This window comes from Notothenia rossii, assembly GCF_949606895.1.
Source record: "Notothenia rossii genome assembly, chromosome: 5".
Classification (NCBI taxonomy): domain Eukaryota; kingdom Metazoa; phylum Chordata; class Actinopteri; order Perciformes; family Nototheniidae; genus Notothenia; species Notothenia rossii.
This window is the reverse complement of record NC_136903.1, coordinates 37,549,807-37,606,637: the sequence shown is the minus strand read 5'-3', so window position 1 is coordinate 37,606,637 and position 56,831 is coordinate 37,549,807. Positions and strand designations below refer to the sequence as shown.

General features: G+C 42.1%; 1 protein-coding gene and 1 long non-coding RNA gene across 6 annotated transcripts; one reads left to right on the top strand and one right to left on the bottom strand.

The window, feature by feature from the left end:
• Positions 1-8,393: 8,393 nt before the first annotated feature.
• LOC307040447 (paired box protein Pax-6-like) lies at positions 8,394-31,312 on the top strand. Of its 5 annotated transcripts, XM_079683286.1 has the most exons (12): positions 8,394-8,449; positions 14,260-14,313; positions 14,779-14,802; positions 20,667-20,797; positions 22,102-22,317; positions 23,533-23,695; positions 26,298-26,450; positions 27,254-27,336; positions 27,584-27,734; positions 28,226-28,335; positions 29,554-29,695; positions 30,356-31,312. In XM_079683286.1, the coding sequence occupies exons 1-12, from the start codon at positions 8,437-8,439 to the stop codon at positions 30,436-30,438; spliced, it is 1,323 nt and encodes a 440-aa protein (XP_079539412.1). In that variant the 5' UTR covers positions 8,394-8,436; the 3' UTR covers positions 30,439-31,312. The 5 variants fall into 5 exon arrangements, with proteins under 5 accessions (XP_079539412.1, XP_079539413.1, XP_079539410.1 ...); XM_079683287.1 differs by lacking the exon at positions 14,779-14,802 and having other exon boundaries at positions 8,404-8,449; XM_079683284.1 differs by lacking the exon at positions 8,394-8,449 and having other exon boundaries at positions 13,788-14,313.
• On the bottom strand, positions 24,610-50,273 carry LOC307040448. The gene is made up of 3 exons (XR_013808493.1): positions 50,018-50,273; positions 26,273-26,395; positions 24,610-24,883 (listed from the first exon to the last, which is right to left on the bottom strand). It is a non-coding gene; the product is annotated as an uncharacterized lncRNA (long non-coding RNA).
• Between the last annotated feature and the right edge of the window lie 6,558 nt (positions 50,274-56,831).

The window sequence follows — 56,831 nt, the reverse complement described above, 5'->3', positions numbered from 1 at the left end:
GACAGGCCCTCCCTCTCCGTGGCCACAACGAGAGAGATGAGGATGAAAATAAAGGAAATTTCCTTGAACTTTTGGACGTTATTGCAACAGATGACAGGAACGTGAAAAGCAAACAGGAACGCAGGTATGCGCACTATTCTTCCCCAGAAGCCCAGAATGATATGGTGAGAGTTATTGGGGAAAATATCAGAAGTATAATCATAAATGAAGTAGGAGAAGCACGGTACTTTTCAGTGTTAGTGGATGAAACGAAAGACCTGTCTAAGAAGGAGCAGCTGGCCATTTTGATCCGTTATGTACATGACGGGATTATAAAGGAAAGAGCCATTGGAACCTATCACATGAAGGACCTGACAGCTGAATCCCTGGCCCAGAAAATAATAAAGGAATTATCGAGTTTAGATATTCAGCTGTGTGTTGCACAATGCTACGATGGTGCAAGTGTTATGCGGGGTAATGTGCGTAATGTGCGTAATGTGGTAATGTACTGAATTGATTGATTGACGTGCGTAGTTAAGTGTTTGTGTCCATAGTTACTTGCGCTAGCGGGATGTGAGTGAGGCTGCATTTGAAAAAGTTCAAATTTTCCTAACCACACAGAAAAGCTACATAGCAGACTTGTCACTTTTGTTATGATTATTTGCTGGGCATGTATATTGATTGATACTGTAGTTAAGTCATGTGACTAGTAACCTTGCCATACCTTAGCTTTGGCTGAATTGACGCCACTGCATACATTCACTGTCGATTGTTATTTTTTTAACATTCTTTGCGGAATTTGGCCGTGTAAAATGTCCTCTTGGGTTGCCGTACAGCCAATGCTTGACGTCATTAGTAAGCATAACGGACCCCGTGCTGATCTGGTAGGCCGTGCAGATATGGTACCTACACCGGCGCACACACTCAAACGGACTAGTGTGCCTGACTCTACCAACAGGCTTTCATGATTCTCTTTAGATATAGTATAAGCCATGATAGCTTATTTTATTAACACGCTAATTTGATATGAAAATCAATGGTGGCTGAGTTAACTTTGTATGAAAACCTACCGTCCATCACTGCCCCTGAGCTGTGTTTTATTTGTTCACTTCATATTTTTCATTTCCTAAAACATTTATTTTCCTCTCAAATTAACAGTGTGGTCATTGAGACAGAGTGGTGTCCAGAGTCTTATCCAGTTTTCCCACTCCCTCTGAAGGGACAGCAAGGAGGGGGGGCATGAAGAAAGACCTGCACCAGCTTCATCCACGCTGGGCGTTGTTGTTATCTCTGGCTCAGTGTCATTTCATTTGACCAAATGTCTTTACATATACATATCTTCACATATCCACCTTTTTGTTTTATGTCCTTTTATTTAAAACATTCTTTGAGACTTCTTCTTCTCTCATCTCTTCAAATTTCAATAAATGTAATTTGTATAATCACTCTTTTGTCTTTATTCTACATGAAAATGTTAGAGACTCCATTCAAATATGTTGGTTATTCATATCTTCCTCAGGAATAGTATGTTGAGTTTTTAATGCTAAATGTATATCATTTTCTCACAGGATATAGAATGAGACAACACAGTTGTTATGCATTGTATATGAATGCTTCAGCTCTTCCGACCAACATGTAAGATGGGAGCATGCTCCTAATTGTGTTGGTATGCAGCTAGGTCTGGTCTGTTTAATAAAGCAAATCTGCCACTTTTATATTGTAGAATTTGTTAAATTAAAGCAGTCTTTAATTGTTTGTCCTAAACATAGCAATATATGCTTTTGAAATGTAACATGTCTTTGAAAAAATAACAATATACAGTTTATATTTGCTGTTATATTTGGAGTTTGCTGCATGAGTTGCACTGTATGATCTGTGGTGTAGTGGGCTGTCACGCAAAAACTGAGTAGCCAATGGGGACGCACCCCTGAAAGTCCCGCCCACCTGGGATGTTTGTGTCAAAATCTCAAACAAAAAATGAGGGAGCGCAAACGAGAGAGCTGGAGCGAGAGCAAAAGTCTGATTATTGAGAAAGAAGAAACAAGAACTGAGGTTACCTACTGTAACCCCAGCTTCTATGAGTAAATGGCGCAGCCCTCTAAGGCTATCGCTATTGGGTAATCCCCCTGCGCCCCCGCGCAGCACTGAAACACTTGTAGTTCACGCCCACCCGCAAGGTGGGCCCCACCCTCGGGCCTCCTTCCGGTATAAATAGGAAGGTGGCCCGGCAATCTGCTCCCATACCACATCACTTTTCTTCAGCTATTCGTAGAGCCAGTGGGGCCCCGCACTTAGAGGGCTGCGCCATTTACTCATAGAAGCTGGGGTTACAGTAGGTAACCTCAGTTCTATTTCGTATATGGCTTCGCCCTCTAAGGCTATCGCTATTGGGTTAAGGGCGAAGCATGATGTAGTCTGCGCCCCACTGGGTCCGTCCGGCACTAGAAGCACAGACATACCTGCTCAATAACACCCCCCTGCCTGATGTGCCATGCGTAATGGCTCATCACCGTACCTGGAACATAGCAAAACATGCCTATCTTCTCGACGGGGTGAAGGCTGGGAACAATACATACCGGCCGCTGTGAGAAAGTAGAGACGAAAGTCCCACCTCGTCCTGCGATCGTAGTGGGGGAACAGCAGCTCTCTGCGTGCAGACAGGCAGGAGAGAGCACAGCTGGATCCCTGACGTCACTCACTCTGACCAGGCACTCCGTACAAAGTGTGTTAGAGGAAAAAGGAACATCCCTCCTATAAGAGGGGAAATGGGCCGCTCTCCGAGTGCCAAAAGGCAGGAGAGAGGCGCACAGCTGGCTCCCTGATGTCACTCACCCCGACAGGACACCCAGTACAGGGTGTGTCAGAGAGGAATGGGAGACATCCCTCAAATAAAAATGAATAAATGAACAGGGGGAAGACCAAGATGCAGCCGTGCAAATATCTTCCACTGACATTCCTCCGTGCAAAGCCGTGGAGGAGGAAATTCCTCTGGTGGAGTACGCCTTGATGTTCTCCGGGGGCTCCACCACAGAGGAGACATATGCCTGTGACACAGCCTCACACAGCCAGTGTGACAGCCGTTGTGCAGACAGAGGTTGCCCGATCGAGCTCTCTCTATAGAGCACGAACAGGCGCTGAGAACGGCGCCAGGCTGCCGTGCGCGCCACATAGCAGGACAGCGCACGCACCGGACAGAGGAGATTTAGAAAAATAGCGGGGGTAAAAACCGCGCAAGACACTGTTCCTGGGATGACAGGAGTGTTTCTTGTATCCCATGGAACTGCTGGGGGGAGAGGCTTCTCTGTGAAGTGCCGTAATGGTCTTCATGGTGACGAGCCACGCCATCGCCGCCGCTGCCCGTGAGGCAAAAGGGCTGCGAGGGAGTTTCCACACGCTGTCTCTCCTCATGAGGCGCGTACACGCCCAGGGGATGAGAGGTGTGTGCATGCTGTCCACACGAGGCGTTATAACGGTGCTCATGGTTATTATGACCGTGTGTAGGAGGCATATCTGGGACAGAGGAATGCCGCGAGTTCTGCAGTTTATAAACCAATAGGTTAAAACAGCAAGCTTCTGCAGCGAATGAACCACCTCTGGAGTGTCCCCCTGTTGGAAGAGACTCAGGGGGATCATCACGTGACCAGCTGACGCCAACGCCGAGCAGCTGCGTCACGGAGAGGGCTGTGTGGGTTGTGACACGCCGGAGGAGAGCTGTCAGTTCTTCCCCTCGCTGCCGCAAGAGCCGCGCTCTCAGTCTGGCTGAGTTTAACTCCACTCCCAGATAAACGATTGTCTGAGAGGGAAGAGGACAGCTCTTCTTCCAATTTATTATGAAACCCAGGCTTTGACAGATGCGATACGAGATGTACCGTCTGTAAAGCGACTTCCTCCCTGGGGTCCAGAGGAAAACCACACTCTCATCCCTCCTCTGTGTAGTGGCTCCAGCCTTCTCTACACAAATGTGAGGAGCATGGAAATATCCGAACGGCAGACGATTGTCTGGTCTGATATTCCCTGAATGGAAAACGCAGGAATTTCCTGTGTTTCGGGATGATGGGTAGGTGGAAGTATGCATCCTTCAGGTGCAAGTGAACCAGTCGTCCTGGTGAAAACATTCCAGCACCTGTTTGATCGTCAGCATGTGGAATACTGACAGATCGAGGATGTCCCATTCCCCCAGTCTTTTTCGGGATTAGAAAAATAACGGGAGTGAAAACCCCTGATTTTCCTCCCTTTGAGGAACCCTGGAAATATCCTCTTTCAACAGGAGTTCCAGCAGCTCGGATTGGAGCGCAAGACATAGCTTCTGGGAGGACAGGAGTGTTTCCTGTATCCCATTGAACTGTGGGGGTGGGAGAGAGGCGAACTGCAGGACTTATCCTCTGCTGATCAGCCTGCTCATCCATCTGTCCATCAGACACACGCACTGCTACTCTGAGAAACCCTCTAAGAGCGGGCGCACATGCTCGAGATGTTCTGTGGTCGTCATGGCAAAGAGCCACGCCAGGGAGTCTCCACACGCTGCGTTTCACTCAGGCTCTCATCATGAGGCGTGTACACGCTCAGGGGATGAATGGAGGTGTGTGCAGTGCTGTCCACACGAGGCGTTATAACAGCGCTCATGGGTTTATTATGACCGTGTGTAGGAGGCGTATCTCGGACAGAGGAATGCCGCGAGCTCTGGAGGTTATTAACCGATAGGTTAAAACCAGCAGGCTTCTTGCAGCGAGACCTGGCGCCGTGGCGCTGCGGGCGCTGCCGCTGGGCTGGGGGCACTCAGCCTGGAATACTGCTCATTCCCCCGTTCTGGCTTCTCTGTGATGCCATTGCCCTCGCCGCCACTGTGAGGCGAAAGGGCTGCGAGGAAGCCTCCACACGCTGCGTTTCACTCCGACTCTCATCATGAGGCGCGTACACGCTCAGGGGATGGATGGAGGTGTGTGCAGTGCTGCCCACATGAGGCGTTATAACGGCGCTCATGGGTTTATTAAGGCCGTGTGTACGAGGCGTATTTCGGACAGAGGAATGCCGCGAGCTCTGCCGGTTATTAACCGAGGTTAAAACGGGCCGGCTTCTGCAGCGAGCCCTGCTGGTAATCAACAGATTAGTGGCAGCCGGCTTAATTAGCGAGCTCTGCAGTTAATTAACCGATAGGTTAAAACCAGCAGGCTTCTGCAGCGAGCCCTGGCGCCGTGGCGCTGCGGGCGCTTCCGCTGGGGGCACTCAGCCTGGAATACTGCTCATTCCCCCGTTCTGGCTTCTCTGTGATGTGCTGTAATGGTCGTCATGGTGATGAGCCACGCCATTGCCCTCGCCACCGCTGCCCGTGAGGCGAAAGGGCTGCGAGGAAACCTCCACACGCTGCGTTTCACTCCGGCTGTCATCATGAGGCCTGTACACGCTCAGGGGATGAGTGGAGGTGTGTGCAGTGCTGTCCCCATGAGGCGTTATACCTGCGCTCATGGGTTATTATGACCGTGTGTAGGAGGCGTATCTCGGACATGGGAGTGCCGCGAGCTCTGCAGGTTTATTAACCGATAGGTTAAAACCAGCAGGCTTCTGCAGGGAGCCCTGCTGTCTACTTAATCAACAGATTAGTGGCAGCCGGCTTAATTACCGGCTCCGCTTCCTCGGAGGCTCTCGCGGAGCAGACCAGGAGCGGGGGAGCTTCACTCCCCTTTGACTCGCCGCCGGGAGACCCTGTCTCTGGGGTGGCGGGGGAGCGGAGACGTGGGACGGAGCCCCTGCAGCCGCCGGGGTGGTTGCTGTGGGCGTCTCTCCGCTTGCGGCCTCCTGTGGCCGGCGTGGACGCCGCGGCTGCTGCGGGCGCTGGTGCCGCTGTGGCAGATCAGCCGACTGGAGCCAGCTGTACATGCTGGCGAATGCCGTCCACCTGTTCCGCGGCCGTCTTCATGGACTCCACCATGGCGTGGAACTGGGGTCCGAACAGCCCGTCCGGGCTGATTGGAGTGTCCAGTAGCACTTTTCTGGCCGTCTCCGTAACAGACGCCGCCGCGCTGTGGTGACGGAGAGGGGGAAAGCATGTTCGGCCGCCAAGCTGGCACCCTGCTCCGACTCTGTCTCCCCCGTCCGGGGGAGAGGAGGGAGGGGAGAACCGAACGGTGAACCGTGGAGGGAGGCGGGGCAGGAGTTGCTTCGGACTCCTGCCCGGCACTCTGCCCCAGGGACACGAGGCCCCGTCCGCGGGCTCGTAAGCCTGGACGGGCCAATCGTCCTCCTCGGCCACAGCAGCAAGAGTGTCCGCTCTCCGCTTCCTGTCGCCCGAGGGGAGACGAGCGCAGTGCATGCTACCTGCCGGTTTAGAGCCGCGTACGCGTGCTCTGACCCCCGGCAGGATTCGCATACTGCTTTTATCTCTGCAGGTCATAACTCATTATGAACCCAGAGCCACATGAGGGACAATCATGGACGCAGTTGTTGCTCATGATGATTCTCAATTGCTGTGCTTCAGTTACTGTGCTGCTTTGCTGAAAAAAAGAGGGAGCAGATTGCCGGGCCACCTTCCTATTTATACCGGAAGGAGGCCCGAGGGTGGGGCCCACCTTGCGGGTGGGCGTGGACTACAAGTGTTTCAGTGCTGCGCGGGGGCGCAGGGGGATTACCCAATAGCGATAGCCTTAGAGGGCGAAGCCATATACGAAATAGAACTGAAAACAAAAAGCTATGTTAAAACAAAGAAAAAATACGTATATTTTACATGATTACACAAATGATTTGTTTGCAACTTATAGTTTTATTTTTGAAATTTATTTTATTTGGCTTGATTCAGTTTTGTTTTCTTTTAAACTCATAGTTTTGCTTTATTCTGAGAAAGTGTTGCTTTATCTTTATGATACAAAACTAATCCCATACTCATCACATGTATAGTACTGTGTCTGTACACAGTTACCACAGTGGTATTGAATATATATTTACTCCGTATGTATTAAGGAAAATAGCATGTATTAGCCCTATAGGTCAAACATGATAAAATAACTGAATGTGGTGAAAGATTGTAAGCTAAGGGTTCTACGATTTATATTATGAAATGTATGATTTTATCCTGTAATGTCTCTTGTTTTCTCTGTTTGACAAAACATTTAAATGAAAGCAAAATACAATTTAAACTACTGGCTCTGCCATGCTATCACATTAAATGCATGTAGACAAACACTAACCTGGCAGGGCCAAGGTAAAAATAAAATGTGGCAAGTCTGCTTATTGATCTTTCTGATTATTTATAAGCATATCTCCCCATTTAAAGGTAATATGCATCTGGAATTTCACTGACCTGAAGGAAATGTAAATGTGTTACATCACCCCAAACATGCATGTGTATTATGAAGTTAACATGAAATGCGATGTACAAATATTTACATTGTGCCATAACACATTCACATTTCAATAGGGACTGTAAATGATGTACAGTAATGTACTTTACCTAGGTATAATTCAGTTTGAAGGCCTGTGTGTGCATGCCTGTGTGCATGTGTGTGTGTGTGTGTGTGTGTGTGTGTGTGTGTGTGTGTGTGTGTGTGTGTGTGTGTGTGTGTGTGTGTGTGTGTGTGTGTGTGTGTGTGTGTGTGTGTGTGTGTGTGTGTGTGTGTGTGTGTGTGTGTGTGTGTGTGTGTGTGTGTGTGAGAGAGACAGGTCAACAGTTTTTGTTGTTATGGGTCATCAGGGTCTAAAATGTTTTGGCTTGATTAAAATGGCAAGTGAGAATAACTAATAACCTTTCACTGCTGAAAATAATGATGTATTTAATATTTACCAATATGTTTGGACTGTATTCAGATGTTCAAAAATTAATACAAATAAAGACAAATAAATAAAGACAATAAAGCTTTTGAATAGATGTGTTTAATGTTGACATTCGTAAAGAAAAAGCACGAAAAATAGGGAATATTCCTTTTTGTTGGATCTCATTTGAACCGTTGTATGAGCACAGTGAACTGCACTGAAGCTGAGCGAGGGATAATGTGTGGGAGAGTGATCACAGCACGCACACGCGCACACACACACACACACACACACACACACACACACACACACACACACACACACACACACACACACACACACACACACATGCGCACGCACACATGTGCACACACACACACACACACACACACACACACACACACACACACACACACACACACACACACACACACACACACACACTCCCTCTCTCTGTCAAACTCCCAGCTTTCAGCACCCTGGCTCATACCCTGCACCCCCCCCTCCCACTCTCTCTCTCCTCCCATCCTCTGTCTCTCTCTCTGTCTCTCGGCCCTCCCACTCTCCCCCCCTCCCTCCTCCTCCTCCCTCCTCAGAGGAGCAGCTCTGTCTCTCTGCACTTGTCTCCTCAGTCAAGGAGAAACTAATTGGAGGAAAGAATAGAAGAAAGGAGCTGTTGGAAAACTAAACGAAGCAAAAACTCCACTTCTCTGCAGCATGCCACAGAAAGGTAAGCTCGCTCTTTCTTTTTCTTTCTCTCCCTCCCTCTTTCCCTCACTCCCTCCCTCCCTCTCATCTCACACTCTCTCTCCATCAGTCCGGAGTTTAAATGTTTATTTAGCAGATAAGGACAAGATGAAGATGGATGAATTGAGGCAAAGACAACAAGGTTTGGAGTAAGAACGAATCAAGAAAGATAGGGGGAAATACAGTTTAGAGAACTGAACAACTGAACATCTTTTATAAGAGAAGAACAGGAAAAAAGCAGCAAATGTGACACAAACCTGAGTGAACGAGATAGAGGAAGTAATGAGGAGGAACAAAGTTTACTGATCGCTCCACGGCAGCAGAAATGTTCCATGAAACACCCGTTACAATACGTAGCCTACAAAAAGATACAAATGTTGCATTTATTTGTAATTGGAAATATATAAATGACTAACAAAGTCTAACAGCTTTGCTTATTCACTCACAGGTGTGAATTGCCTGTCAAATCAACCAATGTGTGGGCATGTGCCAGAACATTTAATCACGCGGTTCCTGTGAATTAAAAAAACGTTATGCATTCATGATATCTGAATAAACTGCCCCGCGTGCTCTGTCTAATCGGTTTGTGTGACATATTGACAGCCAGAGTAAACATTATTTTGTTGTTACAATACGACAGAAACTGTTCTGAATAGACCTCAGAAACTGTTTATTTCTGCTCGTTCAGCGTTGAACAGAAATAATTTTAGGTAGACAAACAAAACTAAAAAACACACAACAACGACTCTAGCAGCGCTCGTGCCGTGTGGTGATGCCGCCGCTCATGCAACAGGGAGTGATTCATCATAAACTCTGAGCATGTTCTCTCCTGGATTATGACGCCAAAGTAAGAGCAGAAAATATTACCTGAGATTCCCCCAACTCCACGTTACAGAGCGGAGGAAGCGTGTTTAAAAAAATGTAGGCATTTAAGCTCTTTAGAGTCTTCCTTTATGGAGAAGAGCAACGTCATGTTCTCCTAAATTCTCAAAGACAACGAGTGTTTTCCCGCTTCATGATTCTCTGAGACCGGAAAAGATTTTGAGCATTTAGAGATTTAAATTGATTCATTTCATTCCATTAATATCCACGATATGTAGTTGTGTTTAACTTTATTTTATACTTGTCTCACTGAGCAGTTTCGTCATTTAATCTGACGTTATGTCACGCCTCTGAGCTCAGTTACATGAACTCACTTTAACATATTGCTGCGACACATATGTGCAGTCTGAAACCTAAATAATGTTCACGAAGTTTCTTTAACTATTTTTTAAACTAAATCGTTAAAATAACAATATGGTTAGGAGGTTTTAAAAAATATCGAAATAGGTTATACATTCATTTTGTTTGTGAGGAAAAGGCTTCATTGTTTATATTAAAGCCAACCACATTATTTAATGTAAAGTACTTTGTAGCTTGTGAAGACTTGCATATCTTTAATATTTCTGCTAAATACATTTTGTATAATATTTATATCGTCTATTAACATCAGACTCAAGGTAAAGTCATTGAGCCAATCAGTTGTATTTAAAACTATAAAGTTGGAAAGCGAAGGCCTTGCACTTTTTATTTGTTCATCATGGAGGCCCAGAATATAAATTAGTGCTGGAAAGGCCCACGCGATGTTAACGTCTCACTCTCAGCCATCAAAAGATACAAATAACATTTCATTTTCGGCTAACATTTTGAGTTTCAATTCAAAGGCCCTTCATCATGAAATATCTGGTTATGAATATGAAAAAGCGTATGCTCTGAGTGTAAAACAATACGTGCTGGTTGGAGTGGGGGGGTTTTAAAATCCCTAAATACAAGACGATAAAGTGCGTCTTAATTGATGATCTAATTAAATCCGCTGTTAATTAACGTCTTAATTAAATTGAATCCAATTAACTGCATGATTAATCAGGTCGGAAGTGAATTCATCCCGCATGTGAATCTGGAACATTTGTGTGTGTCAGAGAGAGGCTCCATATGTTCTGATGGAGGCGCGAGGACGCCTCTCTTCCGCGCGCACCTGAGCCACCATTTATTTTGGAACATCCAACATTGCCAACACTCATTTCTGCACGTTATGATACAGAAAGCAGAAGTGTTGCCTATCTTTTTCTTTTTCTTTAATTTTTCGATTTTTATCTTGTCAGATTGGCTCAACAAAATCAAAAAATGTACTTCTCGGAAACATTTATTTTTCCACGCGCACTAAAATGCAATTCAATATTTGTCATGTATTGGCTGCTACATTGTATTATTATGTCACCAAAAGCTTAAACATATCCTTATCATCTAGAAGGCTTTCTTTAATCCTGGAAAAGTGTTCAACCTCTTGGTTTATATCTTGTGTTAGCTTTCAAGAATGCAACCTGGTGCCTTAATCTTGCAGGCTGTAAAAAAACTGATTTAAGACAATAAGCAGCATTTACAGATTGACCTATTTAGGTTGAATTCAGCGCGTTCATTGAAATCATTAGCTTAAGCACTGTTTTTGCCTCCCTTTTAATTGAACACAAGTGTTCATGAAATGTGTTTTGGTGAGCTCACTGGCAGCGCAAACTCAGCAGACATACTCATATATTATCATGAACACATGTTTATATTACAGTTAGAATCAGAATAGCTTTTCTTTAGCTTTTTTGTATTGGTGTTAAGTGCATATAGAAATATCAAGAGGAAATATAAAAGAACTAGAATAGTAAGAAACATACATTTAGAATAGAAAACAAAATGTATGACTACGAAAAATCTCGAAGAAAAATACTTTCACGCAGATACGAAAAATGTTACAATGAGTCTATTTTGAATCTAGCAAAACTATTGATGGTGATTTTCAAAAGTTAATAGACCAATAAAACAAGAATAAAGGCCATTGATAACTTAGTAATGGGATTCAATACAACTTTATTTAAATGTATTTTTAAAACGTCATAGACCTAGTCCTACCTTGGAATGCTGGTTAGCGTTAAGAAGGAGAGCACGCGACTTCTTTTGAACGGCTCATAATATTGGATAAAAATAACAAAATGTGTGTTATGAAGTTTTAATTAGTTTGCTGTTAATATTGCCGTGTTTTCTGAATGCCCAGTAAGAAGTTATACTATGTATAATGTGTACTTTACTTTATAATATTTATACTTTTTTAAAACTACAAAGCAAAAGAGATAGGCCCAGTATTAACGACTGAGAACAGCAGACTAACATTTATAACCGCAAATGCAGCCCTAACTCAAAACTATCCATGTCTTCTTATTGATACAAATGTTAAATAAAATAAAACATTATTATTATTATTATTATTATTATTATTATTATTATTATTATTATTATTATTATTATTATTATTATGACTATTCTCTTGATGTTAGCCTAGAAAGTGCAGTGGGCTCGGACTCTGCAGTGCAGCAGGCTCTGCTACAGCGGCTCAATGAAACTTTTATTTTGTCATCAGTGTGTTCAACAGAACTCCTTTATGTCACTTGTACTGGTAAAATTGGGCTCCCCGCCGCGGTTTTGTGTGGCAGCTTTTTTAACGAGCCGCAACTAACGAGGCAACGACACCAAAATCCCGCAGACACACAAAGCATGCCGGGTATTTACCGAGCAGAGCCGCGGCTCCGTCCCCGGCCCTTTGTCTCCTTTCACAGGCAGAGAGAGAGCCGAGAGAGAGCAGGGACAAGGTGTGTGTGTGTGTTTGTGTGTGTGTGTGTGTGTGTGTGTGTGTGTGTGTGTGTGTGTGTGTGTGTGTGTGTGTGTGTGTGTGTGTGTGTGTGTGTGTGTGTGTGTGTGTGTGTGTGTGTGTGTGTGTGTGTGTGTGTGTGTGTGTGTGTTCATTATGCAGGTTGTTAATGACAAGAGCTTCAGAGCGCTTTGAAGCCTTTATTGGTCCGTTTTTTTGAAGGCAGGATAAAAAAGGCTTTGGTTTGAGTATTGAGATGAAGAATAATGAATGTCACATGCTTGTACTTGCTTCATGCATTGATGACAACACACGTTTAACTGGTCATTCTGGTAGGCCATTATCCTCACACTGAGAGGTACTTTTTTCTAGGGATAATGGAGTTTCTAATAACTTGTAAGATACATTTAACAAATAACACATACATGATGTTTTCTTTCTTCTTCTCTTTATGTGATTTGTTTTGTTATTTGCTTTTCTTTAATATACTCAATCATTTTAACCCCTCCCATTTTGTTATGTCTGCCTTAGTTGTAACCATACCATTTCTTAAAATGCAAATAATACAATAACTTTATTATCCGTTAATACTAAAGTATTTAGACATTGCACAAAGTCAATCTGCATATAGTTACCAATACAAATCAAATGTAAAAATCAGATGGTCTATTTTTTAATTTGTGCTTATCGAACTGCTCAGAAAAATTCAGAATTAATAGAATAAATAACACAGTTTTAAATAACTTTTAATATAAAACATACAGACAAAAATAAATACGAAATGTATTTTTTTCAGTTCTTTTTTTTCTTTTTGATTTTATATCAGGCCATTCTAACTTTTTTCCAAGAGTATTTTTTTTTTTAATTGAAAATGTTAATTCTTACAAAGTAAAGGTTTGAACCATCAACAGACATACAGTACACTACAAGAAACATAACAGGTTTCTGTTGATTTGGTCTAAATAAGAAACCCATATTTGGGGACCAGGGTTATAAGGTTTATATTAATGATTATAATGTAGGCCCTGTTTTACTGCCTGTAATTCTTCCTTAGCATTTACAGCAATGAGAGTATTTTTTTAAGCACATTATGAACTCCAAGGTTTCATTAATAACTTTGAGAGAGATGGAAAAGGAGCATTTTTAACATCAGTCTGATCGGCTCTGTTCTAAAGGAACATCTTTAATCTCCTGCTGACGTACGTCTTCTCCCCGTAAGAAAACAGGCTCTTGTCCTCGTCATCATTTGATTATTCGTAAAAACATTGGATGTTTTCTTACTTTTGGGTCCAGAGATAACTAGGATAGATGAAGTCACATTTCACTCATAATTTCTATAGTTCATATTTTCATATACAAGTCATGCACCCCCTCATGTTCCTATAGTGTGCGAAAGCTGTCCCCCTAATCCCACACTGTCTTTGAGCTCACTATTTCAGTTCATCGTCAGTATGCAAGCTTCCAGGAGACCCTTTCAAAAACCAGATATGTTCTTCTATGTTCTATTGTTGAAGAGCTTGGGTATATTTACAAGGGCGTCACTTTGTTTTGAAAAGTCTAGAGGACATAATGGTTCAAAAATAAAACAGAAACATCTTTTCTAAACAGTCTTTGACATGCAATTAAGAATAGGTTCATGGAAAAATGGTGAATCAAAAAGCCAAGGGTTCTACAGATATCACAACACTGTTGCAGAAGATATGGTCATCCATATATGCCTCATTAGAACAGACATAGTTGATGACATTGGCTCATTTAATCAGTGCAGGTTTTTTTTCCTTTTTTAATTGATGCTATTTAGTGTATTGTAGAAAGTCCACCAAAACCAGTTCCTTAATTGTGTTGAATCTGAATCTGCCTGATGGACTCGAGTGTAAAACTTTAGCGACATTAAAATACGTTAAATGAATCACAGTATGACTTGGCATTCAGTCATTCTGTTTGAATTTCTATTTCACCTAAAGATTTGATAAAGGTTGCAATATCTCCTGAAAAACATTGAAGAAAATATTTGTTCCTCTTTTTTCTCAATAAAGTTGATGAGACAAGATGAGATGATCTGTTCATTGTCTATATGGCTCTGCACATGCTAACAGTATCATATTTATTCTTTCTGTGTACAGATTTCAGAAGTCAAACCAGCTGGGAGACCGGTGTGGCCTCCATGATGCAAAACAGTGGGTTACATCTCCAAAATATGTGTTGTCTCTATGATACTGTATCCATAGTTATACGTGTGGTTGATCATTGTATCTAACGTCATTTTAAAAACAAAAACAGTTACAATAGCACAATTAAATTCTGGCAGCTGCGTTTCTTTTTTGGTGCTCAAATATCTGTTAAAATATACAATGTTCTATCATGGGTATTGAAGTTCCTATATCAAATTAAATTATAATCCATATTATATGACAAAAAGGAATCTAACGAAAACAGACTTTGAAATATCTGTTGTAAGACATTAAGTGCAGGTCTTCTATCAATAACTTATTTGTTAGTCATGTGTGACTAAAATGTTTGTTTGATAAGATCTGAGTTGTATATTATTGTAAATGATGAATAGTAAAGTCAAAAAGCTGGCCTGTACAACTCTTTGTGACAATGACCTCCACCTGACCTCTTCTTTCTTACTGCGGGACAAGAGGTCCATGCTGTCTGCAGTGAAGGTGTGTGGATTTCTTCTCTCTGTGTCTGCTTGTTTCTTTGTGCTGCATCTTTCCTCTGCCCGCTGTCAATCCCACAATGCACTGCTTCTACACCTCGCCTTAATGGATGCTGCTGCTTGACATAACATTTAGCAGGTTTCTGTTAGGCAGGCTGGGTGCTATTATCACACCGCCTCCACTTTAATCAATTCTAATTCCAAATTGTGAAAATGGAGCAGCTGGAGGTCATTGAGGAATATCTGAAGGTGAACACCAATATTCATCTGCTAAGATTATTAGTGAGTGAAGCTCAGGTCACATTAGTAATTGATCTGAATCAATGTGTGTTCAGTGGTCAGTGAGGTCTATGACTTTCTGTTTAGCGTCTCATCTCACTCTCATTGATGTGTGTGTCAGGGTGCTGTAGTTCAAATTAGTTTACATCTCAACTACACATGCACTCAGTGAGCAAGGATGTTGCAACTGCATTTGTTTCATTCAGGTGTTGTTGGATGGTTCATGAGTTCAGAAGAAATGTTTTCGACTTCTGCGTGTTCATGATTAAAGGAGATGTGTTGTATTTCAGTGTTAACCCTTAGATGCACGAGTAACTGCACCCTACACTCTTCCATAAGTGGGTCAAAAAGGACCTGTATTAGAATAATATGTGTTCTTATGCAATTTTTGTCATTTTGGTTCAGAAAAATCACTTGTATAATATTTAGCATTCTATTTTGGTTGACACTAGAAATATTTTATATTTAATTTTTCACTATTTATAATTTTAGACATTTTTTTTACATTGTGAAAAAAAGTTTTCGCAGAGGATTCCATAGAAAATGCATGCGGGTCATTTTTGACCCACTTATGGAAGCTTTGGGTAGTAATACAAAAACTACAATTTTTAAAATGTAAATAAAAAATTTGAATGGCACGATATCCAAAACATGTTTTTTGAGGAATAGCTGGAATATGAAGTGATACAAAAATGTAATTACAAAGATACTTCAAGAAAACCACCTCAACGGGTCAAAAAAGACCCAATTCTGCATCTAAGGGTTAAATACAGTTGATACCGTTTTTTTAAATGTTTCAAGTCAAGAACCCTTTTCTGTTATTGTTCGGACATCAAATGAATGCCCTGTCCAGCATGTGTATCCACATTTTTATTTTGGTTCCGCTCCCTCGGCTGACAGAAAAACAAATAAAACCAAACCTTGAACATTCCTTTCTTGGCAAAGGTTATCCATCTTAGAACGATTTCAACACTCAGAGATCACGTGAAGGTTCTTTCCCCAAAAACGTTTGCAACCAAGCAGCCCGGAAGCTGTTCAGTTATCACATGACATAACAATAAAGGCGGAGAGCGTAGACCTCACTAAAGCAGGTCTGACCCAGACACCAGCACAAGCCTGTCTTCTTAATCCCACAACTGCCCGCGGTGTGTGCATTTGATTTTCTCCCGCCATAGCTTTACTGATATTCCTGTCCTGGTAAAACGGCAGATGTCAGAAAGACACCACAGTAGCTCTAGAAATCAATGTGTTGTGTTTGTGAAGAGCATGTCACGCTTTCCCTTTTTGTTTATTGATTGACTAAACACAGAGTTGTCTACTGAGAAGAGGGCTGAATAACTGGATTAAATTACAATAATACGTGATCTTAGGTAGATTATGTTTCTGCCGAATTTCAGTAGATGCTTGGACAGACTAAGAAAAGAAGATGAATCAATTTGATTACATTACTTGTCACTTGTTAGACGCTTTTATCCAAAACGACTTACATACTCAATACTGTGGGCAATCCCCACAGGAGCAATTTGGGGTGAAGTGTCTCAGGGACACAACAATATGCTGAAGCAGTGGGGTTTGAACATGTGCTCCCCTGATCCGAACACCAACGCTCTATCCACTGCGCCACATGCCTCCTTTGATTGTTACATTTGGTCAGTAAGAAGAGACGTTTGCTATTTTTATGTTCTTTGAATGGTGTCGAATACAGCCAGCAGTTAGAGCGGGTCTCTGTGTCACAAAGACCAGGGATAGACACTCAGGTTTTGGGATACCTGGCTATCCATTCATGCTGCCTGACCTTTCCTAATTTCAAGCCTCTATGTAAGTGATGCCTGCATATCAAGAGTTCATTCAACCTTTTTTCAGCATCTATGTAACATTAGTTATCCATCGAGCAAAAACATTGAAATGCAGTTACAGTAAAGCTTGAGTTTGTCGGGCCACAACTCACAGAGCTAATCTGTAGCCCCAAATAACGAAGTGACAAACAGTCAAAGTGACTTGAACGCAGAGTCAAAGTCAGGGTCAGGGTTAGGACTTCCTTTGCAAATGCATACAAATGCCTCATAAGGTTAACCTGCTAGTGACATGGGAACATAGGGGTCAGGGTAGATTTGTCCACATAACATCAGACTTGGGAACCCTAACCCTAACATGGGAGTGTAGGTTTTACTATGTCCAAAATCTTTTCAGAACACTTACTGCATGTTTATTATTGTAACAATGTCTAAGAAGCTTCGCTAAAATAATGAAGTTAAAATATTACCAAACCACCATTTCCTAAACCTAAGCAAATGTGTTAGATAGACAAAGAAAACCGCAACAGGCATACACAAACGATGTGAGATCGGAAACAAGATCACACCATATGGTGTAGACCGAGGACAAACATCATATTTTATCGCTTCATTTGAAGAACTCATTGGAAATAACAGTACATGGTTTAAATTGAAAGTTAATTGCAGTCAGGTTCAGTGTGAATGAGCTGATTTCAAGTGAAAGCTGCTGAGCTGGTCCCAGGGGCCCGCCTGTGTGTGTGTGTGTGTGTGTGTGTGTGTGTGTGTGTGTGTGTGTGTGTGTGTGTGTGTGTGTGTGTGTGTGTGTGTGTGTGTGTGTGTGTGTGTGTGTGTGTGTGTGTGTGTGTGTGTGTGTGTGTGTGTGTGTGTGTGTGTGTGTGTGTGTGCGTGCGTGCGTGCGTGCGTGCGTGCGTGCGTGTGTCTGTCACAGAGGGACCACTGCCAAATTGCCTCCATATGTCTGTCTATTAATTGTGTGTCAGCGGAGGAAAGCCCTGTGTGTTCCTCTGGGAAATGACGCTGTGATTAACATTTCTACGGCGGAGCAAAAGACCCCTGAACACAACATGAAGGGAGGTAGCGTGAGGGAGAGAAATAATCCACCGTCTCAAAGACAACTGCTGTTTCAACAGGGGCATGACTCTTTTTATAATTTCAATAAGTACTCAGAAGTAATACTTTATATAAAAACAGCCATTCTAAATCAAACACTATGTTCTATACAAAAAAATACTATGTTACAAGTAAAAGTCCTGTATGGAAAATTGTGACTAAGTAAAAGTACACTTTGTATCACAATATACTAAAAGTACTTGTTAAGCGTAAGGGCCCAGTTCATAATCAAATATATGAAATAAGTCAATGATGATCATGGATGGATTCATGTGATAAAGGTGAAGCTACTCTTTGTTTATTGCTGCTGGGTATCTTAACCTACAATTACAGTATATTTCCATGTGTCAGATACATGTAATGGAGAAGTACGTACCATATTGGATACAAATGTAGTGGGGTACAAGTATAAAGTATCTTAAAATAATAATACTCAGACAAATCCCTCAATATTGTACTCAGGTTCAACATTTGAGAAATGTACTTTTGCTTGTTGAAATGTTCACACACACAGATGGTGTTCAGGTTAGCTGACTGTTTATATACTTTTATATACATTTCTCAAAATGATGGTAATGTTGACTGTTGTCAGAAAATGCTCTATGTTGACGATGTTTCTTAAATTGTTTGGCTTTTATTTATTTGCTTTTTTGATGCTTGTGATATGTTGTGAGAGTGGATGAGATGTTTCCTATATTTGCTTCAAGTCACATTTGTACATAAGGAACACTATGATAACCTTAAATCCTAATTAAAGATGTACATGTAAGATCCTACAACAACTGTCTGAGAGACACACAATAGGCTTTACTTTGCAAATGCACAATAGCTACAGCATAGTTTGGCACAAAACAATATATTGAACATGTTGTCATGTTGTATATCAGGGACCTATATTATAGTTATTGGATCTGTGGTCTGCTGAGTGTCTACAGTGAAACTGTGTGTGTGTGTGTGTGTGTGTGTGTGTGTGTGTGTGTGTGTGTGTGTGTGTGTGTGTGTGTGTGTGTGTGTGTGTGTGTGTGTGTGTGTGTGTGTGTGTGTGTGTGTGTGTGTGTGTGTGTGTGTGTGTGTGTGTGTGTGTGTGTGTGTGTGTGTTTCGGTATGTGTCCGTGTGCCTGTGTTGGCACGTTGTATGATTTATTAATGTCCTGTTGAGAGGTTTATAAATCTGCAATATGCTTTGCCTCACAGAGCCATTAACAGACAATAGACAATTGATTCAGTGTAAATCCCTACTTAACCTGCACAGTGTCACAGCACACATTACTGCTGCTGTTCACTGCATGTCAGACCGGCAACACGTGGAGCAGCAGACAGAGCATTGAAACTCCACATGAACACATTCAGAAGTCTGCAGTTTCCTCCTTTACTCTGTCAACAGTGTTTGTCTCAATCCCTTTTAAAGATGGAATGACAATATGTTCATTTAAAGGGGCCCTTTATGCTTTTGGGGTTTTCCATTTCCTGTAGTGTGTTATGTAGGTTTGTGTGTATGTCAATGGTCTGCAAGGCTAAAATCTGGAGTGTTCCCTCCAGAGGGAGTTTCTCTTCCACACACTCCCTGGTTTCAGACAGAGGGTGAAAAGAGGAGCTGCAGCACAGGTAGTATGAGAACAATAAAAAGCTTTTTGAACATTAAAGCATGGAGACATGTCCCAGGAGAGGGACAACATACACATATGAGCCTGAAAATGAGCTGAATAGGGCCCTTTAAATCCACATGCGTTAGTCCTGAGGACCTTTGAGCTAAATCTGGTCTTTCAGGTCACTTTTCCTTCTCTAGAATGAAAGCAAAAGCAAAACAGAGCAGTGGTGTTAGTATATGAATCTTTTGAATGTGTTTGTTTGTTATAGGATGTAGGCTGTATTGTTACTTAACAGTAATATCTACTGTTCAGATCGTCTTTGTTTCTCATAGTATAGTATTCTGTATGTAAAATATATGTATGTTTTAGGGCTTACAAAGAAGGTGACGATTCACTTTTATAAAACCCCAAGGGTAAATGCAGTGTTCCACATTGTATACAGTACACAGTACAAAGACACACTGGTGCACAGGACCCATACACATAAGCATATGCACAAACACATGCATTTTTATATAAATACATAAGCAATAAGATCAGCATCGACATGGGTCAGTCCATCAACGGGAGTGGGCAAATTGCATCAAAGCATCATTCAACATTGTTGTAATACCAATAACATGTTACGTATTAACATGCTCTTGTCTTTAGAAAAAACATGTTGAAATATGTGAAAATGGTTCAAGCTATCATTCAATGTAAAGACAAGGATCTTCCAAAAACAATTACGCTTCTCTTTATCTTGTCTTCCTCTTCTCTTGTATGTGTTTGATCAGTTGATGTAGTAAGACTTCAATATTCATTACCACTCCATTCTGCTGCTTTCATCTTTTTTTTCCTTTTTTTTTTTTCATCCAGAGTAAACTACCTAGCTTGGTAAAAAAATTGTTGAAAACCTTTTCTTTACTTTCTCTTTGTGTGTGTGTGTGTGTGTGTGTGTGTGTGTGTGTGTGTGTGTGTGTGTGTGTGTGTGTGTGTGTGTGTGTGTGTGTGTGTGTGTGTGTGTGTGTGTGTGTGTGTGTGTGTGTGTGTGTGTGTGTGTGTGTGTGTGTGTGTGTGTGTGTGTGTGTGTGTGTGTGTGTGTGTGTGTGTAGGTCACAGTGGAGTAAACCAGCTGGGCGGGGTGTTTGTGAATGGGAGGCCTTTACCTGATACTACCAGACAGAAGATAGTGGAGCTGGCCCACAGTGGAGCTCGACCCTGTGACATATCCAGAATACTGCAGGTAACTTCATCTTTATTAGCGGTACTTACAGTGGTATCAGATAGTCCTGATGAAGCCCCTGATGCTGAGTTCATAATATTCATTTATGGGACATGATACAGACAGTGGCGATTATTCACCGATGTTACTCGAGGGGGCGTGATGGGGCACATTTAATGTGGGACAAAAGACACAAGATTCTGTTCAAGGATTGTGTTTGATTCAGTATTAAGTCATAGCCTACAAAAAAACATAAAATACCATTATTGGTGTTGGAAATGTAGTCAATGACTTAGTTACAATATTATTTGATTGTATTACTGAAGACAAACAACCATTCCTGTTATTGTGGACCAAAGTTACAGCACAGTCTTTAATGCATCACAATCAGAAATTCTATTATCATCATTTTTTCTTTTGGATGGGGGCCCCAGGGGGGTCCATGTTCAGTGTTACAGAGGTACAGAGCCCTAACTGTAAGCTTTATCAAAAAGTATTTCATGGAAAAACTGACAAGCTCTAGTGGCCGTGTGAATTATGACAAGCGTCATAGCAAACAATCAACATTACATTACATGTCACTTGTTAGACGCTTTAATCCAAAGCGACTGACATACTCAATACTGTGGACAATGCCCACAGGAGCAATTTGGAGTGAAGTGTCTCAGGAACACAACGACATGCTGACTGCAGTGGGGTTTGAACCTGTGCTCCCCTGATACCAACACCAACGCACAACCCACTGCACCACACACCTCCCTCTAACAGAGAAGAAAGTGGCATGATGTTAAAATACCCAGCATGCCTTGTAGCGAGTCAGTCGGGCCTATGATTGGGTTGACAAAGCAGCTAACTTTTTGTTTTAATAGCTACTGAATTTATATATTTTCTTCCATCCTGCACTCTTTTGTTAAAACCTGGCACCTATTACCCATAATGCACGCAGGCTACCAACAGTTTGGATTGAAGTGTGTTATGCTAATGCAGCCTTGAGTGTTTATCCTGCCGCAAAGATGATCATCACCTCCCTTCTTTTTAACTGAACACCCCCAGAGCCATTTTCAAACTCTGACACAAATCACTAGAGGCTATTCATCAGATTTGAACCGCTCTCTCTGGAGAAAGTCAACGTTTTTACAGCTTGTTTTCAACATATGCAGTATCTTTCCCCAACACCTCAATGCACTGAGAAGATGGTGGAGGTCCACTTTACCAATCGCTGTGATTGTGCCTTAGATCATCTACAAAAAAAAGCTTGTAATTGCAAATATATTTTCACAACATCTGTAAATAACCCATGTGATTTGTGTTGTTTTTGTGTGCAGGTATCTAACGGCTGTGTGAGTAAAATCCTGGGCAGATATTACGAGACAGGTTCCATCCGTCCTCGAGCCATAGGAGGGAGTAAACCCAGGGTGGCCACTCAGGAAGTGGTGGGGAAGATTGCTCACTACAAAAGAGAGTGTCCTTCCATCTTCGCCTGGGAGATCAGAGACCGGCTGCTGGCAGAGGGAGTCTGCACCAACGACAACATACCCAGTGTAAGACCCTTCTGTTCCTCTGCCACGTCGCTTAGAGGGTGCAAGGAAGTCACAGAGAAGTCTGGACTCACACTGTAAAAACGTGTACATACTTTAATAGATGATGTATTTGTTTCTGTACTCTGTGACAGCTGGCTTGGAGGTGAGTAAGTAGGGCATAGGTGGCACAGCTGGATCAAGCAGATGCAATCTCTACAAGAAATTAAATTGCAAAAAGTCAGACCAAACTGCTATACACTCAAATCTAAATAAAGCAGTTAAGTCAATAAAAAACATATTTTCTAAAATATTTGAACTTTTCCAGTGTAAGACACATGATGCAATCGTTGTATCCATGTACCAATAATTGGATATTGACTTAAAAAACTAAAGAAAAGGCAAAGATAGACCTGTAATCCTTTATCAAATACTGTTGGTTGCTCCAAAAGTACAAATGTTATTTGCAGATTTATAATGTATCTTGGAAGCTTTCACAAATAAATAACAACAATCTTTGTAAGTATATTTGCACATCTAAAGCAGGAACGTAAGAAACCATGCTAGCTGGAGAAGTTTAGTAATGTTCCCATGAGTACATTACATTGAAACAAAAAACGTTATTAAACATGTGTACAGTATTATGGATTGTGTTTTTGAGTGTATAATAGCCAGTTGAGAGGATTCTCTAATTAGAGCTTTCAGGAAGCTGCTATATTTCTCTATTTCGCTTCAATGTGTTACCATACCAATGAAGTTTGGTGGCAAAATATTTTCAGCCAATATGATTTTAAACCAAACCTCAGTAGAATACAGGGGCACTTTAGTAATGTACTTTACCTTGTCCGTTTGTTGGCCAATCTTTTAACCCTACTGGTTATTATTATAATGTAAAACTGATTATATGACTTTCACTCAATGTAAATAATATCCTACTTTTATATTGTGGGCCTTCAATAGTGTTTTGCTTTTCAGATAGTTTACAGATTTGTATCTTCATGGTCAACTGTATTTTCTACTTGTTTTGTTTCTATTTGGAGATGCTCATATTTTATAATTGTTTATTTTCGACTCTTTTTCATTTATTTTTAATTATGTGCAATGCCTCATTTAACAAGTTTATCTTATCTTATTATCTTTTAGGGGTCATTAATGCCTTGGTTAGGTTCTTAAGTTTCTATCCAACAATGCTTTACAATTGTTGTTCTCGTTTATTAACATATCTGTGTTTATCTGCAGGTTTCATCAATAAATCGAGTCCTGAGGAACCTCACCAGTGATAAGCCGCAGATGGGCACAGTGGGAGCTGAGGGGATGTTTGACAAACTGAAGATGCTCAACGGACAAACCTCCTGGGGGGGGCGCTCAGGGTGGTACGCTGGGACTACACTCACTACTCCTGGTAAGACATTAAGTCACCTACTACTTCTACGACTAGCAATACTACTACAGTATTGGAACTACACTCACTGCCACCGGACACCCCCTCTTTCCATTGAGGCGTTTCCAGGGCAGCTGCGCCAACTGCCCCAAAGATTGGTTTCAGTCCAGCACCAACTATTTGCTCAGCCAGAACTGAGAACAGAGAGCACCATAAGTCAGATGCTGGGGCGGAGCAAAAACAGTACATGGCGAGAGTAGAAAGTCGTTGCGGAAGCCGTAGCACCAAGATCTCTAAGTCGTTAAAGTGCAATCAGACATCATACATGTTTCATTACATGGTATTTAGCTGAGGCTTTCATCCAAAACTAATTACATACACTTGCATACCAAGAAATGTGGGCTTATAGCCTCATACTTTGAATTACAACCTGTTTGCTGTCATTGTGGTGAATTATTGTTTTTGAATGTTGAGTGGAAAGCAAACTGGTTCTTAAGTGATTTGCAGGTTGAACCAACTATGAACAAAACTAGACTCAGCACACAACTCAAACGGAGCTCATTCCAGTGGAAAAGGGGGATCAGACGACCTTTCTGACTGAATATGTGGGTCATTTTTAGCCCTCATGACTGAGTTAGACCTAATATTTTAACCCAAGTTAAGATTCTAAGTTATGTTAGACATGTATTTGTGTAGGTCATGCATTAAATGATATAAATACAGTGTCCCCCACTTTATTTATCAGTGTCACTGTTACTAATTGTTCCTGCTTGTATAGACCTTACATTGAAAATACATGATAGAGGGACAACAAAATACAACTTTGAGATTTTAATTTAGATTTTTGATTAAATAGTACATTTTCAAAGTTCTGTGAATGCAGTGTTCTTTATTCAAAGTATAAACATTAATCGTGTTACAAAGTCTGGCTCTGGTATTAACATTCAAATACTTTGTTGTTGACTTGATCTCAGGTCACATTCATCCTATTGAGCCATGCTTTTAATTATTTCTTCATAAAAAGAATGCAGCAGGCGCAGTAAATTGCCCACTTGCAAATTGATTCAAAATTCCCATTATACGGGACAGAGGACACATTGTGTGGAGCTGACATGATCAGCTTCCCTCTCCCTCAGTGTGTGTGGCTGAGGCCCCATTTGCTGCGTGGAGGGCAGGCTCATATGCTGCTGCTCCTCCTCCTCCAGCACCCTGGGATTACAACAGAGAAACAAAGTCAGGCTATACTACCACGGCTGCTGCCTCCACATCAGTGTGTGTGTGTGTGTGTGTGTGTGTGTGTGTGTGTGTGTGTGTGTGTGTGTGTGTGTGTGTGTGTGTGTGTGTGTGTGTGTGTGTGTGTGTGTGTGTGTGTGTGTGTGTGTGTGTGTGTGTGTGTGTGTGTGTGTGTGTGTGTGTGTGTGTGTGAGCAGGGGAGGGAGAAGGGGGCGTCTTCTCTCATTTGTGTCTCTTTCTGCCTGACTGACTGTGACACTGAGCAATGGCTTCATTCTGTTTTGCAGTCTCTGTCTGCTGGGGATAATGAATAATTAGGCTAGCACCACAAATAACACGAGTTCCACAGGGAGGGACTGGAGCGCTCGTCTGCTCAGGGATCACATGTTGGAGATCTCCTCTCTGAAGGGCCTGTACCTTCACTTTACCTCGCATTAATTGGAATACAACGCATTTTATCGTGTACTGATCAAGGGTGTGTTTTAGTGAAATAGTGGAGCCACTCATTTAGTTGGAAATACCTGGACAGCGCTTAAGCTTATATGGGGTAAACGCTTCTTTTGATTGCAGATACGAAGAATTAAAACGTTATGAAGGTGTAATGCTTACAAGAACCTATATTAATATTATAAACATATTATTGTTAAATAGTATACAAAGCAATATAATTTAATATTATTTTGTGCACACAGATACAAAAAAAACTTTATAAAAGTATAATATATCAAAAAGAAAATAAAAATAGTTAAATAAAACAGTCTTTGTTTTTAATCATTTATCTTAATGTTGTACTCATATTATTTGTATGTATTATACAAAGCAATATATTTAAAAGAAAATGTAATTATAAAAAGTATACACAGCTTATTTTAATGCAGGTAGCATACAGATTAGCATAACATACCTGATAAGTATTGAGGTATGAGTACATCTATACACTTTTTAAAATCAAGCATTTGTTAACACATCAATTGGATAACACTGTCATCAAAGCATTTGAACATAAAGAACATTATTCCATACTAATATGAGCATTTTACACGAATATGCGGACAAATTACAGTATGATGCTCAGAGGGGGGATGTGTTAGGAAAATGTTTTTCTTGAAAAACATAAATGTTAATATCATAAATCTGTGAAACAAACTCACCTGAAGTAACATGAAAAACGAATTTCCTTGTCATTAATCAGCCTTAATAAAGCTGTTTGAGTGCTATGGTTAGTTTAAAAAACAGACTAGATTTTTTCTAAAACATTGTGATTTATATACATGTTTATGTTGTTGGTCAAAACTATATTTACTCCCATACCATACTTAAGATAAGTTTGAGGTTCACCTTCATTTTCTCCATTTTCAACAATACCTTGTACCTTCCTTCCTGTGCGCAGAGTGTCCGCAGGCGGAGGGGGGGGAGAACACCATATCAGGAAGTTCCAACGGTGACGACTCAGAGGAGACTCAGATGAGGCTCCAGCTGAAGAGGAAGCTGCAGAGAAACAGAACGTCTTTCACTCAGGAGCAGATAGAAGCACTGGAGAAAGGTACATGGAAGTTGTGTATCAAAACATCGTACAGCTCCACACACATTAAAACAGTATACGTCTTTTCTCTATATGTCTGAAGTGAGGAACACCTCCACTTTGACTGAACTGAGGCCAGTCAGATTCCAAATGTTCCCATATGACAACTATAGGGATGTTCACATGATGACATCACTAACCCTGTTCAAACTGTTTCAACTACCGTAAAGGCAATTAGGATATCAAATGAATCACCAACTGAATCACTTATTCCTCATTAAAAAGCCTGATTTTGGTGCTTTTTTGTTTGGCTAATAAGGGATGGTTGTTGTTGAAGTCTCAATAGACACAATTGCACGTTGCACGTGTTGTGTTACTGTGTTCTACTGCCTAATTAATGTTCATGAAGATTGAATGTATCAAGCTACAAGACATGCCTGGTGTTCTGGAAATGGCAAATGTCTCTTACATCATCCAGTTAAGTTAACCATTTTCTGAAATGTTGAGAGCATTAGGTCAATTTGTCTCATATACCTTCCCTGATTGGACTGGGTGGAGTTGGGTCTATGCCCTGAAACAAATACAGGCATCAGTCATCTGCATAAAGCAAGATGAACATCAACCAATTTGAATACTTTGTAAATATTTGATCTTTTTAATCAAGTATTCTTGCCATGGAGGGCATACTGTATATAACATACAGTACAACATTTCATTTGACAAGGTGTTACAGATTTTGGAAAACAATGCTTCATTATAAATACATTACTTTAAATTAGAAACAGCATACTATCCTGTCATGACACAATGTGTTTTTCTTCCAGAGTTTGAAAGGACTCACTATCCAGATGTGTTTGCCCGAGAACGCCTTGCCAACAAAATAGACCTTCCGGAGGCCAGAATACAGGTAAGCTCCATGTCATATGATTTACTTAGGCTTACAAGTCAGTACAGTCAGAATGTCTTAGTGCTTGTGTGTGTTGCAATAATATACGTTTTTATCAAACCCTTTAATTGACCTAACCCCAATCCTTAATACGATGAATATAACCGGTTTGCATATGGCCACATTAGTGTTGTTTAAAAGGTGAAGACATTAAAAGGAAGACATTTGAAGCCCTCTCTTAACCTCATTTCTATCATTGCATGTGCAGGTTTGGTTTTCCAATAGACGAGCAAAGTGGAGAAGAGAGGAGAAACTGAGAAACCAACGTCGCCAGGTGTCCAGCTCTTCCAACCATATCCCCATCAGCAGCAGCTTCAACACAAGTGTTTACCAGCCCATACCACAACCTGCTACACCAGGTACTGTAATACTACATACAATTGCATACTCTACCACACAAAATGTATTTTAAAGCATGTTTCAACAGGCCTTTTTTCACAGAAGACATGTTGTTTGTTTGTTGGATGGAGCATGGGATTTTCTTGACCAGAGTATTACAATATTTCCTCAAGTTTCAAATAAATTGCAAATATGTATAGAAACTTCTCAGACCACTCCTATGGCATCATCTATGTATCTTGTGTCCTAACAGAAACACAAAATTCAAGCAAATCTTGGCAAAATACAAAACATGGATAGCTGTTTTTCTAAAATGTCTCTGTTGCAACAGCTTGCTCACTTTAGCCGTGTGTTTTGCCATATACGTTTATTTGTGATTTCCAAACAATGACCAATGATCTCTACTGCGTCCACCAATGTCATAAAGACATTATAATAGCTTGTATGTACGGTTACATTGCATGGAATATAACAAATCTCATTGTTCTGTTCATTTCTCCATCCTCTCTAGTGTCCTTCTCTTCAGGATCCATGTTGGGAAGGTCGGATTCAGTTCTGTCCAACAGCTATGGCCTACCCACAATGCCCAGCTTTAGTATGGCTGCCAGTCTGCCTATGCAAGTAAGATTACTCGACTAAACAGCAGAACACACAACTAACCAATCACTGCAACACCCATCTGGCTTCAGCTGGGATTAGGCTTAGGGTTAGGGTTGTGCTGATATACATGTGATGGTCAATGTGTTGACACAGTTGCTTTAAACATCTTTGTGGGAATGTTTGTCTTGCATGAACTTGGCTTATCATGATCCTGGTGGTGTTGGGGGGCCTGAATTCACTTCTACCCGTTAATTGGATTTACTAATTGACCTATCACAACCTATTGCGTCTACAGTATGAGAGTTTACCGCCAAACCTGGATCCACCTGGATCGGCAAGGTCTTACTTCCGCTCACTTGAGGGAACCTTATAGGATTCCAGTGTATATATATAAGGTGTTGCCCTAACCAAGTGTGAGTCTGGCAGCTGTGCAATCTTACCTTATAGCAGGAGAGGAGTTGTGTTCTGATTGGTTCTCCCAAGCCAAATGGTTGGGATGTTTTCATTTGAGTTATGGTTCACAGTTTATACAGGCTTTTATGATTTGGTCGTTACAATGTGACAATTGTTTCTTCCGACCCAATGTCCAAGGAAACATTGGGTCGGTAGAACTGAACTTAGCAGCTTTAACATTATTTTTGACAACCTCAAAAACCTCCATTTCAAAATCAGTTTCTGGACTCAGAGCCTCCAGCAAAACAAACACTGATATATGTAGCAAAGAAGTTGAGGCTCATTTAATTGTTGCTATGTCACATGGTTTGGTTACACATTGTATTAGATGGATCCAGACAATGTTTGATCATGGATTACGGAAGGGTCTCAGACCACCAACATGAATAAAGACACATAATACTGGGAGCTAAACCTTGTGGGACCAAAAAGTATTCACATACGTACATTTTGGAACTTATCGAACATATACAGGATCTGCAGATTTAAGCTTGGGTGTATTGGTTTCACCCATCAGTGGGGGGAGGGGGTCTTTGAATGAAAATACCTCTTCACACTTATATGGCTTGTTTAAAGTAGCCTTTCCTGAGGGAAAATAAAGTATTACTTAAGCAATTTGAAAGGGAATTGCATGCAATGTAAAATGAACAGCTTAGTTAATTTTCTTACGATAGTTACAAGACTTTAACAACACTGCTAATGTTGCATATGACCAACCCAATGGAGAATGGCTCATCAGGGTGTTACATTCTGGTTTTAATGTTCAAAATGATTTGATGTTTCCAGGCATCCAGCCAGAGCTCTTATTCCTGCATGCTGCCCACCAGCCCAACTTTAAATGGAAGAAGTTATGAGACCTATACTCCTCCACACATGCAGCCACACATCAACAGCCAGTCAATGACGTCCTCCGCAACATCGTCAACAGGTAGGAAGTAAACTGACTACAGTTGATTCTCCTCAACCCTCCCCTCCTCTATAATACCTTTGATTGATGTCAGTGTCTTCACAAGTGGGATAATAGAATTGTTTAAATGTAAATGCAACATTTGGGGGAAGCTTTGAGAACATTAAAGCCTTACCCGTTAGACTCTTAACATCAACACGTCACCAAATGCACATTAATAACAAAACGGAAAACTGAGAGGCCAACCCAATTGAACAACACAACAACAGTTCATATCACAGCACAATATATCATGTTGTGCAGCATTCCATCAAATGGAAATATTGTTCATTTTCTTCAAATCACACAAAACTTGATGATTTTTGGTATTTTCGGAATTTCCCCTAGTATTTAAAATAGAGTTCTGTCGGTTTGCACAATGATTACAGTAGCTGTACAATTTTCATAAATGAAGATAGAAGGTCCAGGGAGAGCTTTCCAGACAAAAACTAAAACATACTTAGATAAAATAAAAATATACAGAGCTTCTTTTAGGTCTTTCCAACCATCTGCACGTTTTTTGATTTTAATGCCTTGTGTGAATTCTATACATTATGGGTTTGCATACAGGAAAAACACACCATTAGACTTTGTTTTGGTATGTCTGTCAACTCTAATGATCCCTTTGCTCCATCTCATCAGGTCTGATTTCCCCCGGGGTCTCAGTTCCATTGCAAGTTCCAGGAAATGAAGTGGATATGTCACAGTACTGGCCACGCCTGTAGTGATGTCATTTCTGACAGCAACAGGACTTCTGCAACAGGACTGTATGGGACCTTAAAGCATCCCCTATTCCTATTTTATAGCCTGAATGTGAATGCACCAGTCATTGACAAAAAGAAACTGCACCGCAGGAATTACTCTGATTAGTGTTTGTGCAACAATTCCGGTGACAAGCAGGACAGAAGGATGATCAATCTTCCAACTGAAGGATTTAAATATCACCACAAACCAGTGCAAGAGGATAAAAGGTCTTTGAGAGTTCTGCCCTTGAAGCCCAGAACAGAAAGCTCTGTCCCGAGCTGTTCTCTGGAAGCTCAGGAAGCTGGCCCATCCTCTGGCAACACTAAACTCCATATAGGAATAAAACGCTGAGTGTCCATGTGGAAAATCTTTGGGAAGACACATTACCTCAACTTTCAGTTCCTGATGTATATCACATTGGTGTATGTAGCAAAAAAGACTTTGACTGAAACATAAAGGGAAGAACTTAATGAAACTTGAAATGAACTCTCTGCTGTGAATTTGTTTCATCAGCTGATTCCAAAAGCTCCGGCCGGGAATGTGTATAGAATTTCAGAATGTGGATTCTGGTGATATATGTTTGGTATTGTAAAAACTTGACCTGGATGTGATTTGCTAACTAGCATGGAATGAGAAACTGATAAAGGTTTAAGGACAAAAATATCAGTTTGTTTGACCAAAGTTTGTATGTCCAGAAATTAAACGGTTAACAAACCATTGAACGACTGGAGGCCTCAATGCTTGTTTATGAAAAGTGAACATAAGACTGTGTCTGGGATGTAAATCTGTTTCTAATTTGAAAGTGTAAAGTATTTGTCTTCTCCAGTGATCTGGGAAGGTTTCCATAATAAAGTTATTTCAATTATAATCCTTGTTATGTTATATGTATATTGTTTTGGTTGTATTAATAGAATGTTTTGTTGAACCATCCTTGGTGAATCTATGATAGGAAACATTGGAGCTGTTCTGGAGGATTGTGGTAAATCTTTTTACTGGGTTCTACTGGGTCATTTAAAGAAGGTGTTGGTGTTAGATAAATATGTTTGCAACAGAAGTGGCAAGACAAATGATTATCTATATAATAAGTGGTGCAGGAACTATGAAGCAGTAGTGACTACCTGCAGGCCAGGGAGCCGAAGCGTGTGCCAAGCTAATCAGTATTTAGAGCAAGTTAGCCACAATAACTCCCACTAGATAGCTTGTTTGCTAGCTAGATTGGGGTACCCTGTTAATGCAGTGTTTGAGGAAACATATTGTTCCTCCTGAACCTGCACAGCATAGAGCAGGGTTCCTAGTATGCAGACAACAGAAGGATACAAAAACAAGCACTTAAAGGCAATTTAAGCTTACTCGTATGGCACTACTACACAACACAAGAAAATCCAGTTAGAGTTAGAGGCCATACACATGCAGCGTGTGGAGACTCAAAGACACGGGGCACTCGCACTGCCAACTTTTCGGTGGCACTGAGGCAGGTTAAGTCTAACTGGATTGCTCTGAAGGCATCGTTAATGCGTTGGAGGCTGCCTTCTGTGCGGAACAATCAATCAAAAACAATCAAAGGAAGCATACAACACTGTTCCTGTTCACCCACCACCTAAGTAGCAACAAACATAGGACCATTTTGAGAATGTCTTTGCTTACATTTACTTTTGGGATTAGCACCTTCCCATTGGCTCAAAAATGATGGGTCAAAGTCCATGAAGTTGCACAGTACCCAGTACTCAGTTGGCAGCCACAGAGGACATTCTTGGTTTTGGTTGTCTTCAAGTTCAAAGTTGGCAGCACTGCACCAACACATAAATAATGGTAATATTATGATGCCATGGTGGGCATGTCTTTGTTTCCCCTCAGTATCACAACGATTAGTGGTTTGATGGTGCATTCAGGGAGCCAGCATAAACATCAGCATCATTGGTCAGGTTCAGTTAGCCATTACTGAGGTAGTGTGGTTGTCTAACAATCGGAAGGTTGGGGATTCGATCCCAGTTCCCTGCAGTCAACATGTCGATGTATCTTTGGACAAGATAAAGAACCTTTAGTTGCCCCTGATGGCATGGCCAACGTTGTGTGAATTAAAAAATAGTATCCCTTGAGCAGGTGGCACCTTGCATGGTAGACTATCTGCCTCTGTTTGAGTAGGTAAGTGCCTACTTGTATATGTTAAAGCACTTTATAAATGCAGTCCACTTACTATTCACCGTTATTGAGCAAAAAAAAGAGCTTATCGCGCACGCCATTCTTCCTCGATACACTTCCAGTGGAAAATGCAGAGTTTTATTCAATAAAAACTATTTTCACAAAAGAAAATATAGCCAGTGACTTCCACTTTTGTAATATATCAATTATGTTGGAACAACACCTTTTGCTGTTTTGTTCTCCATTTGTAGCGTGTATGTGTATTTACTACCATCATTTGGGTTTGGTTTCATGAATCAAAAAATTACAGCGATTGTGTGAATGATTTCTCAACAAATAATCATGCAGGTGCTTTTCTGCCCAAGATAAAGGACATAATGGATGTTTCTAAAGAAATCCTACCTACAATCTGAACATATTTTTTATTATATAAATATAATCTTATTAATAACTATTAACATTTCCATTGGGGCAGCAAAAACTATTCCTGGAAACATGCTTCTTCAGGCACTGGGTTAAAATCAAACTTAAATTACCTGGAATATTTATTTTAACCTTTCTTTATCTGTATCAAATTATGTTTACATTTTATATTCTATAGCTGTGACCATATAAATATTAAATCAATCCAATGTTGCATCCAATAGGGTATATCGAACTCCAAAGCAAGCAGAAATCGAAAATGTGTGGTGTAGTAGGACACACACACACACACACACACACACACACACACACACACACACACACACACACACACACACACACACACACACACACACACACACACACACACACACACACACACACACACACACACACACACACACACACACACACACACACACACACACACACACACACACACACACACACACACAAAGGTACACGCAAAATTCATACACTGCGAATTCAGAATTGACACACTTGAATAGGAAAAAGCTATTCATTGGCTCTCTCCTTCTGTTTCATTCATTCACTCAGCCTGTCATCTCTTCCTGTCTTCCAGCGGCCAGCGGGTGGCTGCAAAATGAGAATGGGGTCGACCTCTCCTCATTTACCTAACAAAAGCCTGGAAGAAAGAGAGAGAAAGAGGAGCTGACGGCTGTCACAGAGAGAAAGAGAGAGGGGATCCGAAACAGATGACCTGCAGCTCCACTCTGAAAAGTTTCATTCCATTACATCTCCCACAATTCTCATCATGTCAGCACCTATCAATTACTGTCTGCATCAAACAGCACAATAGGAACTCTAATCATCAAAGAGCATTTAGAGAGTGATCAATGAGGGCTTCCAGCACTGTAACAAGAGGGATGACAAGATCATTAGATCACTCCGGTCATAACAGTGTGTGTGTGTGCGTGCGTGCGTGCGTGCGTGCGTGCGTGCGTGCGTGTGTGTGTGTGTGTGTGTGTGTGTGTGTGTGTGTGTGTGTGTGTGTGTGTGTGTGTGTGTGTGTGTGTGTGTGTGTGTGTGTGTGTGTGTGTGTGTGTGTGTGTGTGTGTGTGTGTGTGTGTGTGTGTGTGTGACCGTATTGATAATGAGTGTGAAGAATCATTATCAGAGCACATGTTTCCTAATATATTTAGCCTATTACATTTGCAGCTTATCATAAATCAAGGCATGAATAAACAATATTGGTCAATATCCCCCACATGCAGACTGACTCCTGCAGTACATATTGACATGTACATATAACATTCATCATGTGCCGTTGTTTCAGAACCATGGACAGTGCCGTTGCTTGTGATGGTAGCTGTTTCTACCTCAAACAGCTGTTTTTACTGCTTCATGTACTGCTGCATCAAAGCTAGTTTAGTGGGAATGCTGCGTAGAAGAACAGATAGTTGGAATGCTGTTAACAGCATTCCAACTATCTGTTCTTCTACGCACAAAAATCTTTATTATTCCGCCTGTTATTTTGGCCCTCTTCTTCTCCCACATTCCACATCGCAGAAACTCCGTTCAAACATCAAAACGTTCAGCTCTCATTCATAACTTTCATAATTCCTGAGATATAGCCCATAATTCATCATATTTTTAACATTTTAACTTTAACATTGCACAGCTCGTTAAGGCAGAGTGCATGATGTCACAGCTAGAGAGGAGGACCGTTTGAAATGTGCCTTCATATATTTTTTTAAAACTGCCATAATTCCCAAACCCTACATTCCTGAGACATCATTTTTCATGACAAACGTAGCAAAACATCTCGTAGCTTGAAAAATGACAAATAATTAATCAAAAAATAATTAAACAAAATTCCTCTTGAGGGCATGAAGTTACAAAAACTTTCAACATGCCTCAATTAAATCCCGTTGTAATTTCAGACTGATATTTCCTCACAGCAGCAGCCACACAGCTTTAGTTAATCTGCCAAAAAGGCCTCATTATTGACCCGAAAGTACACTTCAGATACTCAAGGTCCTTGAGATGCTTCACGTTTTGAAATTTCACCGATATCTGTTACGGTTCTTCAACAAAACGTTCACATGCAAGAGGTTTATCTCTCATTCAGAACGATGGAAACCTTTGATCTCTGGACACCTCGTTAGCTCAAATATAAACACCTGTGTCATGGAACACGATGACGTCATCACTCCAACTGACATGCTCGGAGCAGCAGACTTCAGATAATGGTTAATGGTCCTGCCCTCAACAGCTCTACGTCAATTATGGGGTGTCATCATATGCTGTTTTCATGGAAACGCATCTCTCGCCATAAAAGACCATGTCGCTATACATTAACTCCTATGAAAATGTTCAAAAAGTGCTCAAACTTCACATGTGTGCTAACAGTCCAGCCGTGAAGACATCTACGTGAGAGTTTTGAGATTTCTTCAAATGTCGTTGCCATGGCAACACAATGCTCGCCTTGAAACACGGTTTTCTCATAACTTCAGTAAAAATGCTCCAAACGGCCCAAAACTTCACAGGTTTGGTAACGATGCAGCCATCAACGCATCTAAGCGTATTATGGGGTGTCATCAAATGCCGTTGGCATGGCGACAGATCATTTGCCATCAAGTTAGTTCAAAAGTTTGCAGTTCAAATATTCTGCTGCTTTTCCAATAATTGTTACTTTCTTTTCTTCTCTCATCAAACATTCAAGCCCCCTGTGTTCATGTCTCACTTCAATCTAAATTCTTCACTTTCTTCTTACACATTACATTTCAGCATAGCAGTTTTGCGTCAGCTTTTCAGCATAAAGCATTCCCACTAACAATCTCTTCAGGAATTGCATTCTCTCGTTCATAAATGTTGCGCTCTGATAATAGTACGTATATGTGAGGATTTTATAAAGAAATCCTATTCTTTGATTTTCAAAACTTTGTGTTGTCATTTAGTCTTACTCAGTCCATGGTTAATTCAATTTGATGTATTATATTATCATAATTTGTACCACTTCACACTGGTGTATAAGAAATATAGGCATATGTCTGTTACCATGCATATTCCCCTCACCCCCATGTGCCTTTCATTTAAGGCCTCCTATGTTGGTCAGGTGTAAGGGTTCAATGAGTCTTCACTCTTGGTGACTACTCTTAGTTAGTCCATCCAATACTGTAACAAGATTATTTACGTAACAATGTGCAATAACAATATTTACTAATGTCATATACCAATGTTACACTTACCGATTTATCCGAACTATAAGTCGCGTTTTTTGCCTGGCTGGGAGAGAGAGAGCACAGTTATGAACTGTTAACGGGGGTGTGGGGGCGGAGAGCACAGTCGTGAACTGTCAACAAGGGGCGGGGCGCATGCTCGTGAACTGTAAGCGCCGTGTTATGCATGCCCACTGCACCTCGCGGGAGTGCTCACAGTGTAAAGCCAAACCTCACAGACATTTCAATGATTTGTACGACAAAGTTGGGTTTGGAAACAGTATCATTTCCTTTTTGGCAGGCATGCATAACACCGGAGCCTCGCTGCAGGGAAACTTTGGTGCTGTTCCGTGTTTGTTTGAATCCGTCAAAATGACCGACTGCTTTCAGATTTTTCCGTCATTGTTAAAAAAAATCCGTCATAGACGGAAAATATTCGGTTAACGCGACCTCTGACAGCGACACAGAGGATGAAGACTTCAGTGGATAAATGCGACTTATACACTGAATCGACTTATATATGTTTTATTCCTCTTAACGACAAGTTTTTTGACAAGAGCGACTTATACTCGGGCGTGACTTGTAGTCCGGAAAATACGATGTTTATTTTATAAATACTGCTGCTACTAACCTGTCTACCTGAATGAGTACTTCTGTAAATGATAATAATTTTAATTTGAGATACTATGTACATACCTTTTATGTGTAATAGTGTTCTATTTTTTTTGTCTCAAATTTGCTGTAACAATGTGAATTTTCCCCTTTTTGGGACGGATAAAGGATTCTGATTCTCACAGAATATATTTGGACTCAGACTCAAGACCCAAAGCTTTTATCTAGGTTTGAGAATGAGGCTTTTCACCATAAACAAAATATTAATCCTCAGACCTATAAATCCTTAGAATCCCCCAAATTGTTAATTTGAAGTAAGTTATTCAATGGATAAACTGAGTTTTTTTGTATTAAACAAACCTCAACGAATGTTTATAACACTTGTACAGACAGACAGACACACACACACACACACACACACACACACACACACACACACACACACACACACACACACGCTCACACACACACACACACACACACACACACACACACACACACACACACACACACACACACACACACACACACACACACACACACACACACACACACACACACACACACACACACACACACACACACACACACACACACACACACACACACACACACAGAAAGCAGCTTGCTGTCACAGTCCTCTCCCAGCTGCTGATGTCTTCATACAAATAACCATCATTTACATTCTAATTAAAAATCATCATTATGTTGATCATCTACATCCTAATGAAAAACATTTGCATGGTAATCACAGCGGGTTGTATTGTGACAGGGAAGCATTCTGCCTTTTCACAGATTAATAAAGAGACAGGCAGAGAGATAATGGAGAAGTGAAATGAAACCCAGTGAGCAGATGGGAATCAGCTCATTGTCTCAGTCACTCTGACATCTTCATTTCAATCAAAGACACTGTACACAGCCTCCAGAAACACACTGTTATTGTAGGGGGGGGGGCTGTCCTGCAGACTCTGATAATACCGGAATAAAGACCTGCTGTAGGATCACAATGGGAGCTTTTCAACTGAATTATTTTTTTTGTCAATGGGGGATTCCTATCAAAACACTCCCCCCCCCACCCCACTTAGCATCACTGTGAAATAAATACAATCCCTTCTAATGGTAGATACCATTGAAGGCTGAGAATTCTTTCAGCTACACAAAAACTTTTTCATCACACATATGGCACGAAGAAGCTACATATTATGCACATATGAAACATCTCATATTTTCATATAATGTTCAGGTTATGTGTGGAGATCAATTGACAAGGAATCAGAAATATTGTAAGGACTTAGGCTTCATTGCACAACTGGATACATTCTGACTTGAATTATTCTGCATTAAAAACGTTTCATATAATGTTGCCGTTGTTTAAGGCAGAACCTATTCACTTTAATTCATCAATACTTTTGTATTCTTTGTGCGCTGTGAAGAACGTGAGAACGTTTTCTTCGGCAATAATTGAAATATTGAAAACATTTGTTTTGATGAATTTGTGTAGTGCCTTCTAACAATGTTGCTGTGACAAAGCAATGTCCCAAAGAGGGATCAATACAGTATCCATCTATCCTTCCTTACTTCCTGCCTATAGGAACCATATGGGGTTAAGTATCTCTTCCAAGAACACTTCGACAGGTTGACAGCAGGAGTTGGGTATCAAACCACTAACAGTGAGCTCAGTAGAGGCCACACTCCCCCCTGTACCTAAGCCACCATGCCACTGTAGAGTTGATAAAGAAATTAAATCTGGGGTGGGACTACAGTGGGCTTCCTTCCTAGTGTAGTGTTTTAATTACAGTAATAATTGCTTTACCTTCATTGCTGTATCATTGGAAAAAAGGCAGCTGGGGGGTTTTCATGAGGACTAAATCTTTGTTTGAAAGTGGTTTTAACAAATAAACAGCTGACAGTGCTCACAGTGGTAGAAAAAAGCCAAAGTCTTAAGTAAGTGAGTGTCCACTTGCTAGCGCTTTATGCAGCTTTAGCTGCTTCTTGGTCTTTAAGGAGCAACAGTGGATGGAGCTCACTCAGTTGTCATGGAGATAGACCTACAGACATGCAAGTCCTGTGGCTGCTGATTTCAAAGGTAAGACTTTAAGGACTGATGGGAACAGAGTGGTGCAGTAATGAGTCCAACAATTGGTATATGATTAAGCATTTTATCACTTTTAGTTCCCGCATTTTTTGTGTTAAACACCGGAAATGGGGTCTGTGCTTAACACAAGCGGGAGAGATATTCACGTTTTATATCCCACTGGTAAACGACTAATGCGTCTATGTGTCGTAAAAACAGCAGTTGCTAATAGGTGGGTAAATGAGACTACTAAACGCTATGACTACTATAAAAGAATAATTGCATGTGACATTGTGTCGACAAAATACTGTTCCTAAACTCAAAAATTAACTTTTTTAATAGTTTTTTGTCAGTATGTTCTGTTGCTGTTAAATATTTAAAATGCCAGACTGATTGAAATGTAAGACAGCCTAACGGAGTGATGACCAAATGGCCATTCAGTGTAGCATCAGGCAGAGTGTGGGGTGTATCACACTAACTCCTGAGCCAGCCTTGTAAAGGTCTTTGCTCTCAGTATTAGTGGCTTTTCTTCTGGACAAAGGAAGGGTTAGGCTGCTCTGCACATCAAATGTGGAGGTCAAACTGATCCACGTATTAAATGGAGAGGCTGGCCGGGGCCACACATCACACAGCGAGGCTGGACTGGGCCACACACTGGACACATTTAATCTGAGCCCGGCTCTGCCATGGGGACACAGAGCTCAGACAGACAACACACAGCAGAGCAGACTTACATCACCTCTGGCAGCTCGAGTGCTCCTTCTCTTCATGGCTTTTCTCCTTTTCTCACTCTCGACTGTGGACAATCTCCTTACACCACAATAGCATGAAGGATCCCTTTAGACCATAATACCTTGCTGCTGCAGCATGGACAATCCCATCGAGCTACAAAGCACGACATTCTCTGCTGCTCAGCTTCAATTAGCTGTGCTCTGATACATCTCAATACAGCTTCAATACGGCTTCAGTTAAATTTAAATATGGCTCAAAACATCTCAATTCAACCTCAGTGCTTCTCAATGCAGCTTCAATACTCCGTCCCTACGTCTTAATACGGCTCAGTACATCTCAATACAGCTGCAGCACATCTAAATACGTCCTCAGAGCTGCTCTGTGAGAGCTTTCAGCGTTCACAGTCTCCACCTGAAGCCCTCAGCACGCTGGCTCACTTTGTTGCTGCCGGGGGAGAATGAGTGACAGAATGGTGAGAATTCCAGTCGGGATGCTCAGTCAAGAGTTCAGCTTGACTCATAACGACGGGAGCTTAACGCTGACTTAACAAACTGAATGGTTGTCAGCGCCACTAACTGAAGTAAGTTGGCCGGCTCTGGACGTCCTAAGAATGGCTAACGCCGCCTTGGATCAACATTTACCCCAAATAATGTGCGCCTGTGTTTACTGTCCTCTGCTGAGCTCTGAATAGAAGAATAAACACTTAGCCAGGAACTATCAGGTGGAACTCAATTAAGGGAAAAGTGTTTATAACCTTGTGTCTATTAATTTGTTATTGTAGCAATGTTATTGTAGCAATGCCTATATGCCACACTTTCAAGACTTTTAGAGTAAAACATGCATTTTTGGGGGGGGTTATGGATAAACTATTATTATTATTATTATTATTATTATTATTATAAACTACTACCAAACCATTGAAAGCAATGGTATACAGAGGATAAGGAATACATTAACATGCATGATTGACAGAAATAGTCTTATATCTATGTAGGCCGACGGGCAGTGGCGGCTGGTGGAAAATATTTTTGGTGGGGCTATGGAAATGGTGACAAAAACCATACTAGGGCGGTCCGATTTTTTGAGAAATGACCCCTTAAATTATGACTTCTGGTGATGTTAGAGGGGGGGGGGGGGGGAACTGCAGAACACTGGTGTTTTGGGAAGACTCAAATTATTTAATTCATTAGACTAAATACAAAAATTGTGTGTGTGTGTGTGTGTGTGTGTGTGTGTGTGTGTGTGTGTGTGTGTGTGTGTGTGTGTACTCACGACTGTTTCCACTCGGACTTTAATACAGCTACACCATTGTTTGGTTTCCATGGTAGCGCGTCTCTTTAGCAGCGCGTAACTCAAAGTCTGAGAGGGTGAGGAAGATGAAAACTGAACAAGAATCGACAACTCGACAATCTGATCACTCCTTTCCTTTAAAATACAGGTCCAGCCCACACATATGCTCCATGGTGCCACAGGCATTGCCCTTACAACTACAATAAGCATGTAAATGTTAATCTACAGCTCCGGCGATCCACTAGCAACGGAGTCTACACCTGCAGACAACTACTGTAGCGTCACCTTGGATACGAGCCCAAACAACTCACAGACACACAGGCCAGGGCGCTGAAAGGGTGCCCTTTGAGCATCAGATCTGACAACGCTGATTGGCTGAAACTATGTTTCGGCGGCATAGTTTACAGATAGAAACAGTCAGCTTGTTGGCTGCTGCTGCTCTGGCTGAGGGCTCCTTTCTACCGCCCGGACGAGAGAGGGTAATGATACACGCTGTGGCCAGCCAGGAAACATGTGACTTATCAGTAACTTTAGACATCGTAAAACAATTTTAAACGAGATTTTATTGTAGATTATACATTTTACTGATACCAACTATATAATATTTACCTTGTTCTTTAAAAATAAAAATAAAAAATATATATCTTTTGGAAATATATTTTTTTATTTATTTTGAATTTTTAATGACAATTAAATATGTGGGAAGAGGGGGGGCGGCACCCCTAGCGCCCCTATGGGCCGGCCGCCACTGCCAACGGGTGCAAACGCGTCAAAACGGCCCAAAACACTTCCATTAGAAAAACGCTGCAGTTTCAAAAACAATGCAAATAAAAAAACACAAACATGCCTGAACACATGTTAATAAAGATACAACTACACCAACTTGACAACATATGCAGCATTCACAAACTTGATTAAACAGGAGCGGTGTTTACTAAAAGCGCTGCACCAACGAAGAAGCTCAAAACACAACGGAAACCAGGGACACTAAAAAGTGACGCACACAGCTGGGACCGGAGCACTTGTTAACGTTCTGGGATTATAAAACTGTCTCTGTTGTTGGAAAGCTTCCTAAAATATAAGTTTAATCGTATTATTTTATGAATGTTATCACATGATTCATCTGACATTATTTCAGATCTGCTGTAAGCTAGCTAGCTAACGTAGCTAACCTGGTCATTTCAGATATACTGACAAACACTTACAGTTATGAGATGGCAAACACTGACAGAGACATTTGAACAACTTTATAATCCTGAACGTCAGCACGTATTTGCATCGTTTCTGAAGCTGCAGTGCGTTTCTCCTTATGGAAGTTTTGCGGGCCGTTGTAGCACGGTTTGCACCTGTCGGCCACCGTATAAATCTTGATCTTAATCCGTCTTGATAATTGTAAATATGATAGACAATAAATAATGGTTTTGGGTCTGTGTACCTGTATCGGGATTGCAGACGGAAATCAGCTATTAGCTCAAAACTGGCATTCAAAAATCTCTTTTCTAGATTAACTTATTTGTATGCATGTCCCTTGTTCAATAAAGACATTTACAAATATCAAGAATCAATTTATAATGTGGAGTTGTTCATGAACGCATGAGTTCAACTATTTCTGCGCAGAGTTGAACTTTAGAACACAACTTTGTGCCACTGCCAAAAGTCTGTATAGTGCTAACCCTAACCAGGGACTCCTAAATGGAGGAGGCTTTCTTCAACGTCCAGTCTCTTGAAAGATAAAGGGCGCGATCACACCAAAAGGCCCATCAGTCAAAAGGGTGTCTTCTTGTAAAATGTGTAATTTCTTTTATTACAATATCTTTTTTTATCTTTAGTACTTTTTTATGCATGCTTAGATAACGTTAAGCCGTCTTTGGCCCTTTTCTGCTGTAACAATGTATCCTGAGTCCTGGATCCTGAGTCCTGCATCCTGAGTCCTGCATCCTGAGTCCTGGATCGTGAGTTCTGGATCCTGAGTCCTGCATTTCGAGTCGTGGCTGAACCTGTCTCTGCGGTTCTGCCTGACTCTCACACTCTTTTTTGGGCCGGAATCGAACCTGGGTAATCGAGGGCGGTAGTGGACTGTTACAGCTGGAGACTCGCAACAGCGGTGGACTTTCACAGCACCGCTGCGCCGGAGCCGCCGGAGCCTCGCAATGGCGGGTGTTTGTGGCGCCGGATTCGGAGGCGGATGCGGTACCGGCGCAGCGGCGCTGTGAAAGTCCACGGCCCACTTATGCCAGAGCCAGCGGCCCACCGAAGGCAGCAGCCCACCAACGGCAGCGGCCCACCGGGAAAAGTCCTGAATCTCCCGATGGCCAATCCGAGCCTGCTCACACACACACACACACAACTGAAACCAAAATAATTTACAGACATAGGTAAAAATCTCTCATACATGTGAAACACTCTCACACACACACACACACAACAGCGTTGCATTCGGGAAGAAAAGCAATGTGGAGCGGCACCTCACCACTTCATAAGGAGTTTAGCCGTGACACTTTTCGAAATCCCGTTTGTGTCCCCCCACTTTACAAATAGGCCAATGTTTATTATTATTTTATAACGCAAGCCGTCATCGCCATGGAGGAGCACACAGCCTCTGTGAGCGAGCGAGACAGAAAGAGAGAGAGCACACCTTTATATACTTAATATAGGCTTGTTGTAAAAAATAAAGTAAGAAATCATTCCAACGTGTGTACTATAGGACAGTAAACAAATAAAACAGTTCAAAAGGGGAGTGATTAGTGTTACGGGTGAGCGAAGCAAGCAGGACCCTAATGCAGATAACACTGAAAATACCTTTATTTCAAGGATACACGGACAAACAGAACACTCCCCGGTGAACACAGTCACAGACAAACGACGAACCAACAATGAAAGACAGAAAAAACAGAACTTAAATACACACAGGACTAATCAAGGAAACAAGAGACAGGTGAGGAGGGAGGAGAAAACACAGGGGCACCAGGTGAACACAATCAAGAAAACAGGTAGGAGGGAATAGGTAGGAGGGAACACAAACAGACAGGAAACCAAAGACAAATCTAGACAAGACAAAACACAACACAGACAGATTGTGACATTAACCCCCATCAAGGGACGGACCCCAGACGCCCCAAAACAGTCCAATAAACGTCCAAAAAAACCAACGTCCAGCAGGGTGGGTGGAGGTGGACCGGAGGAGGGACACAAAACTAGGGCCACTAGGGTGGGTGGAGGGAGTCAGGAGGACGGGTTTGGGCTGACAGCCCAGGAGCACAGCGGAGGGCCCGGAAGGGATCTCGGGCGGACGGCCCGGGAGCAAGGCAGAGACCATGGAGGGGGTCTCGGGCGGACGACCCGGGGGCAAGGCAGAGTCCATGGAGGGGCGAAGGCCACAGCGTGTGAACTCAGGGGGCCGAGCATGAGGGCAAAGGCAGTGGCTGGAAGAGTCAGGGGGCCGGGCCCGAGGGCGAGGGCCGCGGCCGAGAAAGTTAGGGGGCCAGGCTCGAGAGCGAAGACCGTGGCACTCAGGGGGCCGGGCTCGAGGGTGAAGACCATGGCACTCAGGGGGCCGGGCTCAAAGGCAAAGACCGCGGCTCTCAGGGGGCCGGCCCCGAGGGCTAAGAAGGCGGCGACGGGACAACTCCGGAGGCCGGGCAGGACCTGGTGTCGGCCGGACAGGAACAAGAGCCAGTGGGACAGGCTTCGGCAGGATCCCTCACAGAAGAGGACCAGGAGTTGGCAGGACCCCCAGCGAGACAGATGACGGCGGGACCTCCAACGGAACAAGACATGGGATAGGCAGGACTCTCAGTGGGACCTCCAACGGAACATGACATGGGGTCATAGAATTGGCAGGACCCCCGGCAGAAGAGTAGTTAGCGGGGCCTCCAACGGCACAGGACATGGAGTAGGGACTTGAGAGGGGACTCGAGAGGTGACTTGAAAGGGGACTTGAGAGGGAACTTGAGAGGAGACTTGAGAGGGAACTCGAGAGGAGACTTGAGAGGGGACTCGAGAGGTGACTTGAGAGGGGACTCGAGAGGGAACTCAAGAGAAGACTTGAGGGGAGACTTGAGAGGAAACTGGAGAGGGGACTCGAGAGGGAACTTGAGAGGGAACTCGAGAGGAGACTTGAGGGGAGACTTGAGAGGAAACTGGAGAGGGGACTCGAGAGGGAACTCGAGAGGTGGCTTGAGAGGGGGCTCGAGAGGGGACTCGAGAGGGAACTTGAGCAGGGACTCGAGAGGAAACTGGAGAGGGGACTAGAGAAGGGGCTATAGAAGGGACTAGAGAAGGGACTAAAGAAGGGACTTGGGAAGGGACTAGAGAGGGGTCCTGAGAAGGGACTAGGGAAGGGACTTGGGAAGGGACTAGGGAAGGGACTAGGGGAGGGACTGGAGAGGGAACTAAAGAGGGGACTAGAGAGGGGACCAGAGAAGGGACTAAAGAAGGGACTTGGGAAGGGACTAGAGGAGGGACTAGAGAGGGGACTGGAGAAGGGACTAGAGAAGGGACTGGAGAAGGGACTAGAGGAGGGACTTGAGAAGGGACTTGGGAAGGGACTAGAGGAGGGAATAGAGAGGGGACTTGAGAAGGGACTAGAGAAGGGACTAGGGAAGTGACTAGAGGAGGGACTTGAGAAGGGACTTGAGAAGGGAATTGAGTAGGGACTAGAGAAGGGACTAGAGAAGGGACTTGAGTTGGGACTAGAGGAGGGATCATGGCTGCTGGTGCCGGAACCAGGGCCGGAACCATGGCTTCTGGGGCTGGGATCATGGCTGCTGGGGCCGGTAACGGAGCCGGAACCATGGCTGCTGAGGCTAGGACCGGAGCCGGAACCATGGCTGCCGGGGCTGGAATCCTGACCTTGCGCTTCCTTCCATGCTGCCTTGAAGCCTTGTGGAGGCTCAGAGGTCCTCCAAAGGCCAAACGAGACCCAGCGAAAGTGTCCTTGAAAGGAGCCTTGTTGGGAACTGTGGCCGGCAGGGGGCTAGCATGCCAGGGGGTAGCAGGCCGGGAAACAGGTTTGACCTCAAAGTTACCGAAAAAGTCCTCCACCCACTCGGGTAGTAACTCCTTTAACCAGGGCCTTGAGGTTACTTATAATTGACTGCCTCTCTTCACTACTGGAGGCATATCGACAGTCGTTTTTAAAGCACATTAAATTGTACTTCACCTCGTACAGGCAGTCTGCTGGGTCCATCTTTGGTTGGTTCGTTCTGTTACGGGTGAGCGAAGCAAGCAGGACCCAAATGTAGATAACACTGAAAATATTTTTATTTCAAGGATACACGGACAAACAGAACACTCCCCGGTGAACACAGTCACAGACAAACGACGAACTAACAATGACAGACAGAAAAAACAGAACTTAAATACACACAGGTCTAATCAAGGAAACACGAGACAGGTGAGGTGGGAGGAGAAAACACAGGGGCACTAGGTGAACACAATCAAGAAAACAGGTAGGAGGGAACAGCTAGGAGGGAACACGCACAGACAGGAAATCAAAGACAGATCTAGACAAGGAAAAACACAACACAGACAGATCATGACAGATTAGTAAAATATGCATAAATTAAAAGAAAGAATGCTATAGGTAAGAAGAACATAAGATAAGAATAAACAAGTTTAAATGATTTGTTATTGGTTGTGATCATATTCTAAAAATGTTTGGATTATTGAAAAGTATACAGCTCCCTTTCATATGAGTGTTGAGAGCTGTATCAATAATTTCATTTTGTGCTCAAATTGCATCAGATTGATGCATTTCACTTCAAAATAAATCTTCTCGGGGGTGCATGCCCCCGGACCCCCCGAGAGGATGTGAGGTCCACCCCCAAATAAAGCAGGTTCAAATAATTAAATTGCATACATTTTCTTTCAGTAAACACTGAAAAGGGTCCCACAGACCCAAACAGCTCACAAAGGTTAAAGGTAAGCATATAATAATGTTAAAATGTGCTAAATATATACACTGCAAAAAAACAAAAAAAGAGGAGTAAAAGTAGCTCACGACTTGTTTTATTTTTTGAAAGTAGCTCTCATCCTAAAAAAGGTTGGAGACCCCTGTTATAGAACGATACATTTGACAATTTTAAGCTTGGCCTACCATTTTATTGAAGCGATGAGGAACAGGGGGGGCTTGAAAAGGCCCACCTGTTCAAAGTGGGGAAAGGCAGAAAAAGTTTGAGAACCACTGGGCTAAGCAAGCTAACGTTGCAGCTGCTCCGTCCGCACTCCAATAACGTCATACAGACCAGGGTCTCAGTGAGCCGGTAATTTCCGTTTTTAGCTGGTAACATTTATAAAAAACCTGCCGGTCAAAATGTCCGGTAATAATTAGGGATGCTCCGATCCATCGGCCGCCGGTCATTATCGGCCGATATTCACTCTTAATAGTTTGATCTGTGCTCTCTATAAAGGTCGATCAGGAGAGCTGGATCTGATCGATATGGACATAAACGCGAGTGAAGTATAACCGGACGCGAGAGAGATCAGATCAGCTACTGAGTCTGACACAGACACGCAGCTCTGCATGATCACGTGAAGCCCCGCCGGCTGTTTAGCGAGCTGCATGAGACGGGCTGTCAGGAGAAAGAGGGAGGGAGAGAGGAAAAGAGATGCTCCGGTTCTCCAGTGTTATTATTCAAAGTTAATGTAAACTTTTGAATAATGTACTTCATCTACTATAAGCATGTAATAATTATGTTGTTTGTTATTTGTGGAAGCGCATATTGAAAAATTCATCTGAACTTTTCGATCTGTTATGATTATAAACTAAAACAATATAAAAATGAGCCCCATTAAGTGAGTTTTAAACATCAGCATATCCGGTCATAGTCCGATAATTACCTATGGGCTCAGAAAAATCTCATGCACACAGAAGGATTCACACTTGTTTTTCATGATCCGCAAAAGGATTCACACTTGTATTTCCGGATCCACACTTGTGTTTTTAAATGCACACACAAATGTGTTCCGTTTAATATACATGTAAATAAAATCCTAATACAGAAAAAAGTTTTAAATGTGTATTTTTTATCCACACATATTTGTTTTCCGTTTAAAACCTCTGAACCCGCTTTCACAAGTGAGAGAGATAGAGAGAGGGGATACCGCGGTACCGGCGGGGATTGTTGTTAGCTTCTGCTGCGCTAACGGATATAAGAAGCTGTTTCTACAATAATGTGGAGGGAGAGTCCTCTCCTGTCAGACTGAGAGGCTCAGTGAGGTAAAGGACTCTGAGGGCTTAGATAGTTCACTTTAGTCGAAGTTATCTCAGTGGGTTTGAGACCCACTGAGATAACGTTTTGATCACAATTTATGTAAACAAATATTTCCAAGGCACACCTTTATAATTATTAGGATAAATAAAAACAGGTTTGAAATCATTGCAATGTATACTATAGGACAGTAAACCAAAAATATTGTTTAAAACTGGAGAGATTTTAAAATATACATAAATAAATAAATGTTAACTGGTAAAATAAGATATGAATGAACAACACAAATAAAATAAGTTACATGTATTTGTTATTGGCTATGGTAGGTTATTGGAAATGTTCACATACCTACTTATTTGATGAATAAAATGCAAACCGATCTTTTTCATATGGGCGTTTTAGAGTTGTACCCCCTAGATCAGTCTCTAATTGGGCGCTCAAAGTGCACCAAATTGAAGCATTTTAGTTTAAAATGTTAAAAAAATCTTCCCGGGGGGGTACCCCCGGACACCCCGAGAGGATGTGAAGTCCACCCCCACAATTAAAACATGTTATAATATATAATAAATTTGAAGCCTTGTTATATAAGCTGTGCACCATGTCAATATATTTCTCTTTTTGCAGTGTATTGGTCTTTTGTAGAGGTTTTTCATTGCCAGCTAAAATCTTGCCTAGCAGCACATTGGTCAGAACCAGCCCTGGTGTCATCCCCACAGCACCCCCCATTTGAAACATGTTCCCACGGCTATGGTCGTGAGTAAATCTGAGTTTGTCAGAAATCGGGAGAAATGCGGGAGTGTCCCGCGAAAATCGGGAGGGTTGGCAAGTATGACACACACACACACACACACACACACACACACACACACACACACACACACACACACACACACACACACACACACACACACACACACACACACACACACACACACACACACACAATGTTCGTATTTAGTCTCCTGATTTTAAATGGGAATTAAATAATTTGAGTGTTCCCAAAGCACCAGTGTTCTGCAGTTTGTGTGGGCCTACTGTACTGTTGCACAGGAAGATTCATAGCTAACCACACCGAAGATCATGGATTATCTCATATTTTTAAGCCTCAATTTGACATCTGATTGCCTATAGATGAGATAAATTACAAGTACGAATCGGGTGAGCGTCAGGGGAGTCTCAAAAAACCCTAACACAAATGCACAGCGATCCCTGCACAGAAAGCAGTTTGTGTTTGCAGGTTCAGGGGTTTTAAACGGAAAACAAATACAGTATGTATGGATCAAAAATACATATGTAAAACTTTTTCCTGTGTTTGGATTTTATTTACATGTATATGAAACGGAACACTAGTTTGTGTGTGCATTGAAAAACACAAGTGTGGATCCGGAAATACAAGTGTAAATCCTTTTGTGGATCATGAAGTACAAGTGTGAATCCTTCTGTGTGCATGTGTGTATTATGAGACTGTTCTGAGCCCATAATTACCTGCTAACGGAAACTGCTACACAATTATTATTATTATTATTATTATTATTATTATTATTATTGAAACACGACCTGTAAGTTTAAAATTTGTCCGGTAAAATTAATTATTTCCGGACACTTGACCGGCAAGAAAAAATCGTAGCGGAAACCCTGATATCGACATATAATAAATAAAGCAGCAGATTCATTCGCCATGCTATTGACATTCTGTGGTTTGTACATTTATAAACACTGATATTTGTCAAGTTTCTGAACAGATGTAAAAAACTCTGAGCCAGAGCCAAGGGCTGATGATTTGGTTAAGATTCAACAACGTCAGTGACCACATGTTGGGATTCTCACTGCTGATTGGCTAGCGCGAAACGTAATCAAGCAAATGTATCGCTCTTGTTAAAAAAATTAGGAACCGAACCTTTGCATAGGAGGCGAATTTGCATCAATCCTCTTGTTCCACTATTTTGGTGCCAGGATAGCAGGTGGTTTCTGTGGAGTGGTCCCTGGTTCCCACTCGCAGTGAAGGAGTGGTGTAGGGTTGTTTAGCTCTGAGCCCAGGATTAGCTGAACATAGTCCAGGAAGCCTATTTAACAAGTTAACAGTGTTTGATAAAACAATGATACAATGAAATTGCAAAAATTGTTAATAGCTGTGCTCCCTCCGTTAACTATTCTTGATGGACAGCGGCGAAAGAGACCGACTTCCTGCTGGCTTCTCATTTTATCAACTGTAGTCTTCTCCTATTGGCTTAGCGTTGACGGGGGCGGGGGTCCAAGGCACGTCCTGCTGTTTTCTGATGTTAGTTTTACAATATTCTAATATCTGTTAGTCATTTAAACATTCCCTAATAATAGTATTGCAGCGTCAATAAGTGAGGGTTAAAGACAGTGTGTTTAGTGTGCAACACTAAATGTAATTTCTCCTTAAATTCATGTACACAAAACATAATATTAGCTACATGCTAATGCTAACACCGTCTGAGCATACAGGAAGTCTTGTGTTGACAATGTCGTGAACATCCGGTTTCAGAATAAAACAGTGTTATTAATTTTAAGTTACGCCATATAAATATTGATTTCATTCCTTACAGTAGCAAGACGATTGGCTGATTCTGAGTAAAGTGCACAAGCTGGAGTGTATGGTTAACCATGTTCTGGATGTAGGAATGACCCGACCCATTGACACCACGTTAGGCCAGTACCAGTGTCTTGAAGTGGATTCAGTGTGTAGGAGACCTGTCAGGCTGCTGCTTTCTGAATTAGATCTAGAGGTGGGATGGCACATGCAGGTAGACCAGCCAGGAGGATTGCAGCAGTCAAGGCTTGAGATGACTAGAGCCTGGACCAGAACCTGCGTCTCCTTCTGGGTCAGTAGGGGAGTGTGTTCAGAGGAACCCAATGGGTAAATTGACCCACCCCCTTAATCTAGGGAACTGTGCACATTTGTCGTCATGTGACCATACATTCAGGAAGCACCCATCATTCATATTGGTCTGTGATGGGGAGAAGAGCATGTTTAAGTGGCAACTATGCCACATGTCAGGTATAATTGCTGTTATGTCAAAGCACATTTCCCAGGTCTAAAAATGTGTATCAATCATGTTGGTTATTAAGCATGATGTGAAACAATGTGAATCATTTAGCTAAAGATTAGCACAAATGACCAAACTAGAGTATTTTTTCCCAAAAAGTGGCTGTTGGGCAAAGAGAGCTGACTGCTGGGGGGTAAATTGAGCCAGTGGTTACTAAACCCCCCATGAAGCACTGGAGTTAATTTAAGTCGCTGTCGTATAAATTGTATTTCAATGTAATTTTACACAACTGATTTGTTTTTTATGTTTTAAACATTGTAGAAAAGCCATCATGCCAAGAAAGTCCAAGAGAAAGACTGAGGAGATGGAGAGAGCCACTGATGACAAGGTTGGAAAATCCATCAGAGCAGTGACAAAATACAGAAATATTGACAGTTCAACCCACGTAGATGCTTAAAAAGGAAGATGGAAAGGAAGTGAAAACAGGACGTACAGTGGAACAGCAGAGGAAAGAGGGTCTGCACACAGGAGAGGGAAAGGGCTTCTCACCAGATCAAAAAACTGACTGACAGTTCAAAAAGAAGGCATATCAAAATGGTTACTAATATATTTACAATCACAAGCAAATGCAGAGAGGTTAACACTTCGGGTAAATAAAGTACATAAAGCAGTAAATAATCAAAGGGGGAATTATTTACCATGTCACATAAAGTCCCACCAGGATAGACAGAGATCTGCATCCCGTCCAAACACACCCCCCCCCCCCCCCCACACACACACACCCCCCCCCCCCCCCCCACACACACACACACACACACACACACACACACACACACACACACACACACACACCATGTTTCCATCACTTCAGGGGACATTACATCGACTTACATTCATTTCCTGGAGACTTATCATAACCTTAACCATAACCAACACATGCCTAGCCCTAACCAAGTCTTCACCCTAAAATTAATGATTCCCCTTATGGGGACCCTTATGTCCCCATAAGGGAGGCGAGTCCCCACACGTGACTGTGTAAACAGATTTAGGTCCCCACAAGGGTAGTAATGCTAGGTCACACACACACACAAACACACACACATACACACACAGTAGGAAGTGTCACAATTACACTTAAGGCTTCATTATTGTGATGGAGGTTTCATCAACAAAATGGAGGGGATTTATTGAGCCAGAGAGGAGGGGAAAATAGATTAAAAATCCCCAAATATTTGGAATTGTTGTAACTACATACACACACGGGAAAGACGCAAAATGACAGATATAGACAAATAAAGAATCTTCTCCGATCATAAGATATTTGCTTTAATGAAATTAACTGTCCTTATACCACAGTGAAACCACCACCATGCAAAGAAAGCATTTAGCTTAAATGGAGGATTTAAATGCATTTCAAAAAATGTGCAATTACTCATCATACTTATTTATATCTGTTACATTGAAATCACTCATTTGATCGTATTGTTAACTAATAATTAACTAATAAAAGTGAACCTCAAATAACACGTTTTATTCAGGACTTTGGAGTTTTAATTATTCTGTATTATTGATTCTCGATTATTCATTGTGATGAATACTGTGTAACTTTACCGTCCCTCTTTTTGCCATGGGTCTTCATTTCTATCTGTTCTACATCTATAGCATTTTTGTTTTTGTTATTCTCAACAAAATGTGCATATGCAAACTAATGGAATCAATCAGTCAATGTTTATTTATATAGCCCAATATCACAAATGTTACATTTGTCTCAGTTGACTTCAAAGTTTGTACAGAATATCAGTATGACAATACGACACCCTCTGTCCTTAGACCCTCACATCGTACAAGGAAACACTTCCAGAGAAAACCCACAGTTTAAAGGGGAACATGGGAGAAACCTCAGGGAGAGCAACAGAGGAGGGATCCCTCTCCCAGGACGGACAGACGTGCAATAGATGTCGTGTGTAAATCGAAGAGATAATATATTTTACAGCATAGGTAGACCAAATGTTTGGAAATGCATGTGTCTATAATAAGAAGATGAATCCACAAGGATGTCAACAATCCTGTTGGAGCCATCAGGGAAGTAGTATGATTAGAGTCAGGCAGGACCACAGAGATAGTTTCAGCCACGACTCGAAGTCCAGGACTCAAATCCAGAACTCAGGATAGAGGATCCAGGACACAGGATCCAGGACTCAGTACTAAGGATCCAGGACTCAGGATCCAGGACTCAGGATCCAGGATCCAGGACACATGATTCAGGATCCAGGACACAGGACCGCAGCAACAGGATCAGCCACGACTCAGGATCCCGGCATATATAGAGACCAAAAAGAGATTTGGGGGAAGCTGGGTTATTCGGAACATGAGTGTACTCAGGTACAGACAGACAGAAGGAAGAAGTAAGGTGTCCCCCGACAGTCTAAGCCTATAGCAGCAAAACTAACGTGTCTACGTACATGCAATCCCTTAGGACAGGGTGAGGGAAAAGAGTAGGAACTATGATGTATGCGCTACATCTATACCATGAGCGCATTGCTCCTAAAATGTTTTGTTGTCACTGACACCAATCAACAGTTGTGAGTCGACTCGGCAGGGATCAAGGCACATATATGCCTCTCCCTGCTTCCACCGTCTTTACACAACACAAACATAACTTACCATCAGTGAGGAAAAAGAGTAAGCACTAAGATGTATAGGTGAAGAGGCACACTCTTATCAGATTATTTTATCAACTATAAGCTTTATCAAAAAGGAAGGTCTTAAGCGCACTATTAAAAACGGATAGGGTTTCTGCCGCCCGAAAACAAACTGGAAGCTGATTCCACAAATGTGGAGCTTGATAAAAAAAGGCTCTGGCTCCCATTGTTCTTTTAGAGACTCTAGGAACAACCAACAACCCTGCATTCTTGGAACGCAATGCCCTAGTAGGACAGTAGGGTATAATGAGTTCTTTAAGGTAAGATGCCGCCTGCCCATTAAGGGCTTTGAAGGCGAGAAGAATAATTTTAAATTATATCCTGTGTTCTATAGGGAGCCAGTGTAAGGCAGTCAGAACTGGAGTAATGTGGTCCCTTTTCCGAACTCTGGTTAGTACACGTGCTGCAGCATTTTGAATTAGCAGCATTTTGAATTACCTGACTTTTTGGTACACCCTGATAATAAAGAATTACAATAATCCAGCCTTGAAGTAACAAATGCATGGACTAGTTTCTCTGCATCGTTTTGAGGCAAGATATGCATAATTTTTGCAATGTTATGTAGAGGAAAGAATGCGGTCCTTGAGATTGATTTTATGTGGGCGTTAACCTGTTCTACACTGCCCCCCCGATACCGTGTAGGGAAAAACGCGTCATCTGCAGGAAACAGCGTCGGGGAAAAAAAAGCTTCATCTGCAGGAAACAGCGTCTGAGGGCATTTTAATATTCAATAAAGTATGAATGTTTGATATCCATGTAACGTGAAGAAACTCAACTGATCACTAGGGCCACCAGGGTGGGTGGAGGGGGTCAGGAGGACGGGATTGAGCTGATAACCCTGGGGCACAGCGGAGGACCCGGAAGGGATCTCGGGCGGACGGCTTGGGGGCAAGGCAGAGACCATGGAGGGGGTCTCGGGCCGACGGCCCGGGGGCAAGGCAGAGTCCATGGAGGGGCGAAGGCCACAGCAAGCGAAGTCAGGGGGCCGAGCATGAGGGCGAAGGCAGCGGCAGGAAGAGTCAGGGGGCCGGGCCCGAAGGCAAAGACCGCGGCTCACAGGGGGCCGGGCTCGAGGGCAAAGACCGCGGCTCTCAGGGGGCCGGGCTCGAGGGCCAAGACCACGGCACTCAGGAGGCCGGGCTCGAAGGCGAAGAACGTGGCTCCGTGGACCTCCAAAAGCCAGACGAGTTCCAGAGAACGGCTCCTGGATAGGAACAGGAACTGGGGCAGAAGCAAGGGTTGACCCCAGACGGAACACACCGAGGCGTATGGTGTCAGGTTGGGAATTGGGAGGCAGGTTGCTAGCATGCCTGGGGCTAGCAGGCCGGGAATCACACACCGAGAGGAAATTCAAAATCCAGCCAGGTAAGAATTTCACCAAGCCTGGTTTCTCCGTAGCCATCTGGTGCTCCTCTGCCAGAGCAGCCTCTCGCTGCTGAACCCCGGACGCTCCCCTCCATCGATCAGAGCAGTAAGCCAAATAAAAGGAAATATCCAATTATTCCTGCTCAAATGGATCTGCTGGGCCCATCCTTGGTTGGTTGGTTCTGTTACGGTAGAGTTAAGCAAGCAGGACCCAAATGCAGATAATACTGATAATACCTTTATTTCAAGGATAATAATTAAACTCGGACAAACAGAACACTCCCCGGTGAATTCAGTCACCAACAAAAGACGAACCAACACTGAACACAGGAAGAGAGAAGACTAAATACAGGGAGGGTTAATCACGAGACGAGAAACAGCCGGGCAACAGGTGAACACACTCAGACAATTAGACACACCAGGGAAACTAACGACAGGGAGGAAAAACACAGGGAGAGGGACCAGACAATACACAAGGAGGCAAACATGACAGGGAGAACCGAACAGCAAAATAAACCCAATACAAGACATACAGTACAAAACTAAAAACGTGACATAACACAAGAATCGTGACATGTAAGTCGCTTTGGATAAAAGCGTCTAACATGTAATGTTTTCACTATAAGTAAAAAATAATTTTTGGACGGACACTATAATTTACAGTTTTTTACTATGTTCAATCTGAATTTTCTTTAAATTAAAAACATCTATATTGATTCTGACTCTTCTACATCCAACTCACAGGTTTATCATTACTTTGAGAAAAATGATTATTAATTTTCCCCTTTTAGAAGTGTAGTTATGGTCATTTGTTCTGGAAATGTCATTTTCGAGCCTGAGACCTGAAAAACAGGCTCAGTGCTTAACAGGTTAAAAGATAAATCCTGATCAAATATAACACCAAGATTCCTTACAGTCTCACTGGAGGCCAAATGAATGCCATCCATAGTTAATATATCTTTAGATAGTTTGTTTCGTAGAGTCTTTGGGCCGAGTACAATAACTTCACATGTTTAACATCAAAATATGTAAGGTCATCCACGTGTTTAAGTCCTTGAGGCAGTCTTGAATTTTATTTAGATGATTGGATTCATCAGGCTTGATGGATAAATATAGTTGAGTATCATCCGCATAACAATGGAAATGTACAGAATGATTCCTTATAATATTGCCTAGCGGAAGCATATATAATATGAAAAAATAGGTCCAAGCAATGAGCCCTGTGGCACTCCATGGCTCACTTTGGTTTGCATGGAAGATTCATCGTTGACACACTCAAACTGAGAGCGTTCAGATAGATAGGACCTAAACCAGCCTAAAGCAGTTCCCTGTATGCCAACTAAGTGCTCTTTTCAATAGGATATCATGGTCCATAGTATCAAATGCAGCACTGAGATCGAGCAAGACAAGAATAGAGACAAGTCCTTTGTCTGAGGATATGAGAAGGTCATTTGTGACTTTAACCAGAGCTGTCTCTGTGTTCTAAAGCTGAAAATCTTAAAATAAATAATTGTTTTTTAAGTAATCACACAACTGTTTTGCGACTGCTTTTTCAAGAATATTTAAGAGGAACAGAAGATTAGAAATAGGTCTATAATTGGCTAAAACCTCTGGATCGAGGTTGTGCTTTTTA

Excerpts from the sequence above, each read along its gene's own strand:
- LOC307040447 (XM_079683288.1), top strand. The coding sequence starts at position 14,211 with ATGGCTCTGCACATGCTAACAGTATCATATTTATTCTTTCTGTGTACA. Across the intron at positions 26,451-27,253 it reads GATAGAAGCACTGGAGAAAG|AGTTTGAAAGGACTCACTAT; the intron begins GTACATGGAAGT and ends TTTTTCTTCCAG. Across the intron at positions 28,336-29,553 it reads CTGCCAGTCTGCCTATGCAA|GCATCCAGCCAGAGCTCTTA; the intron begins GTAAGATTACTC and ends TGATGTTTCCAG.